Source organism: Cherax quadricarinatus, unplaced genomic scaffold (genome assembly GCF_038502225.1).
Source record: "Cherax quadricarinatus isolate ZL_2023a unplaced genomic scaffold, ASM3850222v1 Contig1174, whole genome shotgun sequence".
Lineage (NCBI taxonomy): Eukaryota > Metazoa > Arthropoda > Malacostraca > Decapoda > Parastacidae > Cherax > Cherax quadricarinatus.
This window is the reverse complement of record NW_027196200.1, coordinates 13,657-85,745: the sequence shown is the minus strand read 5'-3', so window position 1 is coordinate 85,745 and position 72,089 is coordinate 13,657. Positions and strand designations below refer to the sequence as shown.

The 72,089-nt window shown below is 41.4% G+C and overlaps 1 protein-coding gene across 4 annotated transcripts; it reads left to right on the top strand.

The window, feature by feature from the left end:
• The first annotated feature begins 13,197 nt into the window (after nt 1–13,197).
• On the top strand, nt 13,198–55,879 carry LOC128703654 (zinc finger protein 271-like). 4 transcript variants are annotated; one of them, XR_008409346.2, is made up of 4 exons: nt 13,198–15,104; nt 21,561–21,698; nt 52,833–52,903; nt 55,396–55,879. XR_008409346.2 is itself a non-coding variant. In XM_070080882.1 (4 exons), the coding sequence occupies exon 4, from the start codon at nt 53,422–53,424 to the stop codon at nt 54,853–54,855; it is 1,434 nt and encodes a 477-aa protein (XP_069936983.1). In that variant the 5' UTR covers nt 13,200–15,104; nt 20,670–20,780; nt 21,561–21,698; nt 52,833–53,421; the 3' UTR covers nt 54,856–55,875. The 4 variants fall into 4 exon arrangements, 3 of the variants coding, with proteins under 3 accessions (XP_069936983.1, XP_053654381.1, XP_053654380.1); XM_070080882.1 differs by adding an exon at nt 20,670–20,780 and having other exon boundaries at nt 13,200–15,104; nt 52,833–55,875; XM_053798406.2 differs by adding an exon at nt 20,165–20,299 and having other exon boundaries at nt 13,200–15,104; nt 52,833–55,875.
• Nucleotides 55,880–72,089: the final 16,210 nt, after the last annotated feature.

The following is a 72,089-nucleotide window of genomic DNA, read 5'->3' as shown; positions in this document are numbered from 1 at the left end:
GATCATTTCTTGTGAGTTCTCCACCTTCTGTCCTTAATCTGATCACCTGGTCTTTGACTGTTGTCTTCCTCCTGATGTGGCTATACAACAGTTTCGGGTCAGTCTTGATTCTCGATGCTATGTCATTTTCATACTGTCGCTGGGCCTCCCTCCTTACCTGTGCGTACTCATTCCTGGCTCTGTGACTAATCTCCCTATTTTCGTGTGTTCTCTGCCTTCTGTACTTTTTCCATTCTCTATTGCACTTTGTTTTTGCCTCCTTACACCATCGGGTAAATCAGGGGCTCGTTCTGGTCTTACCGTTGTTACTGTTGCCCTTGGGAATAAACCTTTCCACTGCCTCCTTGCATTTTGTTGTTACATATTCCATCATTTCATTTACTGGCTTTCCTGCCAGTTCTCTGTCCCACTGGACCTCCCGCAGGAAGTTCTTCAACCCTATGTAGTCCCCTCTTTTATAGTCAGGCTTTTCCCATTCAAGTCCTGTTATTCTCTCCACTTGCAGCTCTACTATGTATTCAAAGCACAGAACCACGTGGTCGCTAGCTCCTAGGGGACGCTCATACTTGATGTCCTCAATATCTGAGCTGCCCAGGGTGAACACAAGGTCCAATCTTGCTGGTTCATCCTCCCCTCTCACTCTGGTAGTGTCCTTAACATGTTGGTGCATGAGGTTTTCCAGCACCACGTCCAACATCCTGGCTCTCCATGTTTCGGGACCCCCATGTGGCTCCAGGTTTTCCCAGTCAATCTCCCTGTGGTTGAAATCCCCCATAACCAGCAACTTTGCTCTGCTGGAGTGAGCTCTACTTGCCACCTCAGCAAGTGTGTCCACCATTGCTCTGTTGCTCTTTTCATATTCCTCTCTTGGCCTCCTGCAGTTCTGTGGTGGATTATACATCACTGCAATGACCACTTTGTGTTCCCCAGACTGAAGTGTACCTGCTATGTAGTCTCTTTCTCCCGTCTCATCTATTCCTTCCATTTTCTCGAATTTCCATCTGTTTTTTTACGAGCAGAGCAACCCCACCTCCCCCCCTGCCCCTTCTATCTTTCCTCATGATCTGGTATCCTGGTGGGAAGATTGCATCTGTTATTGTCTCCGTGAGTTTTGTTTCTGTAACTGCTATGATGTCTGGGGACTTCTCATTGATTCTTTCTTGCCATTCCTCATGTTTATTCGTTAATCCATCTGCATTTGTGTACCAAACCTTCAACTTCTGTTCTAATACTGTAACTGTGGTGCGGGGGGTGGAAACAGAAGGATCGGTGTGTGATGGATGGTTTGGATTGTTCAGTTGCCTTGGGGGTGTCGTGGCTGGAGTCCTTCTGCAGGTGTTTCTGGGGGGTGTGCTTGTCCTTCCATTTGATCCTGGGTTATTCTGCTCTCCTTTTTCATTTCCTCCCATTTCTCCTTTCGTTTTTGAACTCTCTCTTTCATTGTCTTCCTTCCGTCCTGTGTTCTGTCTCGATCGAGGTACACACTCCGGAACTCCTGCTTGCCTCTCAGCCGTGCATTCTCCTGCAGGATCATGGTTCGGGTTGATTCTGCCTTGAAAATTACTTTGAGAGGCCGATTCCTTTTCTTTGTGAACCACCCAATTTTCCGAAAATTTGCCACCTGGGTCACGTCCCCCTCGCCTATCACCTTCATGATATCTTCAATCGCTTTTTTCTCCTCCTGCTTTCTTTCATCATAAGTTTCCCCTTTAGCTTCGTCTAGCCCATAGACAAACACGGATCTCTCCCTTTCCACCTCCCACTGTGACTCCCATTGCATCCTCTGATGTGTTTTAGTTCCTTCCCATGGAGTGTTCCTTCCTTCAGTCCCTTCCCTAGTTATGGCCCCTATGCTTCTTGGTTTATCCTTCCTGCTCACCTGCTCCTGGCCCCCACAGGTATCTGGTAAGGTCCTTGCACATGTCCTAGTTCCTTCAATGTCTTCCAACCTCTCATTCTGTCCTAGTGTGCTCCCTGTCTTTGTTTTGGCCCCATGTGGGTTTGACAGGACCTCTGCATACAGTTTAGTTTCCATGCTTCCTTCAGACCTGTTGTCTGTGTTTGATGTAGCCATTGCCGATGCTACTTCTGTAATATCTTTGTCTCTGTGCTGTTTCAGATGTCTCAGCTCCTCTTCTAATCTCTCTATCTTGATTTCTGCTGCTGTGGCCTGTTGCTTCCACCTTCTGCATTCTGCTGCTAACCTCTCTTCCATCTTCCTTTCCAGCTCATCTAGTCTCCTTCCCCAGTCTTCCTCCCTTTTTTTGAGCTCTACCTCCCATTCCTCCCTCCCAGATTCGTCCTTGGAGACCCTTGTCCTCATCCTGGTTAGGGGGAGGGGAATAGATGGTTAGGAGAGGGAATGGATGGTTGTGGGGGAGGGGGAGGATGGTTATTGGAGGGGTAGAGATAGTTGGGGGAGGGGGTTAGATGGTTTGGGGGAGAGAGGGGATGGATGGTTATTGGGGAGGGGATGGATGGTTATTGGAGGCAGGGAGGTAGTTGGGGGGGTTAGACGGTTTGGGGAGGAGTTAGATGGTTTGGGGGAGGGGTAGGTGGCTAAGGTGAGGTGGTTAGGGATGGGGGAGAGGTGGTTAGGGGAGGGGGGGTACGTGTTTGTGTCAAGTGTTTGTGTCAAGTGGTGGAGGGTGTGTGGGGGTGTGTGTGGGGGTGTGTGTAGGGGTGTATGTGCGTGTGTGTGTGCGTGTGTGTGTGCGTGTGTGTGGTGTGTGTGTGTGGTGTGTGTGTGTGGTGTGTGTGTGTGTGGTGTGTGTGTGTGTGTGTGTGGTGTGTGTGTGTGTGAGGTATGTGTGGTGTGTGTGTGTGGTGTGTGTGTGTGTGTGTGTTGTGTGTGTGTGTGTGGTGTGTGTGTGTGTGGTGTGTGTGTGTGTGGTATGTGTGTGTGCGTGGGGTGTGTATGTGTCGTGTGTGTGTGTGTGGTGTGTGTGTGTGTGTGGTGTGTGTGTGTGTGGTGTGTGTGTGTGTGGTGTGTGTGTGTGTGTGTGTGTGTGTGTGTGTGTGGTGTGTGTGTGTGGTGTGTGTGTGTGTTTATATGTGTGTGTGTGTGTGTGTATGTGCGTGTGTGTGTGCGTGTGTGTGTGCGTGTGTGTGTGTGGTGTGTGTGTGTGTGGTGTGTGTGTGTGGTCTGTGTGTGTGGTGTGTGTGTGTGTGTGTGTGGGGTATGTGTGGTGTGTGTGTGGTGTGTGTGTGGTGTGTGTGTGTGTGTGGTGTGTGTGTGTGTGGTGTGTGTGTGTGTGGGGTGTGTATGTGTGGTGTGTGTGTATGTGTGGTGTGTGGGTGTGTGGTGTGTGTGTGTGTGGTGTGTATGTGTGTGGTGTGTGTGTGTGTGGTGTGTGTGTGTGTGGTGTGTGTGTGTGGTGTGTACTCACCTAGTTGTACTCACCTAGTTGAGGTTGCGGGGGTCGAGTCCGAGCTCCTGGCCCCGACTCTTCACTGATCGCTACTAGGTCACTCTCCCTGAGCCGTGAGCTTTATCATACCTCTGCTTAAAGCTATGTATGGATCCTCCCTCCACTACATCGCTTCCCAAACTATTCCACTTACTGACTACTCTGTGGCTGAAGAAATACTTCCTAACATCCCTGTGATTCATCTGTGTCTTCAGCTTCCAACTGTGTCCCCTTGTTACTGTGTCCAATCTCTGGAACATCCTGTCTTTGTCCACCTTGTCAATTCCTCTCAGTATTTTGTATGTCGTTATCATGTCCCCCCTATCTCTCCTGTCCTCCAGTGTCGTCAGGTTGATTTCCCTTAACCTCTCCTCGTAGGACATACCTCTTAGCTCTGGGACTAGTCTTGTTGCAAACCTTTGCACTTTCTCTAGTTTCTTCACATGCTTGGCTAGGTGTGGGTTCCAAACTGGTGCCGCATACTCCAATATGGGCCTAACGTACACGGTGTACAGGGTCCTGAATGATTCCTTATTAAGATGTCGGAATGCTGTTCTGAGGTTTGCTAGGCGCCCATATGCTGCAGCAGTTATTTGGTTGATGTGTGCTTCAGGAGATGTGCCTGGTGTTATACTCACCCCAAGATCTTTTTCCTTGAGTGAGGTTTGTAGTCTCTGACCCCCTAGACTGTACTCCGTCTGCGGCCTTCTTTGCCCTTCCCCAATCTTCATGACTTTGCACTTGGTGGGATTGAACTCCAGGAGCCAATTGCTGGACCAGGTCTGCAGCCTGTCCAGATCCCTTTGTAGTTCTGCCTGGTCTTCGATCGAGTGAATTCTTCTCATCAACTTCACGTCATCTGCAAACAGGGACACCTCAGAGTCTATTCCTTCCGTCATGTCGTTCACAAATACCAGAAACAGCACTGGTCCTAGGACTGACCCCTGCGGGACCCCGCTGGTCACAGGTGCCCACTCTGACACCTCGCCACGTACCATGACTCGCTGCTGTCTTCCTGACAAGTATTCCCTGATCCATTGTAGTGCCTTCCCTGTTATCCCTGCTTGGTCCTCCAGTTTTTGCACCAATCTCTTGTGTGGAACTGTGTCAAACGCCTTCTTGCAGTCCAAGTAAATGCAATCCACCCACCCCTCTCTCTCTTGTCTTACTGCTGTCACCATGTCATAGAACTCCAGTAGGTTTGTGACACAGGATTTCCCGTCCCTGAAACCATGTTGGCTGCTGTTGATGAGATCATTCCTTTCTAGGTGTTCCACCACTCTTCTCCTGATAATCTTCTCCATGATTTTGCATACTATACATGTCAGTGACACTGGTCTGTAGTTTAATGCTTCATGTCTGTCTCCTTTTTTAAAGATTGGGACTACATTTGCTGTCTTCCATGCCTCAGGCAATCTCCCTGTTTCGATAGATGTATTGAATATTGTTGTTAGGGGTACACATAGCGCCTCTGCTCCCTCTCTCAATACCCATGGGGAGATGTTATCTGGCCCCATTGCCTTTGAGGTATCTAGCTCACTCAGAAGCCTCTTCACTTCTTCCTCGGTTGTGTGCACTGTGTCCAGCACTTGGTGGTGTGCCCCACCTCTCCGTCTTTCTGGAGCCCCTTCTGTCTCCTCTGTGAACACTTCTTTGAATCTCTTGTTGAGTTCTTCACATACTTCACGGTCATTTCTTGTTGTCTCTCCTCCTTCCTTCCTTAGCCTGATTACCTGGTCCTTGACTGTTGTTTTCCTCCTGATGAGGCTGTACAACAGTTTCGGGTCAGATTTGGCTTTCGCTGCTATGTCATTTTCATATTGTCTTTGGGCCTCCCTTCTTATCTGTGCATATTCGTTTCTGGCTCTACGACTGTTCTCCTTATTCTCCTGGGTCCTTTGCCTTCTATATTTCTTCCATTCCCTAGCACACTTGGTTTTTGCCTCCCTGCACCTTTGGGTAAACCATGGGCTCATCCTGGCTTTTTCATTAATCCTGTTACCCTTGGGTACAAACCTCTCCTCAGCCTCCTTGCATTTTGTTGCTACATATTCCATCATTTCATTTACTGGCTTTCCTGCCAGTTCTCTGTCCCACTGGACATCACGCAGGAAGTTCTTCAACCTTATGTAGTCCCCTCTTTTATAGTCAGGCTTTTCCCATTCAACTCCTGTTATTCTCTCCACTTGCAGCTCTACTATGTATTCAAAGCACAGAACCACGTGGTCGCTAGCTCGTAGGGGACTCTCATACTTGATGTCCTCAATGTCTGAGCTGCCCAGGGTGAACACGAGGTGCAATCTTGCTGGTTCATCCTCCCCTCTCACTCTGGTAGTGTCCTTAACATGTTGGTGCATGAGGTTTTCCAGCACCACGTCCATCATCTTGGCTTTCCATGTTTCAGGACCCCCCATGTGGCTCCAGGTTTTCCCAGACGATCTCCCTGTGGTTGAAATCCCCCATAACCAGCAACTTTGCTCTGCTGGAGTGAGCTCTTCTTGCCACCTCAGCAAGTGTGTCCACCATTGCTCTGTTGCTCTCTTCATATTCCTCTCTAGTGGCCCGGTGGCCTGGTGGCTAAAGCTCCCACTTCACACACGGAGGGCCCAGTTTCGATTCCCGGCGGGTGGAAACATTTCGACACGTTTCCTTACACCTATTGTCCTGTTCACCTAGCAGCAAATAAGTACCTGGGTGTTAGTCGACTGGTGTGGGTCGCATCCTGGGGGACAAGATTAAGGACCCCAATGGAAATAAGTTAGACAGTCCTCGATGACGCACTGACTTTCTTGGGTTATCCTGGGTGGCTAACCCTCCGGGGTTAAAAATCCGAACAAAATCTTATCTTATCTTATCTCTTGGCCTCCTGCAGTTCTGTGGTGGATTATACATCACTGCAATGTCCACTTTGTGTTCCCCAGACTGAAGTGTACCTACTATGTCGTCTCTTTCTCCCGTCTCATCTATGCCTTCCATTTTCTCGAATTTCCATCTGTTAGTGACGTTAGTGGACTGGTGTGGGTGGCATCCTGGGTGTTAGTGGACTGGTGTGGGTGGCATCCTGGGGGACAAGATTGAGGACCACAATAGAAATAAGTCAGAACGTCCTCGATGACGCACTGACTTTCTTGGGTTGTCCTGGGTGACTAGTAATTCAGTGGTGATTGCTAAAGCAGATACTAAGTGTACTAGGGACTGGAAAAGAGAAATAAATATTATTGTATATGAGTAAAAGAGCGAAGAGTGAAAATGGCAGGCATTAGGGGGGTACAGGCTGCCATAATTATATTTATATTTCTTCTTCAATTCCATGAAGAAAGAAATCAGTCATGGGGGTTGGAAAAGGTGAATGGAGTAACAGCGCCCTGGACAGTAAAAGCCCAACAGTTGCCATCCTACCAGAAAAGTAAATGTCACTATCGCCGCAAGGTATGGCAACACCTCATACCTAAACAAAAACAGTGGCACACAGCTCTTATTGTAGCGCTCTTAAGTGGTGATATCCAAATTAATCCAGGACCTCAAACTATTGTGCAGAGGCAAAACAGACAGATAAATGACGGCAATAATGACGGTCTAGCAGCTAGGAATGATAACCTTAACTCCATATGTAATGCATACATAGGTCAATGTGAGACAATACAGCCATTATTATCTCAAACACTACCAAACAGGTGCATACACTGTACTAAAGTACGCATGAAAAACAGAAAAGGCACCTTATGTAAAATGTGTAAGGGGTGGGTGCATGATGGATGTATGTACAATTATAGCAACGGTGCCAGAATTCATTTTGTGTGTAACAAATGCACTTTGGCACAGTTACCCTTTAGCAGTGATGACATTGATTTACCAAATTTTAATACAAATGACCCATTGCCATATATTGATGATTATGATTGTTTTATGAAAACAGGCCTTCACTTTATTCATGTCAATGCAAGATCACTTCTTCCTAAATTGGCAGAGATTAGGATTCTAGCTAACAAAATTAGGGCGGCAGTTATAACCATCTCTGAATCTTGGTTGGATGATACGGTGACTGACGACGAGGTCAAAATAGAAGGTTACAATATAAAACGCTTAGATAGGAACAGAAAGGGTGGTGGAGTATGTGCCTACATTAGAAATGACTTAGCTTACAACCCAAGACCTGATTTAAATAACAATAAACTGGAGATTCTATGGTTTGAAGTGCTGCTTCCTAAGACCAAACCCATCTTAGTAGGAACTAGTTACCGCCCTCCTACCCAGGACCAGTTCTTAGAAGACTTTTCCAGAGTCCTGTCCGGAGTTGAAAACAATTGCGAGACAATAATACTGGGCGACTTCAATATCTGTTTTCAGCAGCAAAATAACGGGCTATGCAAAAGGTATAAGCAAATTCTAGGATTAAATAGTTACACTCAACTTATTAATACTCCAACCCGGATCACACAGTTCTCAGCCACCCTAATTGACCACATACTTTGTAACCGCGCTGAGAACATTAGTCAGTCAGGCGTCATTACCACAGGTCTTAGTGATCATTTCATCATTTACTGCACCAGGAAAATAACTAGGGATAGGATAGGCCTACACAGGACAATAAAAATGAGGTCAACTAGAAACTACAGTAAAGAAACACTGGTAAATAGGCTACACAATTGTGACTGGACTGAGATAACAAGTTGCACGGACGTAAACGATGCCTGGGAAAAATTCAAAACAATGTTCACTACCATCCTTGATAATATTGCACCAGTTAAAGAGGTTAGGATTAAACGAAGAACTGAACCCTGGATGAATACTGAGATATTAGATAATATGAAATTCAGAGACCAGCTGCTAAAAAGATTTAAAGCAAACAGACAGGATATTGCAGCACTAAATGAATTCCAAAGGGTGAGGAACAGAGTACAGAGACTTATAAAAGGAGCAAAGGCAAAGCACTACTGCTCAAAAATTGAAGAGTATAAGCATAACCCCAGAAAGCTCTGGCAACAACTAAAACAGTTGGGGTATAGCCATAAGCCAGTAGATAGGTCTAACATAGTACTCACTATCGATAATGAGGTATGCCACGAAACATCTAAGGTGGCAAATTGCTTTAATTCATACTACACATTTGTTGCATCAACACTAGTAAGTAAACTACCAGCTGCATCAAATACCTATAACACAGACTCTGATAAGTTTCAAACATACTATACCAATAAAGGGGTAACCCCAAACAGTTGTCAACTAGTAAGTGTATCTCATGACTTTATCCAAAAAGAACTAAGCAGGTTAAACCCAACTAAGAGCACAGGCCCTGATAACATTCCATCTAAGTTCCTAAAAGATGGTGCTTTTGAACTGTCAATCCCTATTGCTCACATAATAAATCTATCAATCACCACTAATACCGTACCGGAGGGGTTCAAGGAGGCCAGAGTTAATCCTATCTTCAAGAAAAATAGTAGGTCTGATGTAAGCAACTATAGGCCTGTTAGTATACTCAGTATAATATCTAAAATTCTAGAGAGGGCGGTGTATTCTCAAGTAGTTTACCTGGAGTTTACCTGGAGAGAGTTCCGGGGGTCAACGCCCCCGCGGCCCGGTCTGTGACCAGGCCTCCTGGTGGATCAGAGCCTGATCAACCAGGCTGTTGCTGCTGGCTGCACGCAAACCAACATACGAGCCACAGCCCGGCTGATCCGGAACTGACTTTAGGTGCTTGTCCAGTGCCAGCTTGAAGACTGCCAGGGGTCTGTTGGTAATCCCCCTTATGTGTGCTGGGAGGCAGTTGAACAGTCTCGGGCCCCTGACACTTATTGTATGGTCTCTTAACGTGCTAGTGACACCCCTGCTTTTCATTGGGGGGATGGTGCATCGTCTGCCAAGTCTTTTGCTTTCGTAGTGGGTGATTTTCGTGTGCAAGTTCGGTACTAGTCCCTCTAGGATTTTCCAGGTGTATATAATCATGTATCTCTCCCTCCTGCGTTCCAGGGAATACAGGTTTAGGAACCTCAAGCGCTCCCAATAATTGAGGTGTTTTATCTCCGTTATGCGCGCCGTGAAAGTTCTCTGTACATTTTCTAGGTCGGCAATTTCACCTGCCTTGAAAGGTGCTGTTAGTGTGCAGCAATATTCCAGCCTAGATAGAACAAGTGACCTGAAGAGTGTCATCATGGGCTTGGCCTCCCTAGTTTTGAAGGTTCTCATTATCCATCCTGTCATTTTTCTAGCAGATGCGATTGATACAATGTTATGGTCCTTGAAGGTGAGATCCTCCGACATGATCACTCCCAGGTCTTTGACGTTGGTGTTTCGCTCTATTTTGTGGCCAGAATTTGTTTTGTACTCTGATGAAGATTTAATTTCCTCATGTTTACCATATCTGAGTAATTGAAATTTCTCATCGTTGAACTTCATATTGTTTTCTGCAGCCCACTGAAAGATTTGGTTGATGTCTGCCTGGAGCTTTGCAGTGTCTGCAATGGAAGACACTGTCATGCAGATTCGGGTGTCATCTGCAAAGGAAGACACGGTGCTGTGGCTGACATCCTTGTCTATGTCGGATATAAGGATGAGGAACAAGATGGGAGCGAGTACTGTGCCTTGTGGAACAGAGCTTTTCACCGTAGCTGCCTCGGACTTTACTCTGTTGACGACTACTCTCTGTGTTCTGTTAGTGAGGAAATTATAGATCCATCGACCGACTTTTCCTGTTATTCCTTTAGCACGCATTTTGTGCGCTATTACGCCATGGTCACACTTGTCGAAGGCTTTTGCAAAGTCTGTATATATTACATCTGCATTCTTTTTGTCTTCTAGTGCATTTAGGACCTTGTCGTAGTGGTCCAATAGTTGAGACAGACAGGAGCGACCTGTTCTAAACCCATGTTGCCCTGGGTTGTGTAACTGATGGGTTTCTAGATGCGTGGTGATCTTGCTTCTTAGGACCCTTTCAAAGATTTTTATGATATGGGATGTTAGTGCTATTGATCTGTAGTTCTTTGCTGTTGCTTTACTGCCCCCTTTGTGGAGTGGGGCTATGTCTGTTGTTTTTAGTAACTGTGGGACGACCCCCGTGTCCATGCTCCCTCTCCATAGGATGGAAAAGGCTCGTGATAGGGGCTTCTTGCAGTTCTTGATGAACACAGAGTTCCATGAGTCTGGCCCTGGGGCAGAGTGCATGGGCATGTCATTTATCGCCTGTTCGAAGTCATTTGGCGTCAGGATAACATCGGATAGGCTTGTGTTAATCAAATTTTGTGGCTCTCTCATAAAAAATTCATTTTGATCTTCGACTCTCAGTCTGGTTAGCGGCTTGCTAAAAACTGAGTCATATTGGGACTTGAGTAGCTCACTCATTTCCTTGTTGTCATCTGTGTAGGACCCATCTTGTTTAAGTAGGGGCCCAATACTGGACGTTGTTCTCGATTTTGATTTGGCATAGGAGAAGAAATACTTTGGGTTTCTTTCGATTTCATTTATGGCTTTTAGTTCTTCCCGCGATTCCTGACTCCTAAAGGATTCTTTTAGCTTAAGTTCGATGCTTGCTATTTCTCTGACCAGTGTCTCCCTACGCATTTCAGATATATTGACCTCTTTTAGCCGCTCTGTTATTCTTTTCCGTCGCCTGTAAAGGGAGCGCCTGTCTCTTTCTGTTTTACATCTACTCCTCCTTTTTCTTAGAGGAATAAGCCTTGTGCATACATCGAGTGCTACCGAGTTAATCTGTTCTAGGCATAAGTTGGGGTCTGTGTTGCTTAGTATATCTTCCCAGCTTATATCGGTTAGGACTTGGTTTACTTGGTCCCACTTTATGTTTTTGTTATTGAAGTTGAATTTGGTGAATGCTCCCTCGTGACTAATCTCATTATGTCGGTCTGGGGCTCCGCGCATACATGACTGAACCTCAATTATGTTGTGATCTGAGTATATTGTTTTTGATATGGTGATATTTCTTATCAGATCATCATTGTTAGTGAAGATGAGGTCTAGTGTATTCTCCAGTCTTCTAGTGTATTCTCCAGTCTCCAGTTAAGTACCTTAATGACAACAACATTCTCCATAGCTATCAATCGGGCTTTAGAAGATCCTACTCAACCGACACCTCCCTTATTAATCTGATGGATTACCTGAGAACTGAAATGTCAAAGGGGAACCTCATAGGCATGGTAACCTTAGACCTGCAAAAGGCCTTCGATACTGTCAACCACAATATATTATGTAATAAACTTCAAACTATCGGTATAGGTTCTGTAGACTGGTTTAAGTCCTACCTTAGCAACAGGAGACAAATAGTCAAAATCAACAAAACAGAATCAGAACCCCTGCCGATAACATGTGGAGTTCCCCAAGGTAGTATTCTGGGTCCCTTATTATTCTTATGTTATGTCAATGATATGCCTATCAGTGTCAAGTGCAAACTCCTACTGTATGCAGATGACAGTGCTCTGTTAGTGTCAGGTAAAGACCCACAAGATATTGCTAATGTTTTAACACTGGAACTGGAGTCCTGCAGCAAATGGTTAGTAGACAACAAACTATCATTACACCTAGGGAAAACTGAAGCCATTCTCTTTGGCACGAAACATAAACTGAGAAGGGTAAATAATTTTAATGTTCAATGTAATGGGGAGCCCATCACTTTGGTTTCATCAGTAAAATATTTGGGAATCCCCTTTGACCCATGCATGTCAGGAGAATTGATAGGGAACAGTGTAGTAAAGAAAGCGAATGCCAGACTGAAGTTCCTGTATAGACAAGCACAGTGTCTACCTACTGAGGCTCGCAGGACTCTATGTCTAGCCCTTATACAATGCCATATGGATTACGCTTGCTCTTCTTGGTACTCTGCCTTGACAAAAAAATTGAAAGATAGACTGCAAATCACCCAGAACAAAATCGTAAGATTCATCCTGGGGCTGGGACCAAGAGAACATGTAGGCCAGGATGAATTACAGCAGTTGGATATGCTGAATGTTGAAGACAGAGTAAAACAACTGAAGCTAAATCATGTTTATAAAATTGCTCACAAGCAATGTCCAGAATATCTTGCTGTCAATTTTGTCAAGGTTGGGAACCAAAGCAATCATAGAACTAGGGGGAGAGAGCACAACTTTGTAGTACCCACAGTCAGTGGCCAGGCTTCAAACACCTTTTATTGTACAGCAATAAAGGAATGGAACAGACTACCCGCACATGTCAAAGCCAGTCATAGCATGAACCAGTTCAAGAAGAGTGCCAAAAGGTGTCTGATGAATGTAGCTACAGAAAGGGAGGGGAATGATTTTCTATTTTTTAGCTAACATACGTGTAAATTTTTTACCTTATTCCTTGTAATGACCCTCGTATTGTAGATAGTCTTAATGACCTTGGTGTCGCAGATAGTCTTTTTAGTGTGATAATAAGATGTTATCTTCATTGTAGAATAATAGGAAAATATTATAACCTTTATATTATAATAATAAGGTAAAAGGACCCCAATGGAAATAAGTCACTCTGTCTGACTTTTTTGGGTTATCCCAGGTTCTCTACACATATGCTGCTATGTATGATAATTCTATGTAACTGTATTTGTGTATACCTGAATAAACTTACTTACTTACTTACTTACTTACTAACCCTCCTGGATTTAAAATCTGAAGAAAATCTTATCTTAATATTTATAATTCACTATTAACGTTACCATAACATCTCCTCTCAAGACCAATAAAAAATTAATTATTTGTGTGTTATTTACTCAAATATAAATAAAAACTTTTAAATTTATTGGCCAAATAAAAATAAACATTGACCCGGCGGTGTCCCTGACGCTGATGACGTCATCAGTTGTTGTTGTGATGGTGCAGCTGACACTTATATTGGCGCTGATACCTTAATATTGGCGCTGACACTTTAATATTGACGCTGACACTTATATTGGCGCTGACACCTTAATATTGGCGCTGACACTTTAATATTGACGCTGACACTTATATTGGCGCTGACACCTTAATATTGGCGCTGACACTTTAATATTGACGCTGACACCTTAATATTGGCGCTGACACCTTAATATTGGCGCTGACACCTTAATATTGACGCTGACACTTATATTGGCGCTGACACCTTAATATTGGCGCTGACACCTTAATATTGACGCTGACACTTATATTGGCGCTGACACCTTAATATTGGCGCTAACACATTAATATTGGCGCTGACACCTTAATATTGACGCTGACACTTATATTGGCGCTGACACCTTAATATTGGCGCTGACACTAATATTGACGCTGACACCTTAATATTGGCGCTGACACCTTAATATTGACGCTGACACCTTAATATTGGCGCTGACACCTTAATATTGACGCTGACACCTTAATATTGGCGCTGACACCTTAATATTGGCGCTGACACCTTAATATTGGCGCTGACACCTTAATATTGGCGCTGACACTTTAATATTGGCGCTGACACCTTAATATTGGCGCTGACACCTTAATATTGGCGCTGAAACTTTAATATTGGCGCTGACACCTTAATATTGGCGCTGACACCTTAATATTGGCGCTGACACCTTAATATTGGCGCTGACACCTTAATATTGGCGCTGACACCTTAATATTGACGCTGACACTTTAATATTGGCGCTAACGCTAATATTGGCACTGACACTTTAACATTGGCGCTGACACCTTAATATTGGCGCTAATACTTTAATATTGGCGCTAATACTTTAATATTGGCGCTGACATCTTAATATTGGTGCTGACGCCTTAATAGTGGCGCTGACACTTTATATTGGCGCTGACACCTTAATATGGACGCTGACACCTTAATATTGGCGCTGACACAAATATTGGCAATGACACAAATATTGACACTGACACTTTAATATTGACGCTGACACTTCGACACTTTAATATTGGCGCTGACACTTTGATATTGGCGCTGGCACCTCAGTATTGGTGCTGACACATTAATATTAATGCTGACACTAATATTGACGCTGACGCTAATGTTGATGCTAACACTTTAATATTGACGCTGACACTAATATTGGCGCTGACATTTTAACATTGACGTTGACACTTTTATATTGATGCTGGCACCTATTGGCGCTGACACGTTAATATTAGCGCTGACACTTTAATATTGGGCTGACACTTTAATATTGGCGCTGACACCTTGATATTGGCACGGACACCTTAATATTGGCGCTGACAACTTAATATTGGCGCTGTCATCTTAATATTGACACTCATCTTAATATTGGCACTGTCATCTTGATATTAGCACTGACATCTTAATATTGGCACTGACAACTTAATATTGGCGCTGTCATCTTAATATTGGCACTGACATCTTAATATTGGCACTGACATCTTAATATTGGCACTGACATCTTAATATTGGCACTGACATCTTAATATTGGCACTGACATCTTAATATTGGCACTGACATCTTGATATTGGCACTGACATCTTAATATTGGCACTGACATCTTAATATTGGCACTGACATCTTAATATTGGCACTGACATCTTAATATGGGCACTCTCATCTTAATATGGGCACGGACATCTTAATATGGGCACTGACATCTTAATATGGGCACTGACATCTTAATATGGGCACAGAGATCTTAATATGGGCACTGACATCTTAATATGGGCACTGTCATCTTGGCATTGGCACTGACATCTTAATATTGGCACTGACATCTTAACAAGGTTGGTAATATAACTAGTATTAAAGGAGAACCTTCACGGCGCGCATAACGGAGATAAAACACCTCAATTACTGGGAGCGCTTGAGGTTCCTGAACTTGTACTCCCTGGAACGCAGGCGGGAGAGATACATGATTATATACACCTGGAAAATCCCAGAGGGACTAGTACCGAACTTGCACTTGAGAATCACTCCCTATGGAAGCAAAAGACTCGGTAGATGATGCAACATCCCCCCAATGAAAAGCAGGGGTGTCACTAGTACACTGAGAGACAACACAATAAGTGTCAGGGGCCCAAGACTGTTCAACTGCCTCCCAGCATACATAAGGGGGATTAACGATAGACCCCTGACTGTCTTCAAGCAGGCACTGGACAGGCACCTAAAATTAGTACCTGACCAGCCGTGCTGTGGTTCGTACGTTGGATTGTGTGCTGCCAACAGTAACAGCCTGGTTGATCAGGCCCTGATCCACCACGAGGCCTGGTGCCACGGGGATGTTGAGCCCCAGAAATCTCTCCAAGGAAAATTCCAGGACCAGGTGACACAGGTCCAGGACCAGGTGACAGGTTCAAGTGACAGATCCAGGACCAGGTGACACAGGTCCAGAACCACATGACACAGGACCAGGTGACAGGTCCAGGACCATGTAACACAGGTCCAGGACCATGTAACACAGGTCCAGGACCATGTAACACAGGTCCAGGACCACAGGACCAGGACCATGTAACACAGGTCCAGGACCACATGACACAGGACCAGGTGACACAGGTCCAGGACCATGTAACACAGGTCCAGGACCATGTAACAGGTCCAGGACCAGGTGACACAGGTCCAGGACCAGGTGACACAGGTCCAGGACCAGGTGACACAGGTCCAGAACCAGGTGTCACAGGTTCAGGACCAGGTGACAGGTCCAGAGCCATGTGACAGGTCCAAGACCAGTTGACGGGTCCAGTACCAGGTGACATAGGTTCTGAAGACCAGATGATGAGACACACTACAGTTGTACCGTGGCTGGGTTGGTAGCACATTCAGCTGACACAATGAGTGTCCATGGTTCAATACCCAGCATGGGTGGAAACATCGGGCATGTTTCCTTACACCTGCTGTCATTGTTCACTTTGCAGTAAGTAGGTACCTTTGTGCTAGTACCTGTCCTGGTGGCCTGGTGGCTAAAGCTCCCGCTTCACACACGGAGGGCCCGGGTTTGATTCCCGGCGGGTGGAAACATTTCGACACGTTTCCTTACACTATTGTCCTGTTCACCTAGCAGCAAATAGGTACCTGGGTGTTAGTCGACTGGAGTGGGTCGTATCCTGGGGGACAAGATTGAGGACCCCAATGGAAATAAGTTAGACAATCCTCAATGACGCACTGACTTTCTTGGGTTATCCTGGGTGGCTAACCCTCCGGGGTTAAAAATCCGAATAAAATCTTATCTTATCACACACTGGGGCATGAGATTATAGAACCACAACAAACAAACATTTTATTTATTTTTGCAGTATAAAAATGTAGTTTATTGTATTACAATATTGTTAAGTGCAGGAAAGCCACTTACATAAGTGCACGTCTGGCAGACTGATAGTACAGCCTCTCCTCACTTAACGACAGAGTTCCGTTCCTAAGACCACGTCATTAAACAAATTCGTCACTAAGTGAGGAGCATACTATAATGGTGGTTGGTGTCAACCATCTTTGATATTGTTTTAGTGTTACCTTTCCACCATTTATAAAATTTTAGGTATGTTTTTAAATGTTTATACAGTAGTGTACTGTATAATGAAATAAACAGAATAGAGGCAATCAGCTCTAATATATATTATTTAGGTATAAATACTGATCAGAGAGCCCGTCGTAAGTCCAAGGCATTGGTAAACAAGTAAGTCGCTGAGGAGAGGCTGTAATGCTTACATACTATACAGAGGTTGTGAGTGGTACAGTCTGCATTTTTACAAGAAGAGAGGCAACAAAAATACTACAAATTTAAGTATGTGTTAATACTTTAAACTTATTCAGGCTATAGAACGGTTTTAGAAGATGGTGGAGAGAAATGGTGGCTGAAGCTCTCGCTTCACACAGCGAGGGTCCACGTTCGATTCCCAACGAGGGTAGAAAGAAACATTGGGTGTGTTTCCTTACACCGGTTGTCTATGTTCACCCATCAGTAAAATGGGTACCTGGGTGTTAGTGGACTGGTGTGGGTCGCATCCTGGGACAAAACTGGTCTAATTTGCCCGAAATACTCAGCATAACAAGGGGCTTTCTATATATAGTAGTATGTCATTGATGTCAGCTATGGTCTGTATTCCTTGTACATGTTCTTGTAGTAAATAAAGATATTTATTTATATTTATTATTTAGTTAGATGAGTTGGTTTTGTTTGGTGTAGCATATTGTTGGTGTAGTTAAGCTAGGGAGATGAGGTGATTGTTAATTATAGCTGAAAATTGATTGGTAACAAGGAGACCTTTTGCTGGTTTGTGAAATGAATTCCAGATGTTGTGGCCCATTAGATGTGTTGCATTTTTGAATAAGGTGAGACACACAGTCTTTGATAACATACTGACTTTATTTGGTTATCCTGGGTAGCTAACCTTCACGGTTAAAAATCCAAACACAATCTTATCTTACCCTGTTCACTGCTAGGTGAACAGGGACAACAGGTGTAAGGAAACATGTCCAATATTTCACCCATGCCAGGGATCGATCCTGGGCCTTTGGTGCATGAGCTGAGGATGCTGCCAAGCAACCCACAAGCATCCTCTAATTAATGGACGAACAAGGAAGGGGGGGGTGTTCATTATTGCTGATTCTCGATTGTTTCCGAATTATGAAATATACTTTTCGTGAAGGTTGGTTCTGGAGGCACTACTGGACACAAATAGCACTATAAAATGTAAACCAGTAGAGTGAGGCTGTGAGAAAAAGAAAGTGAATATGAGTAAGAGGGTGAGTACAGTGGACCCCCGCATAACGATGGCATCACATAGCGATTTTTCCGCATAACGATTACTTTTATCGCAAAATTTTTGCCGCGCATACCGATTAAAAACCCGCTTACCGATTTTCGTCCGAGACGCGTCCAATGTGCCCTCACATGTGCCGGCCGTCCCATTGTTTACCAGCCAGCCTCCGCGGTAACATCCAAGCATACACTCGGAATATTTCGTATTATTACAGTGTTTTCGGTGCTGTTTCTGGAAAATAAGTGACCATGGGCCCCAAGAAAGCTTCTAGTGCCAACCCTGTGGTAAAAAGGGTGAGAATTAGTATGGAAATTAAGAAAGATTTTGAAGGGTTTGGGGCTAACCCTGAGAAGCCTATGCCAGTTGTGGAATCCATTGTGCCTACTTCAAAGATTAAGGAAATGTGTGCACAGTGGGTTGAACTGCAAACCTTTATAGATGAAAATCACCCTGACACAGCTGTTGCAAGCCGTGCTGGTGACTATTTCAATGACAATGTTGTGGCCCATTTTAGACAAATCGTAAAGGAACGGGAGGTACAGAGCTCTATGGACAGATTTGTTGTGCGACAGAGGTCCAGTGACTCTCAAGCTGGTCCTAGTGGCATTAAAAGAAGAAGGGAAGTAACCCCGGAAAAGGACTTGCTACCTCAAGTCGTAATGGAAGGGGATTCCCCTTCTAAACAGTAAGAAGATAATGCTCTCCCCTCCTCCCATCCCATCAATCATCACCAGATCTTCAATAAAAGTAAGTGTCATTTAATTGTGCATGCCTTTTTCAGTTTGTGTGTATTAAAATTAACATTTCATGTGGTAAAAAAAAATTTTTTTCATACTTTTGGGCGTCTTGCACGGATTAATTTTATTTCCATTATTTCTTATGGGGAAAATTCATTCGCATAACGATTATTTCGCATAACGATGAGCCCTCTTGCACGGATTAAAATCGTTAACCGGGGGTCCACTGTATTTGTGAGGCTGGGTGGGTGTAAAAGAGGGATGGTAATGAAAAAAGGAAAGTGTGAGGGAGGGTGGTTAAGAGAGATGATGGGTATGAGCTAAGATGTGATTATGGGTGGGTGAGAGAGTGAGTATGGGAGAGAGCATGAGTTAGTATAAGAGATGATGGTTCTTCATCACCATCTACCAAGAGTTCAATGATATCATCTGGTTGCATATCTTCAAGCCCCTCATCAGGCACTCTCCTTGCCAGATTAACAGTCCTGAACTTGACTTTCCACTGGTGAAAAACCAGTGGCCATATTTTTCTCCATCCGCATTTATTGTTGATCTTCGTACAATGGAAAGCCTGGTTTTCATGATTAATCCATTTGAAAAAGTCTGACGAAAACCGAATTGTACAAAAATTGAAGCAATATTTCCCATAAGATTGCAAGCCACCAGAATTTTGGCATATTACGGGACCGACACTGGCTTGCAAGCCATAATATTATGGAACAGACAGTGAAAGGGTTAAGTTTGTGCCTGCCTGCCTGTCTGTCTTGAGACTCTCCTCCTAAACAACATCTGTCAGTATTTCATTTTGGCTCAGAATGTTGGATGTGTGATACCTGGAGTGTACCTGGAGAGGGTTTTCGGGGGTCAATGCCCCTACGGCCAGTCTGTGACCAGGCCTCATGGTGGATCAGGGCCTGATCAACCAGGCTGTTACTGTTGGCCGCACACAACCCGATGTACGAACCACAGCTCGGCTGGTCAGGTACTGACTGTAGGTGCCTGTCCAGCACCCATTTATAGATTTGAAGACAGCCAGAGGTCTTTTGGTAATCCCCCTTATGTATGCTGGAAGGCAGCTGAACAGTTTAGGGCCCCCTCACACTTATTGTGTTGTCTCATATCGTGCTTGTGGCACCCCTGCTTTTCATTGAGTGGGATGTTGCATCGTCTACCGAGTCTTTTGCTTTAATAGAGAGTGATTTTCGTGTGCAAGTTTGATACTAATTCCTCTAGGATTTTCTAAAGTGTATATAATCATGTATTTCACCCACCTGCATTCTAGGGAGTACAGGTTGAGGAACTTCAAACGTTCCCAGTAATTGAGGTGTTTTATTACAGTTATGTGCCGTGAAGGTTGTCTGTACATTTTCTAGGTCAGCAGTTTCACCTGCCTTGAAAGGTGCTGTTAGTACGCAGCAATATTCCAGCCTAGATAGAACAAGAGATCTGAAGAGTGTCATCATGGACTTGGCATCCCTAGTTTTGAAGGTTCTCATTATTCATCCTGTCATTTTTCTAGCAGATGTGATTGATACAATGTTGTGGTCTTTGAGGGTGAGATCCTCAGACATTATCACTCCCAGATTTTTTACATTAATTTTTCGTTCTATTGTGTGGTTCGAATTTGTTTTATACTCTGATATGGTTTTAATTTCCTCATGTTTTCCATATCAGAATAATTGAAATTTCTCATCATTGATCTTCATATTTTTTCTGCGGCCCATTTATAGATTTGGTTGATGTCCGCCTGGATTCTTGCAGTCTTGGAATCTTCCATAAAGCACAGTACTCACTCCCATCCTGTTCCTCATCCTCATAGACATGGATGTAAGCTACAGCACCGTGTCTTCCTTTGCAGATGACACCCGAATTTGCATGACAGTGTCTTCCATGCAGACACTTCAAGACTCCAGGCGGACATCAACTATTTTTTTTTTTCAACGAACCAGCTGTATCTCACCAAGGCAAGGTGACCTAAGAAGAAAAATGAAAGTTTTTCTTTTTAATTCAGTAATTTATACAGGAGAAAGGGTTACTAGCCCCTTGCTCCCGGCATTTTAGTCTAATGACATGCATGGCTTATGGAGGAAGAATTCTTTTCCACTTCCCCATGAAGAATGTTGACAGTAGTGCAAACATAATTATTTGACACTGTTGAGTAGGCCTTCATTTTTTCTACTTCATAAGTTATTGCTTTTATGTTTTATTGCATTCATTGGCATTATGGTATGATACAATTGGTTAATTTTTGCTAATATATGACAATATAACCTAACCTAACAAGACTTTACCTGCCCTAACCTAACCTAACCAGAATTTGCCTGTCCTAACCTAACCAGAATTTGCCTGATCTAACCTAACCAAACTCTACCTGACCTAACCTAACCAGAATTTGCCTGACCTAATCTAACCAGACTTTACCTGACCTAACCTAACCAGAATTTGCCTGACCTAACCTAACCAGAATTTGCCTGACCTAATCTAACCAGACTTTACCTGACCTAATCTAACCAGACTTTACCTGACCTAATCTAACCAGACTTTACCTGACCTAACCTAAACAATATATTCTGCATCAAGAAATTTACTTAATTCTTTATGTAAGAAATTGAGGTTGGCTTGAGAAGGATGGGTTGTTGTCTTATATGTATTGTACAGGAAACTTCCTGCTTCACTTCGAAATATGCAAGTGCTTGTAGCAAAAGTTTTGTATGAACTTAAATTAATCTCTCATTCTTTCCATTTACAGTTCATCCTTGGAACAGAAGAATTACACTTGTAGTGCCACTGCCCAGTGTACTGTTCATTATGTGGCAGAACTTTTGTGGATATATAATGCGAGGAGTGAGCTTAAGGAAGAGTGCCTCACTGTAATAAATACTTGAAGGTAATTGTCAGTACTTCATATCTTAAAGTTGACATCATCTTAGTATCTATCTATATGTACCCTTAACTTCTTTCATCTTACATTCACATTACTGTGCATTATTATTATTCATTACAATAATAGCACATTCATTTTAATTACTTCATAAGCATCAGCAACAGTTAGTACACAAACATTCACTCTTAACTCAGACGATTTGTGTATACGTGTATTGAATACATATTGGATAAATTCTAATAAGACTTTAGTAGTGAACTTCTAATGTAGTATCTAAGTATTTTAGGTGTTAAATATTTAACTAAAGCCTACGTCGTAATATATTGCTGAAAAGAAATATAATTGAATACAGTGGACCCCCGGTTAATGATATTTTTTCACTCCATAAGTATGTTCAGGTGCCAGTACTGACTGAATTTATTCCCATAAGGAATATTGTGAAGTAGATTAGTCCATTTCAGACCCCCAAACATACACGTACAAACGCACTTACATAAATACACTTACATAATTGGTCGCATTCGGAGGTAATCGTTATGCGGGGGTCCACTGTATGTCTAAATCAAGTACAGTAGGGCCCTGCTTTATGGTGTTTTGCCGTACAGCATTCCGCTATTATGGACATTTCAAATTATGACCAAAACTCACTATACGGCTCCTCCCACCTGACTTTCTAATACAGTCACCACGCATCACCAGGTTTGTTTACGTTTTCCGTGAGCTCTGTGAGCACTGTGTCTCTCCGTTATGTCTGGAAACTTTCCAAATTTTAAGTGTTTTAAAGTTATTTCATGTTTTATATATACAGTGGAACCCTGGATTTCGCACGCACCGGAGATCAGACTTATCCGATTTCAGACACTTTTTTGTGCAAAATTTTGCTTCGAATTTTGGACCGTGTCCCGGGAATCACATGTATCATACGTGTCCGCCTGCCTGGGGAACACCGTCAGTCTGGCTCTGTCACTGCTTGAGTGAGCATTCATCCGAAACATTTCGCAATTTTTGTGCTTGTTTGTTGATTGTGACTGCAAAATAAACCATCATGGGCCCAAAGAAAGTTCCTAGTGCTAGCCCTTTGGTAAGGAAATTGAGAGACACAACGGAATTAAAGAAAAGAGTGTAGAAAAATACGATGAATAGGATGAATGGGAAGTCGAAATCAACGATCATTTCCATCCTGGCAAAGAAAGTAGAAATCAAGGAAGCTAAAGTTGCGAAAGGGGTGAATATGCTAACGAAATTTATATCACAAGTAGTCGAAGGTGTGGAGAAGTTGTTGGTGTGGATCAACGGAAAACAATTAGTGGGAGGTAGAGTTGTGGAGTCTGTCATTTGCGAAAAGGCAAGGCAATTACATGTGGATCTCATAAAGAAAATGCCTGGAATGAGTGCTGCTGTTAGTGAATTTAAGGCCAGCAGAGGCTGGTTCGACAGATTCAAGAAGCATAGTGGCATACACAGTGTTGAAAGCATGGTGAGGCTACAATTTCAGACAAACGTGCAGCTGAAGAATTCGTGCATGAATTCAATGATTACGTAGAGGCTGAAGGATTCCTCCCCCAACAAGTGTTCAATTGTGACTAAACAGGCCTCTTTTGGAAGATGTCAGAGGACCTACATCATGAAGGAGGAAAAGGCACTGCCAGGACACAAGCCTATGAAAGACAGGCTAACTCTCATGTTTTATAGTAATGCTAGGGGAATTCAAGAGGGCATTTTTCTACATGTGATAGAATAAAAAAAAAAATTTAGGGTCAGTACTTACCGAGATACAGTGTAACCCCAGATTTCGCACACAACAGATATCGTACTTTTCAGATTTCACACTTTTTTTTGTGCAAAATTTTGCTTTGAATTTTGGACCTTATCCTGGGAATTGCACGTATCATATGCAACCACTCACCTGGGGAACACCGTCAGTCTGGTTTTGTCACTGCTTGAGCGAGCATTCATCCAAAACATTTCGCAATTTTTGTGCTTGTTTATTGATTGTGACTATGAAATAAGACACCATGGCACCAAAGAAAGTTCCTAGTGCCAGCCCTTTGGTAAAGAAATTGAGAAACACGATAGAATTGCATAAGCCTTATAGGTAGGGCTTGACAGGAAGTGACTTCCAGGACTTTGAACTCTGCTTGGAGAAAATTGTGGCCAGAATGTGTCCTCAACAAAGATTTTGAAGGGTTTGAGGCTGACCCTGTCGACCTTATGCCTCTTATGGAATGTATTGTGTCTTTGGGGAAGTCCATTTTTATGTTCTGATAATTACAATTTGTAGTAGTTCTTGTGATTTCATATCCAATCTTTGTTCTGATACTAATATTAGGTACAGGTCCTCCATCACAAATCCGGCATCATTGGGACCTGTAGTGTGCCGGATTACTGAGTTTGCCGGATTACAGAGTGGTTAGGTTAGAATACACTTAATAAAATTAACCAACTTGACTTACACAAAGTTCATTGAACATTGGCAAAAATCGAACATTTCCGCTACTTTAAGCTCAATTTCAAGGTGCTTTTCGTCATGAAAGCAATCAAAATCATGTCTATTTCTGTAATATATCTTCCACTCTATCAAATGAGTCCAAAAAAATGAGAATACAACCATAAAAACCATACGAAAATATACTGCAAAGAGGCGGCTAATGGCTGAAAAGTGAACTCCCTTATTTATCGTCCGTCTTTTTTTATTTTTGTTGTACGTTAAGAAGCATCTTTCCATCATACATTGCCCAAGTTACAATGAGATAGCCCAATAAACAACCAAGAAAAAAAAAATTACCAAAAATCATATATGGCAAGCCCAAGCCAGGTACTGGAAATAAATCACTTTGTCTGACTTTTCTGGGTTATCCTAGGTTCTCTATACATACACTGCTATGTATGATAATCTATGTAACTGTATTTGTGTATACCTTAATACACTTATTTACTTCTAGTCTGTCAACTGAGTACAATACAAGAAACCGCCCATTCACTTATTTCAACTACCCAATAAAGTGGTCAGAAATTGGCAATTTGGCCAATTTCACACAAATTTCAACAGATGCCAATTTCAAAATAGGATCCAGAATAAACAGTGCAGACATTCCTGGCACTAAAATAACATTTTCTCTTCATTAGTCACGGCTACAGGCCCCTCTTATATTACTCTTGCTTACCATTTGGAATTTTTATTCACAAAAAAAAATAGAAGATTTACTGTTATGCAGACTACTGCATTATTGTATTAATTGTAAAAATAATGACAACCCAGACTTCGTATTGGAATTTGGACTGGCAGGCGGACAGGTATTGGACGGTGATGTCATTTGTTTACTCTTGAGATTCACTAAAGAATAGAACATTTTCGCTACTGTGAGCGTAATTTTGAGGTACTTTTCGTCATGAAAGCAATCAAAATCATATCTATTTCTGTAGTATATCTTTCATTCTATCAAATGAGACCGAAAAAATGAGAATACGTACAGTGGTACCCCGCTTTTCGTAGTTCCCGGCAATCGTAAATTTCGCCAATCATAGGGGTATTTTCGTATAAACATGGACTCACTTTTCATAGGTTGACTCGCAAGTCGTAGTTCATCCGGGACGCGTACCCATGGCGTGAGCCGGGGCGGCAGCCAGTCTGGCATTGTTTACCAGTGAGCGAAGATCCCCTCATTTTAGTGCTTGCAAGTGCTAAATAAGCTACCATGGCTCCAAAGAAAGCTCCTAGTGCCAAGCCTGTGGTAAAGAAGGTGAGAAATATGATTGAATTTAAGAAAACCATCATTGAACAATATGAAAGTGGTACAAGTGTGGCCGAACTATCCAGGATGTATAAGAAACCCTACACAACCTTATGTTCCATAGTGGCCAAGGAAAAGGAAATAAAGGACGCTGTTGTTGCAAAGGGAGTAACTGTGCTGACAAAAATGAGATCACCAGTACTGGAAGAGGTTGAGAAGTTATTATTGGTGTGGATAAATGAGAAACAATTAGCAGGAGATACTCTTATGACTTTGATTATTTGTGAAAAGACTAGGCAGTTGCATGAAGATTTGGTAAAGAAATTGCCTGCAAATAGTGGTGATGTGAGTGAATTTAAGGCCAGCAAAGGCTGGTTTGAGAGATTTAAGAACCATACTGGCATACACAGTGTGGTAAGGCATGATGAGGCTGCCAGTTCGGACCACAAGGCGGCTGAAAAATATGTGCATGAATTCCAGGAGTACATAGAGGCTGAAGGACTGAAACCTGAACAAGTGTTCAATTGTGACAAAACAGGCCTCTTTTGGAAGAAAATGCCAAAGAGGACCTTCATTACACAAGAGGAAAAGGCAATGCCAGGACACAAGCCTATGAAAGACAGGCTGATGCTAATGTTCTGTGCTAATGCTAGTGGGGATTTCAAAGTGAAGCCATTACTAGTGTACCATTCTGAAAATCCTGGAGTGTTCAGGAAAAACAATGTTATGAAGAGTAAATTGTGTGTGTTTTGGAAATCTAATAGTAAGGCATGGGTCACGAGGGAAATTTTTGTAGAGTGGTTCAATGAAGTGTTTGGCCCTAGTGTGAAGGAGTATCTCCTGGAAAAGAAATTGGATCTCAAGTGCCTGCTAGTAATGGACAATGCACCTGCTCATCCTCCAAACTTGGATGACCTAATTTTCGAGGAGTTTGGGTTCATCACAGTAAAGTTCTTGCCCCCGAATACCACTCCTCTCCTCCAACCCATGGACCAGCAGGTTATTGCAAACTTTAAAAAACTCTACACAAAAGCAATGTTTCACAGGTGCTTGACTGTGACCACAGACACTCACTTGACCCTAAGGGAATTTTGGAGAGAACACTTCAGCATCCTCCATTGCATAACCCTTATAGGTATGGCTTGGGAGGGAGTGACTACCAGGACTTTGAACTCTGCCTGGAGAAAATTGTGGCCAGATTGTGTCGACAAGAGGGATTTTGAAGGATTTGGGACTGACCCTAATGAGCCTATGTCTGTTGTAAAATCAATTGTGGCACTGGGGAGTTCCATGGGGTTGGATGTGAGTTTGGAGGATGTGGAAGAATTGGTGGAAGACCACAATGAAGAGCTCACCACTGAGGAGCTGCAAGAGCTTCAGCAGGAAGAGCAACACATCGCAGCTCAGAATCTTGCTGCAGAGGAGGAGGAAGAGAGATGGAAGAAGGTGCCTTCTTCAGAAATTAAAGAGATTTTTACTGTGTGGGGTAAGATTGAAAGCTTTATGGAGAAACATCACCCTAACAAGGTTGTTGCAAGCCAAGTTGGCAACATGTACAGTGACAAAGTCTTGGGCCATTTTAGGGAAGTGTTAAAGAGATGCCAGAAACAGAGCTCTGTCCACAGTTATTTTGCGAGACAGGACTCCAGTGACTCTCAAGGTGGTCCTAGTGGCATTAAGAAACAGAGAAGAGAAGCAACCCCAGAAAAGCAAATGGTACCTGAGGTGTTGATGGAAGGGGATTCCCCTTCCAAACTATAAACAATCCACTCTCTCTTTTCCTCCAGTCTCCCATACACTAAGAAGAATCTCCAATAAAGGTAAGTGTTATGCTGTCAATGTTTCATTCATCATTTCCCATTGTATTGTTTATGTACTACATCTATATTTCATGTAAAAAAATTTTTTGTTTTAATACTTCTGGGTGTCAGGAATGGATTAATTGTATTTACATTATTTCTTATGGGGAAATTTGATTCGTAAATCGTAAATTTCGTTTATAGTAACGGCTCCAGGAACGGATTAATTATGAAAAATGAGGGACCACTGTATAACCATAAAAACATACAAAAAATATACCGCTAAGTGGCTGCTAATGGCTGAGAAGTGAACTCCGCTATTTATGGTCTGATTTCTTTCATTTTTGGTCTACGTGAAGAAGTATCTTTCCATCATACATTGCCCAAGTTTGAATAAGATAACCCAACAAACAACTGAGAAAATAATATAATAATAATAATAATACGTAATATCTTTATTTACTACACATACATGTACAAGGTATACAGGCCTAGCTGACATCAGTTACATACTACTGTATAGAAAGCCACTTGTTATAAGAACATAAGAACATAAGAAAGAAGGAACACTGCACCAGGCCTACTGACCCATGTGGAGCAGGTCCATGTCCCCTCACCCGGATTAGACCAATGACCCACCCCTCAGATTATCCCAATGACTCACTCAGTCTGGTCACCTCCACTCAAGGATGGAGCACTGCACCAGACCCAGCAGCACAAACTAGTCAGGTCCAACTCACACCCACTCATGTATTTATCTAACCTATTTTTAAAACTACACAAGGTTTTAGCCTCAATAACTGTACTTGGGAGTTTGTTCCACACATCCACAACTCTATTACCAAACCAGTGCTTTCCTATATCCTTCCTGAATCTGAATTTTCCCAACTTGAAACCATTGCTGCGAGTCCCGTCTTGGCTGGAAATTTTCAGCACGTTATTTACATCCCCTTTATTTATTCCTGTTTTCCATTTATACACCTCGATCATATCCCTCCTAATTCTACGCCTTTCGAGAGAGTGCAGATTCAGGGCCCTCAGTCTATCCTCATAGGGAAGATTTCTGATACATGGGATCATCTTTGTCATCCTCCTCTGTACGTTTTCCAGAGCATTTATATCCATTCTGTAATACAGTGACCAGAACTGAGCAGCATAGTCTAAATGAGGCCTAACCAAGGATATATAGAGTTGAAGAACAACCTGAGGACTTCTATTATTTATACTTTTAGATATGAAGCCAAGAATTCTGTTAGCTTTATTGTGAGCACTAATGCACTGTTGTCTTGGTTTTAGGTTACTGCTAACCAGAACTCCTAAATCCTTTTCACAATCAGTAGTATTAAGATCTACATTATTATTTTATATGTGGCATGGTTATTTAACTGTCCAACATTTAGAACTTTGCATTTGTCAATATTAACCCTTTGACTGTCGCGGCCGTATATATACGTCTTACGAGGTACCGTGTTTGACATATATATACTCATAAATTCTAGCGGCTTCAAATCAAGCAGGAGAAAGCTGGTAGGCCCACATGTGAGAGAATGGGTCTGTGTGGTCAGTGTGCACCATATAAAAAAAATCCTGGAGCACGCAGTGCATAATGAGAAAAAAAAACTCCGACCGTTTTTTTTTTTAATTAAAATGCCAGCTTTGTGGTCTATTTTCGTATAGTATTTATGGTTGTATTCTCGTTTTCTTGGTCTCATTTGATAGAATGGGAAACATATTATAGAAATAGAGGTGATTTTGGTTGATTTTACTATAAAAAGAACCTAGAAATGGAGCTCAAAGTAGGGGAAATGTTTGATTTTTGCCAATGTTCAAAAGTAAACAAATGATGCCATTGTCCAATAAATGTCCAACTAGCCATTCTAATATGCAGTCATGAATGGGTTGATGTTATTTATACAATTATTACAGTATTGCAGTAGTCTGCATAATAGTAAGTCTTCTATTTTTTGTTTGAATAAAAATTCAAAATAGAAAGCAAGAGTAATATCAGAGAGGCCTGGAGACATGACTGATGAGCAAAGAAAATGGTATTTTAGAGCCAGGAATGTCTGCATTGTTCATTCTGGACCTTATTTTGAAATTGTCATATTTTTTAGTTTTCGTGAAATTGGCCAAATTGCAAATTTCTGACCACATTATTAGGTAGTTGAAATCGGTAAATGGGCAGTTTCTTGTACTCAATCGATAGAAAAAATAGACTTCTAAAGAAATAGCTACGAGTTTGGTCGATTGGAACAATGGAATTAGCCGAAAATAGTGCTCAAAGTGGGTGAAATCGCCGATTTGTAAATAGCGCCGAGGTCGCTAACTTTGCGAGAGCATAATTCCGTCAGTTTTCCATCAAATTACGTTTTTTTTTATGTCATTACAATCGGGAAAAGATTCTCGATCATTTCATAAGAAAAAATAATTTTTTTTTTTTTAACTTTTGCGACACCAGGAGACACCTCAGGATTGGGGGTTGCGACAGTCAAAGGGTTAAACTGCATCTGCCACTTCTCCGACCATTGCATCAGTCTATTCAAATCATCCTGGAGTGCTCTAGTGTCCTCATTAGAATGAATTGGGTGGCCTATTTTGGTGTCATCAGCAAATTTGCTTATGTCGCTATTTATTCCCTCATCTATGTATGCTGAGTATTTCAAGAAAATTAGGTCAGTGTCCCAGGATAACACCCACACTCTTCAGGTCACTTGTTCTATCTAGGCTGGAATATTGCTGCACACTAACAGCACCTTTCAAGGCAGGTGAAATTGCCGACCTAGAAAATGTACAGAGAACTTTCACGGCGCGCATAACGGAGATAAAACACCTCAATTATTGGGAGCGCTTGAGGTTCCTAAACCTGTATTCCCTGGAATGCAGGAGGGAGAGATACATGATTATATACACCTGGAAAATCCTAGAGGGACTAGTACCGAACTTGCACACGAAAATCACTCACTACGAAAGCAAAAGACTTGGCAGACGATGCACCATCCCCCCAATGAAAAGCAGGGGTGTCACTAGCACGTTAAGAGACCATACAATAAGTGTCAGGGGCCCGAGACTGTTCAACTGCCTCCCAGCACACATAAGGGGGATTGTTAGGTAAGACACATATGCAACAGTTAGGTATCTTTATTTTGAAACGTTTCGCCTACACAGTAGGCTTCTTCAGTCGAGTACAGAAAAGTTGATAGAAGCAGAAGATACTTGAAGACGATGTAATCAGTCCATCACCCTTAAAGTTTTGAGGTGGTCAGTCCCTCAGTCTGGAGAAGAGCATTGTTCCGTTGTCTGAAACAATATGAAGTTGAAGTGACAGAATGGGGCCTTATATGGTGCCAGGAGGTGAGACGTAGGTTGCTTTGGGAGGGCAGGTCCCTCTCAAACCCAGCCGTTCACACTAGTAGAAGTTGTCGAAGTTGATGGTCTGTACCAAGATACCCTTGTGTTGCAGTGTCTGACAGAATGAACATTGAAATGGTATAAAATACCGACAGATTGTTAGGTAAGACACATATGCAACAGTTAGGTATCTTTATTTCGAAACGTTTCGCCTACACAGTAGGCTTCTTCAGTCGAGTACAGAAAAGTTGATAGAAGCAGAAGATACTTGAAGACGATATAATCAGTCCATCACCCTTAAAGTTTTGAGGTGGTCAGTCCCTCAGTCTGGAGAAGAGCATTGTTCCGTTGTCTGAAACAATATGAAGTTGAAGTGACAGAATGGGGCCTTATATGGTGCCAGGAGGTGAGACGTAGGTTGCTTTGGGAGGGCAGGTCCCTCTCAAACCCAGCCGTTCACACTAGTAGAAGTTGTTGAAGTTGATGGTCTGTACCAAGATACCCTTGTGTTGCAGTGTCTGACAGAATGAACATTGAAATGGTATAAAATACCGACAGATTGTTAGGTAAGACACATATGCAACAGTTAGGTATCTTTATTTCGAAACGTTTCGCCTACACAGTAGGCTTCTTCAGTCGAGTACAGAAAAGTTGATAGAAGCAGAAGATACTTGAAGACGATGTAATCAGTCCATCACCCTTAAAGTTTTGAGGTGGTCAGTCCCTCAGTCTGGAGAAGAGCATTGTTCCGTTGTCTGAAACAATATGAAGTTGAAGTGACAGAATGGGGCCTTATATGGTGCCAGGAGGTGAGACGTAGGTTGCTTTGGGAGGGCAGGTCCCTCTCAAACCCAGCCGTTCACACTAGTAGAAGTTGTCGAAGTTGATGGTCTGTACCAAGATACCCTTGTGTTGCAGTGTCTGACAGAATGAACATTGAAATCTGTCGGTATTTTATACCATTTCAATGTTCATTCTGTCAGACACTGCAACACAAGGGTATCTTGGTACAGACCATCAACTTCGACAACTTCTACTAGTGTGAACGGCTGGGTTTGAGAGGGACCTGCCCTCCCAAAGCAACCTACGTCTCACCTCCTGGCACCATATAAGGCCCCATTCTGTCACTTCAACTTCATATTGTTTCAGACAACGGAACAGTGCTCTTCTCCAGACTGAGGGACTGACCACCTCAAAACTTTAAGGGTGATGGACTGATTACATCGTCTTCAAGTATCTTCTGCTTCTATCAACTTTTCTGTACTCGACTGAAGAAGCCTACTGTGTAGGCGAAACGTTTCGAAATAAAGATACCTAACTGTTGCATATGTGTCTTACCTAACAATCTGTCGGTATTTTATACCATTTCAATGTTCATAAGGGGGATTACCAACAGACCCCTGGCAGTCTTCAAGCTGGCACTGGACAAGCACCTAAAGTCAGTTCCGGATCAGCCGGGCTGTGGCTCGTACGTTGGTTTGCGTGCAGCCAGCAGCAACAGCCTGGTTGATCAGGCTCTGATCCACCAGGAGGCCTGGTCACAGACCGGGCCGCGGGGGTGTTGACCCCCGGAACTCTCTCCAGGTAAACTCCAGGTAAACACTAGTCGGCTAACACCCAGGTACCCATTTACTGATGGGTAAACATAGACAACAGGTGTAAAGAAACGCCTAATGTTTCTACCCTGGCTGGGAATCGAATATTAACCAAAAATCATGTATGGCTAACCCAAGCCAGGTACTAAAAATAAGCCACGTTGACTTTTTTGGGTTATCCTAGGTTCTCTACACACATGCGGCTATATGTAATAATCTATATAGAGAAAATAACTTTTCTTTCATGTTTATGGTGCAGTACAAGTGTATATCACAGTTAGCCCTGTGCTATACTCCGTTTTCTCTAATATAAGCCACCAAGACGGATAGGAAAATGGTATTTGTATACCTTATCCTCTTCATACCTCCGTTGAACTGCTCGGTATTATGCCAGATATTATTTATTCTGGGGTATTTAACATGTTTTATGTTATTTATATTGTTTATGTCATATTAGATCAGTTGTGATAGGCAAATAAGCTGTAGTGTTGATATTAGCGTAATAATAAAGCATATTCTCCTGCTTCATGAGACTGAGCTCATGGCAACCGACAGTGGCTTCAAAGCCACCTTATCTTTAATGGATAATGTACTGTGTAGGTGCTTTACATAATGAGAAGCATTTCTTTTATTCATTGGAACCATGGCTAGGGCTAAAGGTAAGCAGGTTAAAACAATAAATTCAATTCAATTCAATTCAAGTTTATTCTCTATAAGGGTTACAATGTGGGGTTTACAGGTTTTGGGTATTGTGTGGTTTACATGTTATAAAATACTAATTACAGAGGGGGCCACTAGGACACCTAGCATGGCTAGGCATTTTGGGCAGACTTAGATTAATTTCTTTCTTTCAACACACTGGCCATATCTCACCAAGGCAGGGTGGCCCAAAAAGAAAAACGAAAGTTTCTCTTTTAAATTTAGTAATTTATATGGGAGAAGGGGTTACTAGCCCCTTGCTCCCGGCATTTTAGTCGCCTCTTACAACACGCATGGCTTACGGAGGAAGAATTCTGTTCCACTTCCCCATGGAGATAAGAGGAAATAAACAAGAACAAGAACTAGAAAGAAAATAGAAGAATACCCAGAGGGGTGTGTACATATATGCTTGTACATGTATGTGTAGTGTGACCTAAGTGCAAGTAGAAGTAGCAAGACATACCTGAAATCTTGCATGTTTATGAGACAGACAAAAGACACCAGCAATCCTACCATCATGTAAAACAATTACAGGTTTTCGTTGTACACTCACTTGGCAGGACAGTAGTACCTCCCTGGGCGGTTGCTGTTTACCAACCTACTACCTAGGACTTAGACTAATTTTTTTTTTTTTTATTATCACACTGGCCGATTCCCACCAAGGCTAATTCTTAACATTAAATCCTTACAGATTATGGTATTAAGGCCAAGTGACTACATCATAATTTGTGAGTTTAGCTATGTGAATGCTTTTGTTTTGGCACAATACAAAGTGTCTATATTGGAGTATCATAGGCAAACTTATGACTAGTTAGGATTTATTATTTTAAAATTAAGATTAGTATTTCTGGGTTTATAGTCAGTGGGTGAGTGAGTGTAATTGTGAACCACCATGTGGTTATCATGTAGTTAGTTGTCGGGGTGGATCAGGGAGATAAGATGTTTTCTAACTGTAGTTTTGAAAGTGATGAATGTGTCTGCAGTTCTAGAGTTTTCAGGTAGGGTGTTCCAGATTTTAGGTCCTTTGAAATACATTGAATTTTTGTAAAGGTTTAGTCGAACACAGAGAATGTCATAGAGATGTTTGTGTCTGGTGTTATGCCTATGGATCCTGTCACAACTACCAAGAAAGCATTTTAGGTCAAGGTTAATATTGGAATTTAAGGTCCTGTAGATATAGATCGCACAATAGTAAGTGTGGATGTTCTGAACAGGGAGTAAGTTTAGATCTATGAAGAGTGGGGGGGTGTGTTGCCAGGGATGGGATTTAGTGATTATTCTTACTGCGGGTTTTTGTTGGGTTATTATTGGCTTTAGGTGTGTTGGTGTAGTTGAACCCCAAGCACAGATGGCATAGGTGAGGTATGGGTATATAAGTGAATGGTATAGTGTGAGAAGGGCAGTTTGCGGCACGTAGTATCATATCTTGGAGAGGATCCCCACCGTTTTGGATACTTTTTTTGTTATGTGTTGGATATGGGTGCTGAAATTTGGGTTGTTGCCGAGGTATAGGCCTAGGAATTTGCCCTCATTATGTCTGCCAGTTAAGAGTGTTGTCGATCTTAATGTTAAGTTGCGCAACACCTGCTCTGCTACCAAACATAATATAGTAGGTTTTGCCAGTGTTAAGTGTAAGTTTATTGGCTGTCATCCAAGTTGATATTTTGAGCAGCTCCTCATTAACAAGGGTGTTAAGGGTGGCAAGATTAGGGTGGGAGATGACATAAGTCATGTCGTCAGCAAAGAGAATGGGTTTCAGGTGTTGGGATATGTTTGGAAGATCATTGATGTAAATGAGGAAGAGCAGGGGTCCAAGGACACTTCCCTGCGGAACTCCAGTATCAAGTGGCCGTATTGATGAGGCTGTGTCTTTAATGGTGACATACTGATACCTATTAGAAAGGTAGGATTTAAAATATGCAAGCGTAGGATGCCATGGTCTACTGTGTCAAACGCTTTTCTTAGGTCAATAAAAATTCCTAGCAGATATTCCTTATTTTCCACTGCTGTGTAAAGCAGGTCTAGCATTTTTATAATTGCATCATTAGTGCTTTTATTTTTCCTGAATCCAAATTGGCAGGGGTTGAGTATGTTTTGTGATGTTATGAATGAATATAGTCTCCTGTGCACAAGTTTCTCGAAGATTTTGGATAGCAATGGCAAGTTTGATATTGGCCTATAGTTGTTTATGTCTGTAGGGTCACCACCTTTATGTACTGGTGTAACCCTTGCTGTCTTGAGTAGTGTCGGGAAAGTTACAGTCTGATCATCGGGAAAGTGCTAGTTTCTAGTGACTTGTTAAAAAGTAATGTAATAGCATGCGAAAGGACATGTGCCGCTCACTTGTACAATAATGGTGGGACGTGAAACAGATTCCCCGAGTTATTTTTAAGTGACTTTATGATTGCGGTGACTTCCGTGGGCTCAGTTGGTACAAGATAGAAGGAATTTGGGAAATTCCCATCTAGATGGTCCCCGGCACGGGCATTGGTACATGGGACTTTACTGGCAATATTAGATCCTATGTTTGAGAAGAAGTCGTTTATCTTGTTAGCTGTATCAGTGGGATGCAGTGGTGTTTCATGAGGTTTAGTTAGAACAATATTCTTGTTTTTTTTCAGTTTGTGGGTCCCCAGAATCTGGGAAAGCATTTTCCAGGTCTTTTTTTATATCTCCTCTTGTGTCGGTGAATCTGCTGGAGTAGTACAGTTGTTTGGCTTTCTTTATTAATTTGGGGAAAACTGTTGAATATTGTTTAAGAATATCTTTGTGTATTAAGCCCTGTCTATATTGCTTTTCATATTGGTGTTTCTTATCAATGGATTTCAGAATGCTGCTGGTTAGCCATGGGCAACCAAGCCATTCATTCGTGATCTGTTTAGTTTTTATAGGACAATGTTTGTTGTATAGTCTAAGTATTTTGTTAAGAAAAATGTCTGTCCAATCGTCAGTACCATTGGCATTGGAGAATTCTGCAGGCCAGTCAACAGTCTCTAGGTCTGCTGTGAAATTCCTTATTGAGGCCTCGTCATGGAGTCTAAATGAAACTTTGTTGTATTCGAGTGGTGGCTTACTAATATTTGTTAAGAGGAAGGTTGGGTAGTGGTCAGTAGTGCTGTCTGTGATTATCCCTGATTTAAGGGCGGCTAGTATATTGGTCCATATGTGGTCTATTATGGTTGCACTTGTCTCAGTCAGCCTGGTTGGTTTAGCTATTGTTGGTATGAGAAGTGTGTTGTTCATATTGTTGATGAAATCAGTTACAGTCTGATCATCTGGTAGGCCAAGGTTGATATTGAAGTCTCCAGCTAAGAGAAGGTGGTGTTTGTTCATTTGTCTGTTTGTTATTAGTGACTTTAGATTCTCACTGAAGTTTGGGAGGTTTGTGTGGGGTATCCGGTATATGGCACCAATTGTTATAGGCGTCTTGAGTTTTTTTACAGTAAAATTAGCAAAAATGTATTCCCCATATCCATCACTAAAGCAATCAGTGCTAATACAAGATAGTTGGTTAGAGTAATAGATTGCAGTACCACCCCCAACTTGGTATGGTCTGCAGTTGTGGATTGCTGTGTATCCTGGTAGTGGGTAGATATCAATTGTGTCCTGCTTAAGCCAGGTCTCAGTAAGAATAATGCAGGAGAAGGGTGTCTTTAGTGACTCAAGGAGTGCCAGGAGGTCATCATAGTGTTTGCTTAAGGACCTGATGTTGTAGTTAAGAACTGATAGACTTTGAGCATTGTTCAGGATAGTGCTGGCTTGTGATGCTGTGTAATAAAGGCAGTTACTTTCCAATAAGTTTTGATTGTGTATTAGATTATGGAGGTTTAGATCAGGGTCAATGTGATCATTCATCTTTTAGGTTTAAATAGTGGTTGTTTATATCCTGTATTATGTGGTTAGTTCTAATACTGATTTCTGTAGTGGTGGGAGGTTTGGATAAGTATGCTACTAAAGCATTTTGGTCATACAGAGTATAGTCACTAATAAACATAATGAAATTGGTATTGTCTATGTGTTGTGCTAGAATGAGCTAAAGTACAACTAGGTAAAAACTAATACTATAAAAAAAAATTACAAATGGCACCAGACTCACTCTTGTAATTGCACTAAGGTCTAATACAGTGGACCCTCGCTTTACGATCAGCTCCCAATGCGACCAATTATGTAAGTGTATTTATGTAAGTGCATTTGTACGTGTATGTTTGGGGGTCTGAAATGGACTAATAAACTTCACAATATTCCTTATGGGAACAAATTCGTTCAGTACTGGCACCTGAACATACTTCTGGAATGAAATAATATCGTAAACCGGGGGTCATTTATTTATTTATTTATTTATTTATTTATAATTTGAGCACACTTACAGAGGTACAAAAAAGTAGGCCAGATTTATTTATTTATTTATTTATTTATACAGATAAGAGCAGCATGCCAAAGCCACTTATACTATGCATAGCATTACGGGCTGGCTTAAAATTAACTTAAGATTAACTAAGCAATGATGAAATCAGTGAAAAACATTAATGTAAACTGATTACTATAAAGCACAAGTGAGTATTACAAAGACAGGTCATATGGTTGCATGCATTGTTGTAAATTCAGTAGAATGGAGTATTCTGTTAGGTAGTGAATTTAAAAAATAATAAAGTTAGATTGGGTTTTAGGTTTAACATTTATGTGATATAATTGTGAGAAACATTTAAGATATACAATTTATAAGGTTCAGTTATTCAGTATTTATTTGGTTTTGGGTGAGTAAGTGATCTTTGAGAAGAGACTTGAATTTATAAACAGGTAGTGTTTCTTTTATATTTACAGGTAATGAATTCCAGATTTTAGGGCCTTTTATGTGCATTGAGTTTTTGCATAGCGTGAGATGGACACGAGGAATATCAAAGAGTGATCTGTGCCTTGTGTTATGGTCATGTGTTCTGTTGAGGTTGGCAAGGAGATGTTTGAGGGGAGGGTTAATATCAGAGTTGAGTGTTCTATGTATGTAATAGGTGCAGTAATAAGTATGGATGTTTTGTATGGTGAGTAGGTTGAGTGTATTGAATATTGGTGGAGTGTGCTGCCTGTAGTGAGAATTTGTTATCATTCTAACTGCAGCCTTTTGTTGGGTAATTAGTGGTCTGAGATGGTTACTTGTTGTTGAGCCCCATGCACAAATTCCATAGGTGAGATAGGGGTAAATAAGAGAGTGATATAGGGCCAGGAGGGCTGACTGTGGAGCATAGTACCGTATCTTCGATAGTATGCCTACAGTCTTGGAAATTTTCTTAGAAATTTGTTGTATATGTGTATGAAATTTGAGTCTATTATCAAGGTGGATTCCTAAGAATTTTCCCTCTGTTAGCTTTGTGATAGGTGATCCGTTTATCATTATGTTAAGAGGGACATCTGTAGCTCTGTTACCAAACTGAATGAAGTAGGTTTTGTCAATGTTTAGTGTAAGTTTGTTAGTACTCATCCAGGTAGATATTTTCTGTAATTCGGTATTTACAGTATTGGCTAGCGTGACTGGGCTCGGGTGGGAGAAGACGTATGTTGTGTCATCAGCAAATAGTGTGGGTTTGAGTAATTGAGAAGCATTTGGTAGGTCATTTATGTATAGGAGAAAGAGAAGAGGGCCAAGGACACTTCCCTGTGGGACACCAACTGTAATTGGTTGTGCAGAAGAGTTTGCCCCATTTGCGTACACATATTGGCTTCTGTTGCTGAGGTATGACTTGAGGTAGTTGAGGGAGTGCCCTCTTATACCATAGTGTGATAATTTTACGTGGAGCAAGTCATGGTCAACTGTATCAAAAGCTTTACGTAAGTCAATGAAGATCCCCAGTGGGACTTCTTTTTTCTCTATTGCAGTGTATATATGTTCTAGCATGTGTATAATAGCATCATTAGTATTTTTATTAGGCCTGAATCCAAATTGGCAGGGGTTGAGTATGTTTTGGGAGATAAGGTAGGAGTAGATTCGTTTATGAATTAATTTTTCGAAGATTTTTGAGAGAGGGTGTAAGTTGGATATTGGCCTATAGTTATTCAACTCTGTTTGGTCTCCTCCTTTGTGGATCGGGGTGACCCTTGCTATTTTGAGTACTGTAGGGAAGGTGGAGGATTCAATGGATTTGTTAAAGAGTGTTGCAATGATTGGTGATAGCACTTGTGACACTTTTTTGTATATAAAGGGTGGTAAGGTATTTAAATCTCCTGCCTTGTTTTTTAGTGCGTTGATAATAAGGGAGACTTCGTATGGGTTAGTCGGAGCTAGGAACAGTGTGTTCGGGTAGTTGCCGGTGAGGTAGTCATTTGGTGGGGTATCTGAGCTTGGGATTTTATTGGCAAGGTTTTGTCCTATAGTGGAGAAGAAATCATTGAGTCTGTTTGCTGTTTCTGTTGGTGGGAGTTGGGGTTCATCTGATTTTGCTAATTTTATTTCGCTATTTCGTGATATCTTTTTTGTTCCCAGAATTTCTGATAGGGTTTTCCAGGTCTTTTTTATATCACCTCGTAAGTTGGATAATCTGTTCTCATAATACAATTTTTTTGCCCTTCTTATCAGGCTGGTTAGGATTGACGAGTAACGTTTTGTTTGGTCTCTGGTTATGTGACCCATTCTGTACTGTTTTTCATATTGGTGTTTTGTATTTATGGATTTGAGAATGCTGGGTGTTAGCCAGGGACTGTTCAGTCTCTTAGCTGTCATCTGCTTAGTTTTTTTAGGGCAGTGCTTGTTATAGAGGTATTGAGTCTTTTTTAGAAAATTATTAATACATTCGTCAATATCTGTATTGATTTCTAGCTCAGTGTGCCAGTCAATGTTTGCTACTGCTGTTGTGAAGTTATTAATGGCTGCCTCATTGTGAAGTCTGAAGGTGACTTTAGTAGTGTCTTGGGGTAATTTACCAAGAGTTGTTATGAGGAAAGTAGGGTAGTGGTCTGTGGTATTATCTGTAATTATGCCTGATTTTAAAGGGGATATGGTGTTGGTCCAGATGTGGTCAAGTAGGGAAACACTAGTCTCTGTAACTCTTGTAGGTTTTGTTACTGTTGGTAGCAACATACAGTTACTCATTGTGTTTGTGAATTCAGTAACGTGTGGGTCCTGGTCTTGCAGGAGATTTATATTGAAGTCACCTGAGAGTAGTAAGTGATCTTTGTTCATGCGTGCATCAGTTATCATACTTCCTAGGTTTTGACTAAATTGGCTAATGTTTGACTGTGGAACTCTGTAGATGTTTATCAATGTGAGAGGTTTTTGTAGGTATTTGGATTTGAATTTGGCTATTATATATTCCCCATGTTCATCTCTTGTGCAAGTATTAGTGATACATTCTAGTTGGTCTGAGTAGTATATGGCTGTGCCACCCCCTTGTTGGTCTGGCCTACAGTTGTGTATGGCTGTGTAACCAGGAATGGCATAGACATCTGTACTATCAGGCTTTAGCCAGGTTTCAGTTAGTGTAATGATGGACATATTGGCATGTAAGGAATTTAGTAATGCTATGAGGTCATCGTAATGCTTGCTTAAAGATCTGATATTGTAGTTAAAGATAGTTATGTTGTTGTTGGCACTGAGAAGTGCCTTTGATTGTTCTGCAGTGTAGTAATTACAGTAACTGTTTGATTCATTTAAGTCATTAAATAAGAGGTTGGTATCTGGATCAATGCTTGTAATCATAAGATTTGTAGTGAATCTATAGTTAGAATTAAGTATAAAACAAAGTAAATAGTCTTAAGCTAAAAAATAGCACCTGAATTATTTAACAAATGTAAAATAATGAGCTAAGGTAGTTTTTTTTTTTTTTTTTTTTTTTTTTTTTTAAGCTAAAATAAAGGAGACAATATAAAAGGGACTAGTACAAATAAAGTGATGATCAAATAATGGAGCTTGGGAATATGATAGTAGGTAGTACTATAAAATAAATGAGCTTTGGAATATAATGGCAAAATTGTGAACTTGTTCTACTTTAGCACCTGAGAATAGCACCTTGATTATTTTAACAATTGTGAATGTATAAGCTAGGGTAGTTATATAAAGCTAAAATAAAGGAGAAAATATATAAGGGACTAAAATTAAGTAATGGTAAACAAAGTTAAATGGACAGATGGTCACTATGAAATAATATTGGTTTAGGAGTAAGATCTGATTTGTAATATTAGATAAATTGAGCAGTTTATTGCACAATAAAAGTAAAAAAAATGAGGTAGTTGGTACTAGCTAGCAAAAGATAGTTTTGGTACTTGCAAAAAAGTAATTGGAATATACACTAATTGAATATACAATGTAAAGTGACTAAAAAAACAAGTAGTGATAAACAAAATTAAATGGACAGGTAAGAAAAAATGAATATTATTAATTTGGAGTAAGATTTGACTTTTAATTTAAAATTATGAGCAATTAATAGCAGTAAGAAAGTTATAGAGTATTGGAGGTAGTTGGCATTAGCTAGTGATGAAAAATAATAAAAATAATAATGTACAATATGATAGTAACGTACACTATATGCACCACACGTATATATGTATTAAGGGCACTTATTTAATCTGTTACAGAAATGTCAGCTTTTCTAAGGAAGGTAGAGAAATCATGTTCGTTTGAGATGGTATATTGTTGTCCTGTTGATGTTTTCCTTACTAGTATTTTCCCATCTCGCGTGAAACACTGATGTATTTTGTTTTCCTGTTTAAGTTTTCTCAGCCTGAACAGAAGGTTTTGACGTTTTTTTGTTAGACACTCATTTATGTACACTCCATTTTTCATTGTAATTGCTGATTTAATTAGGTCCTTTCTTTTATCGTATGAATGAAGTCGGATCATTATACTGTGTTTACTTCCTGGTTTTCCTAACAAACGTGTTTCTTTGATTTCATTGTTTTGCACGATGACTTGTACGTGGTTCTGTATTATCCTGATAGCAGTTTCTTTGCACTGTGCTTGTGTTATGTCACTAGGAATGTGTGGACTGTTTATTATAACTGCATCAGACAACTTATCTTGTTCAGTTTTGTCGTCTTGGAAATCAAGGTATTCATTTAGTCGAGTGTGCATGTTCAGATTCCAGTCCTTGATTGCTTCTTCAACCTTCATATTTATTGTTGTTATTTGTTCAGTGTGACTGGCTATAGCTGCTTTTAGAGTATTTTCTGTATCAACACTTCCCGATGTAATCTTCTCTTCAAGGTTTTGGATCTTATTCTCGAGGTTGGTTATCTTGGAATCTCGTCGCTCGAGTGCTGCTTTGATATCTTTGATTTCATTTTCTAGAGCAACGATGTAGTCCTTGATATTGTCAGGAATAATCGTACCTGAGTTATCATGGATGAATCCTTTGAAGGGAGTGGAGTTGGAGGGGGAGTCAGCCATGTTTGTTGTTGTTGTTGTTGTTGGGGGTGGCACAGCTATATACTACTCAGACCAACTAGAATGTATCACTAATACTTGCACAAGGGATGAACATGGGGAATATATAATAGCTAAATTCAAATCCAAATATCTACAAAAACCTCTCACAGTGATAAACATCTACAGAGTACCACAGTCAAACATTAGCTGTTTTAGTGAAAACCTAGGAAGTATGATAACTGATGCACGCATGAACAAAGATCACTTACTACTCTCAGGTGACTTCAATATAAATCTCCTACAAGACCAGGACCCTCACGTTACTGAATTCACAAACACTATGAGTAACTGCATGTTGCTACCAACAGTAACAAAACCTACAAGAATTACAGAGACTAGTGTTTCCCTACTAGACCACATCTGGACCAACACCATATCTCCCTTAAGATCAGGCATAATCACAGATAATACCACAGACCATTACCCTACCTTCCTCATAACAAACCTTGGCAAATTACCCCTAGACACTACTAAAGTCAGTTTCAGACTTCACAATGAGGCAGCTATCAATAACTTCACAGCAGCAGTGACAAACATTGACTGGCACACTGAGCTAGAAATCTATACAGATATTGACAAATGTATTAATAATTTTCTAAAAAAGAACCAATACCTCTATAACAAGCACTGCCCTAAAAAAACTAAACAGATGACAGCTAAGAGACTGAACAGTCCCTGGCTAACACCCAGTATCCTCAAATCCATAAATACAAAGCACCTATACGAAAAACAGTACAGAATGGGCCACATAACCAGAGACCAAACAAAACGTTACTTGTCAATCCTAACCAGCCTAATAAGAAGGGCTAAAAAATTGTATTATGAGAACAGATTATCCAACTTACGAGGTGACATAAAAAAGACCTGGAAAACCCTATCAGAAATACTAGGAACAAAAAAGATAACACGAAATAGCAAAATTGAATTAACAAAACCAGATGAACCCCAATTCCCACCTACTGAAACAGCAAACAGACTCAATGATTTCTTCTCCATTATAGGAAAAAACCTTGCCAATAAAATCCCAAGCACAGATACCCCACCCAATGACTACCTCACTGGCAACTACCCGAACACACTGTTCCTAGCTCCGACTAACCCAACTAAAGTCTCCCTTATTATCAACAAACTAAAAAACAAGACAGGAGATTTAAATACCTTACCACCCATTATATACAAAAAAGTGTCACAGGTGCTATCACCAATCGTTGCAACACTCTTTAACAAATCCATTGAATCCTCTACCTTTCCTACAGTTCTCAAAATAGCAAGGGTCACCCGATCCATAAAGGAGGAGACCACACAGACTTGAATAACTATAGGCCAATATCCAACTTACACCCTCTCTCTAAAATCTTTGAAAAATTAATCCATAAGCATATCTATTCCTACCTCATCTCCCACAACATACTCAACCCCTGTCAATTTGGGTTCAGGCCTAATAAAAATACTAATGATGCTATTATCCACATGCTGGAACATATTTATACAGCAATAGAGAAAAAAGAAGTCCCACTGGGGATCTTCATTGACTTACGTAAAGCTTTCGATACAGTTGACCACGACTTGCTCCACATAAAATTGTCGCACTATGGTATAAGAGGGCACTCCCTCAACTACCTAAAGTCATACCTCAGCAACAGAAGCCAATATGTGTACACAAATAGGGCAAACTCTTCTGCACAGCCAGTTACAGTTGGTGTCCCACAGGGAAGTGTCCTAGGCCCTCTTCTCTTTCTCATATACATAAATGACCTACCAAATGCATCGCAACTACTCAAACCCACACTATTTGCAGATGACACTACATACGTCTACTCCCACCCGAGCCCAGTCATGCTAGCCAATACTGTAAATGCCAAATTACAGAAAATATCAACTTGGATGAGGACCAACAAACTTTAAACATTGACAAAACCTACTTCATTCAGTTTGGTAACAGAGCTGCAGATGTGTCTCTTAACATAATGATAAATGGATCACCTATCACAAAACTCACAGAGGGAAAATTCCTAGGAATCCTCCTTGATAATAGACTCAAATTTCAAACACATGTACAACAAATTTCCAAAAAAATTTCCAAGACTGTAGGCATACTATCGAAGATACGGTACTATGTTCCACAGTCAGCCCTCCTGGCCCTATATCACTCACTTATTTACCCCTATCTCACCTATGGAATTTGTGCATGGGGGCTCAACAACAATAAACCATCTCAGACCACTAATCACCCAACAAAAGGCTGCAGTCAGAATGATAACAAATTCCCACTACAGACAGCACACTCCACCAATATTCAAAACTCTAAACCTACTCACAATACAAAACATCCATGCTTATTATTGTACCTACTACATACATAGAACACTTAACTCTGATATAAACCCTCCCCTCAAACATCTCCTTACCAACCTCAACAGAACACATGACCACAACACAAGGCACAGATCACTCTTTGATGTTCCTCGTGTCCATCTCACGCTATGCAAAAACTCAATGCACATAAAAGGCCCTAAAATCTGGAATTCATTACCTGTGAATATAAAAGAAACACTGTCTGTTTATAAATTCAAGTCTCTTCTCAAAAATCACTTACTCACCCACAACTAAATAAATACTGAATAATTGTATCTCATAAATTGTATCTCATATATGTATCTCATTATTGTATCTCATAAATGTCAACTTGTGACCCAATCAAACTTTGTTACTATTTAACTTCATTACCTAACATAATACTCCATTCTACAGATTACACAGCAACACAGTAAATGACCATATGACCTGTCTTTGTAATACTCATTTGTACTAAATTGTTATCTGTTTTACAATAATTTTTGTACCACTGAATATATCATTGCTTAGTTAATCTTAAGTTAATTTTAAGCCTGCCCATAATGCTCTGCATACAAGGGGCTTTGGTATGCTGCACTTTAAAAAATTTTATTCCTTGTGCTTCTCTGTATCATGTTCAAATTAATAAATAAATAAATAAATAAAGATGGTACACAGGTACAAAGGATAATATAAAGGTTGGAGTTGAATATACAAACTTGAAAATTTGGCAACAAAATGTTATGAAAAGTATAAAATAATGATTAATTTACAAAAGTAAAATTGACTGGTAGTAAATATGGTGTTTAATAAAATTTTAGTAAGCAATAATAATTACAAAAAAAGATTAATTAGCAAAAAAAAAAAGTGAATAAGTAATGTTTATTTCAAGTATTAAATTTTAAGAACAGTTTTTTGGATTCAATATTACACTGGTAGTTATACTAGAGGTTATTTGGCAGTACAAGGTATTTAAGAGTACTCTAAGATAGTAAATGTGGTATTAAAACAGGTTATGGTAATTAGACAAGTAATGGTAATTAAATGATGTCAAAAATATTAAGAGTAAATTGTACTGATAGTAAAAATGGTAATTAATTATTAATTTTAGTAAGTAATATCAATTAATAGTATTTAAAAAAATATGAGGTAGTAATATGGACAGAGAAAGTATCAATTCAGCTAATATTTAAGCAAACAATAGTAAATAAGAAAATTACATAAGGTGACTTATGCTTACTAGTTTTTTTTTTTTTTTTTTTTAAACAAGTCGGCCGTCTCCCACCGAGGCAGGGTGACCCAAAAAAGAAAGAAAATCCCCAAAAAGAAAATACTTTCATCATCATTCAACACTTTCACCACACTCACACATTATCACTGCTTTTGCAGAGGTGCTCAGGATACAACAGTTCAGAAGCATATACGTATAAAGATACACAACATATCCCTCCAAACTGCCAATATCCCAAACCCCTCCTTTAAAGTGCAGGCATTGTACTTCCCATTTCCAGGACTCAAGTCCGACTATATGAAAATAACCGGTTTCCCTGAATCCCTTCACTAAATATTACCCTGCTCACACTCCAACAGATCGTCAGGTCCCAAGTATCATTCGCCTCCATTCACTCCTATCTAATACGCTCATGCACACTTGCTGGAAGTCCAAGCCCCTAGCCCACAAAACCTCCTTTACCCCCTCTTTCCAACCCTTTCGAGGACGGCCCCTACCCCTCCTTCCTTCCCCTATAGATTTATATGCTTTCCATGTCATTCTACTTTGATCCATTCTCTCTAAATGACCATACCACCTCAACAACCCCTCTTCTGCCCTCTGACTAATGCTTTTATTAACTCCACACCTCCTAATTTCCACACTCCGAATTTTCTGCATAATATTTACACCACACATTGCCCTTAGACAGGACATCTCCACTGCCTCCAACCGTCTCCTCGCTGCTGCATTTACCACCCAAGCTTCACATCCATATAAGAGTGTTGGTACTACTATACTTCTTTGCCTCCATAGATAACGTTTTTTGACTCCACATATACCTCTACGCACCACTCACCTTTTTTCCCTCATCAATTCTATGATTAACCTCATCCTTCATAAATCCATCCGCCGACACGTCAACTCCCAAGTATCTGAAAACATTCACTTCTTCCATACTCCTCCTCCCCAATTTGATATCCATTTTTTCTTTATCTAAATCATTTGATACCCTCATCACCTTACTCTTTTCTATGTTCACTTTCAACTTTCTACCTTTACACACATTCTCAAACTCATCCACTAACCTTTGCAATTTTTCTTTAGAATCTCCCATAAGCACAGTATCATCAGCAAAAAGTAACTGTGTCAATTCCCATTTTGAATTTTATTCCCCATAATTTAATCCCACCCCTCTCCCGAACACCCTAGCATTTACTTCTTTTACAACCCCATCCATAAATATATTAAACAACCATGGTGACATTACACATCCCTGTCTAAGACCTACTTTTACCGGGAAGTATTCTCCCTCTCTTCTACACACCCTAACCTGAGCCTCACTATCCTCATAAAAACTCTTTACAGCATTTAGTAACTTACCACCTATTCCATATACTTGCAACATCTGCCACATTGCTCCTCTATCCACTTTATCATATGCCTTTTCTAAATCCATAAATGCAATAAAAACTTCCCTACCTTTATCTAAATACTGTTCACATATATGCTTCAATGTAAACACTTGATCTACACATCCCCTACCCACTCTGAAGCCTCCCTGCTCATCCGCAATCCTACATTCTGTCTTACCTCTAATTCTTTCAATTATAACCCTACCGTATACTTTTCCTGGTATACTCAGTAAACTTATTCCTCTATAATTTTTACAATCTCTTCTGTCCCCTTTCCCTTTATATAAAGGGACTATACATGCTCTCTGCCAATCCCTAGGTACCTTCCCCTCTTTCATACATTTATTTAACAAAAGTACCAACCACTCCAACACTATATCCCCCCTGCTTTTAACATTTCTGTCATGATCCCATCAGTTCCAGCTGCTTTACCCCCTTTCATTCTACGTAATGCCTCACGTACCTCCACCACACTTACATTCTGCTCTTCTTCACTCCTAAAAGATGGTATACCTCCCTGGCCAGTGCATGAAATTACCACCTCCCTTTCTTCCTTAACATTTAAAAGTTCCTCAAAATATTCTCGCCATCTACCTAATACCTCCCTCTCCCCATCTACTAACTCCCCTACTCTGTTTCTAACTGACAAATCCATACTTTCCCTAGGCTTTCTTAACTTGTTTAACTCACTCCAAAATTTTTTCTTATTTTCATTAAAATTTCTTGACAGTGCCTCTCCCACTCTTTCATCTGCTCTCCTTTTGCACTCTCTCACCACTCTCTTTACCTTTCTTTTACTCTCCATATACTCTGCTCTTCTTATAACACTTCTGCTTTGTAAAAACCTCTCGTAAGCTACCTTTTTCTCTTTTATCACACCCTTTACTTCATCATTCCACCAATCACTCCTCTTTCCTCCTGCCCCCACCCTCCTATAACCATAAACTTCTGCCCCACATTCTAATACTGCATTTTTAAAACTATTCCAACCCTCTTCAACCCCCCCACTACTCATCTTTGCACTAGCCCACCTTTCTGCCAATAGTCTCTTATATCTCGCCCGAGCTTCCTCCTCCCTTAGTTTATACACTTTCACCTCCCTCTTACTTGTTGTTGCCACCTTCCTCTTTTCCCATCTACCTCTTACTTTAACTGTAGCTACAACTAAATAATGATCCGATATATCAGTTGCCCCTCTATAAACATGTACATCCTGGAGCCTACCCATCAACCTTTTATCCACCAATACATAATCTAACAAACTACTTTCATTACGTGCTACATCATACCTTGTATATTTATTTATCCTCTTTTTCATAAAATATGTATTACTTATTACCAAATTTCTTTCTACACATAGCTCAATTAAAGGCTCCCCATTTACATTTACCCCTGGCACCCCAAATTTACCTACTACTCCCTCTATAACATTTTTACCCACTTTAGCATTGAAATCCCCAACCACCATTACTCTCACACTTGTAACATCACATAATGAGTTAGTTGATTATTTAATTACTAAGAGATTGTACTATGAAATTTGAACAATAATGGAGCAAAACATACACTACATTACGTAGGCTTTTAGGTTGGACATTGTTTAGTTATTCTCTGTAAGATTAGTATCCCTGAGAAATCGTGATAGATCATTCTCGTTCGTTATTGTGTTCAGTTGACCTACATTCGTTTTCCTAACTAGAATTTTCCCATCCCGTGTGAAGCATTGGTGTATTGTGTCATTATTCTCCCGCTTAAGTTTTCTGATTCTATACAGGAGGTTCTGACGCTTTTTGGTAAGACACTCGTTTATGTATACCTCTTTCTTTACTTTAATAGATGCAATAATTAAGTCTTTTTTCCTGTCATGTGAGTGGAATCTAAGCATAACACTTTTTCTACCATGGGATCCTAGTAACCTGGCTTCTTTTATTTCAGACTCTGGTACAATAACACTTGTTTGGTCCTTTATGATCTGCAGAGTAATTTCTTTACTGTTTGTTTGGTTCATATCACTGGGAAAAAGTGGACTGTTAACTATTACTGCGTCCGATAGTTTATCTTGTTCAGTTTTATCTTCTTGGAGAGCAAAGTAGTCACTGAACTGGTTATCTAGGTTGTTCTTCCATTCTTTTACTGCTTCTTCAACCTTTGTATTAAGAGATATTATTTGTTGGGTATGGCTATCTATGACTGTTTGGATGGTCTTGTCACAGTTAGTCATTCCTGGTGTTGATAACTTTTGTTCAAGACTGAGGATTTTGTTCTCGAGTTGTGTCATCCTGGTGTCTTGTTTTGTTAGTGTGTCTCGAAGATTCATATTTTCAATAACTAAGGTGGAGATGCATGTTTTTAGGGTATCTGGATCGTTGGTCATACCTGAGAGACTACTTGGTAGGTTTAATCCGGGAAAGAGATGGGTAGTTGGGCTGGGGCAGCCATGTTTGTTGTTATTGTTGTGGTGTCGCCTTGAGCGGTGGTGAGAGGGGTGGTAGCTGGGCCGGCGTCCTCCTGGCTACACTTGTTGAATAGTTGATTTTTCGGTGTTTTCTTGCTGGCCTTGGTGCTGTTTCCTCTGAGATTGCGCCTCATAATACTACAGGAATTGTTGTAGTTAAGAAGAAGTTGTAGTTATACAAAGCTTAGGGTTACGTTGTTCGGCTGGCAGCGGGGTGTTGCTTTGGGTATGAGGGCAGTCTTCCTTTTATTTCTATTTTTTCTGATTTGTAGGTTTCACTGTTGGTAATCTTTGGTCATTCTGGGTGCTACGTTGGGTAGTGCAGTTTTGCTTATAACTAGGTCATCATAGGAGCATTGGTGGCTCTGATAGTTGGAGAAAAGTACGGAGCTTGGAGGTCGCTGCTGTTGCTGCCGCTGCAGTGTTTGTTAGAGAAAAAGAAATTGGAATGACTTCTGCAGCAAGTAGCGCCACCAAACAGTACCAGCAGGTTGGTGTGGCGACCCTGGAAATTTGAAATTATGCTAGCCAAAATTAGTGCCGAATAACTGAAGGAACCGAATAACTGATTGCCGGATTTGTGATGGCGGACCTGTACTGAAATGGTACTCAAATAGTCACAAACACACTGACACATGAACATTTTCACCTGCCTTGTCACATACTATTGTCTAGAAATATATACAAAGCATTTGTAGGTCCCACCAATGTTTTAGACACGCTGGAGTACTTATGAAACTCCTTGAAGCACGGTGTAAGATGAGTGTCACTCCATTGCTGATAGTGCAGCAGTGGAGTGACACTTGATGATTGTGCACTGCCTTGGCTTTATTTGTTTTCAGTCACACATAAACATGTCTGTTTATCTTTTTATCTGTCTGTCTATCTGTTTGTCTCTGTCTCTGCTTATCTGTCTTTCTGTCTGTCTTCCTGTCTCTCCGTCTGCTTGTCTGTCTTTCTGTCTCAGAGAGAGAGCCACTCATGAACCAACAGGTATTACACATGATGCAGAGTCATCACGTCCGATTCCTGAACAAGTGAAAATGCGTAAAGTACTCGCCAGCATGCTCATTATGCCTCGTATCTACAAGCACAGCATAGCACTTTGTTTAGATTTTTTGGGGTTATCCTAGGTATTTACACTATGTATAATAACTGAATTTATGTGTACCTGTGAGATAGAAATAAGAGACAGAGGTAGATACAGACAGACAGACAGAGATAGCGACAGCCAAAGTCAATCAGCCACCCACCCACTCACCCACCTAAACCCAGCCGTCCTGCTGAACACGTATTATACATGCTCCAGAATTGCTTCTCTTAGGGCATAGGTTATAGGACATTTTGGCAGGATGACACTACCAGTGGTATCAAAATTAAAAGGATGTGACACTAATGTTGCACATGGGTTATTATCAAGGTTTTTGATATTTCCTGAACCACTTGTGGCCACATCCACCTCGAAGTCACTAAACTCAGGATCAGCATCACTTTCCTCTTAAAAGGGGAGTGTTAATATGACATGACAACAATGAATCCCTGGTGTTTGCCACACTGTTTGCTCTTCCTGGTGTTCAATTGAACTGGTGCTTCCACAGGGTACTAAGTGGTCCCAGGTACTGCACACACTGAGTGTTAAGACCCATTCTATACTGACCAGGCATCTCAGGTCAATTGTGCCAAAATTGGAGGCAGGAAAAAATAAAACGTTGATCCACGTTTAGAGCATTAGTGGTAACAATGTAGATCTATGTTTGGACAATTAACCCTTTCAGGGTCCGTCCCGTAGATCTACGGCTTTACGGTGAGTGTCCAAACCGTAGATCTACGCCATGAGCTCAGCTCACTCTGATAAACTGTGAGTGGTACATTTGGGCCTAGATATGAGAGAATACATCTATGTGGTATGTGTGCACCACATAAAACAGATCCTGCAGCACACTGTGTATAATGAGAGAAAAAAACTGAAATCATGATTTTTCGATTAAAACAGCAACTTTGCAGTGTTTTTTTGTATGTTTTTTATAGTTGTATTTGCGATTTCTTGGTCTCATTTGATAGAATGGAAGACATATTACAGAAATAGAGATGATTTTGATTGGTTTTAGCACTGGAAATGGCTTGAAACTGAGCTCAAAGTAGCGGAAATGTTAAATTTTTGCCGATATTCAAGAGTAAACAAACGACCTCACACGTCTAATACACGTCAGCTGGTGGGTCTAATATACATTCACAAATATGGTGATGATATTTATACAATTATTACAGTATTGCATAACAGTAAATCTTCTATTTTTTGGTGTGAATAAAAATTCATTATGTGAATAAAAAATCAAAATGGAATTTATTTGTAAAGCCTCAAAACATAACTAATGAACAGAGGAAATGTTAGTTTAGTGCCAGGAATACCTACATTGTTTATTCTGGACCCTATTTTGAAATTGGAATATTTTGAACTTTGTGTTAAATTGGCCAAATTAACAATTTCCGATCACTTTATTTTGTAGTTGAAACAGTTGACTTGGCGATTTCTTGTGCTCAATCGATAGAATAGAAGTAATACTAGTGAAATAGCTAAGAATTTGGTTGATTGGAATAATGTAATTGGCCTGAAATGGGAGTCAAAGTCGGCAAAATTGCCGATTCGTAAATATCGCTGACACATCAAAATTCGCGAGAGCATAATTTCGTCAATTTTCCACCAAATTTCGTACTTTTTGTTTTATTACCTTCACAAAAAGATTCTCTACGATTTCATAAGAAAAAATAACAAATTTTTATTTTTTAAATTCTTGGACACTGGTGCGTGACTCCAGATTTGGGCCTTGGACCCTGAAAGGGTTAAAGGTTAAGGTTTAGCAATAGTTATATTCTTTTGCAGGTTATTTACACTAGTTGTATGGTTTTCCTCATTTTAATGCATTTTCAAGGCATTTCGTCCAGCTTACATCTAAAGCCGGGTTACGTCACAACTCTTGGAACCAATTAATGACATAGGGGGGTATGACTGTATGTATTTAGTTTTCATTGCTGAGTATACTGTAGGCTTTCATCTTATTGTACTCTAGTATATGTGTATTAATTGAATTAAAATTATTAGTAGTAGTATTATATTATTATTAATATTGTTATTATTGATCAGGCCCTGATCCATCGTGAGGCCTGGTTGAGGAGTGGGCCACGGGAGGTGTCGGCCCCTAGAACAATCTCCAGGTAGACGAGGACCAACCTCAGAGTTCATATGTCTTTAGACTTATGAAAGATCTATTCTTTAATGCACTAAAGAATTTAAGTGGTTTCTGTCAGCATAAGATTTTACCAGACTTAAACTTGGTTGAAATTTCTTAAAAATTTATAGGTATTTCTTCATCAGATGTACATTTATCATAAGTGATAAAATATATGTCTACAAAATATGGTTTAAAGTTGATTCAGAAAAAGGTGACATTATTGACATACTCTACAGAAAACCCTGGGTTATGCTGAGCATTTTTGGTAACCTTAAAATTAACTTATAACTACAACTGGAATTTTTTGCAAGAACAGTATGTTAGAAGTTTTAGTAAAATTTGTTATAATTTTTAGGGAGGTTATTATGAATGTTGGTCAGATACAAATGCGCGAGTTTTCAGTACATCTAAAAGATTCCGTAAAAAAATCTTAATGTGTTGTATGGCTGTTCCTGCAAAAAAAAATCTTAAAACACAAAGCAAAAATATTTAGTAGAAAACATGAGAGTTTATACAGAGGAACTACAATATAACTGTTCAGTCTGTTTAATGAACTTTTCACGAAAACCTGCCCTGATACAACACGTGAGAGGTCACACTGGCGAGAAATCATACGAGTGTTCAAAGTGTTTAAAAGCTTTTTCAGAAAAATTACATCTAATAAAGCACATGGAAGCTCATTTAGGAGGGAAACCATATCAGTGTTGTGTGTGTTTAAAAGAATTTACGAAAAGAGCAAATATGGTAGAACATTTGAGAATTCATACAGGTGACAAACCATTTCAATGTTTGGTTTGTCTAAAAGAATTTGGACAAAGATCAAAACTAATGGGACATGCAAGAACTCATACGGGAGAAAGACCATATCAATGTTCACAGTGTCTTAAGGAATTTTCTCAAAAATCAAATTTAATAAGACATAAGATGATTCATACAGGAGAGAAACCATATCAGTGTTCAAAGTGTCCTAAAAAGTTTTCACAAAAGACATATCTCATACAGCACATGCAGAGTCATACAGAAAATAGTCTATATCAGTGCTCAGAATGTTTGAAAGACTTTTCTCAAAAATTATCACTAACACAACACATGAAGCTTCATAATGGAATGAGACCATATCAGTGTTCAGAATGCTTGAAAACATTTAGACTAAAAACTACTCTAATAGAACACACTAGAGTTCATACAGGAGAAAAACCATTTCAGTGTTCAGTATGCTTGAAAAAATTTAAGCAGCAGTCAGGCCTAATGAGACACACAAGAATTCATACAGGAGAGAAACCATTTCAGTGTTCAGAGTGTTTTAAAGCTTTTTCAGAAAAATCAACACTGCTGAAACACATGCGCTATCATAAAGGTGATAAACCATATCAGTGTTCAGAGTGCCTAGAAGCATTTTCAGAAAAATCTTATCTAATATTTCACACTAGACATCATACTGGAGAGAAACCATATCAGTGTTCAGAGTGTTCTAAAAACTTCTCACGAAAATCATCTCTAATAACACACATGCACATTCATATACAAGAAAAACCATATCAGTGTACAGAGTGTGTTAAAGAATTCGCACAAAAATCACATCTAATAACTCATATGAAAATTCATACAGGAGAGAAACCATATCAGTGTTCTGTTTGTACAAAAGCCTTTGCACATAATTCATCTTTAATATATCACATGAGAATTCATACAGGAGAGAAACCCTATCAGTGTTCTGTGTGTTCAAAGAGAGTGTCACAAAAATCATCTCTGAGAATACACATGAGAATTCATACAGGCGAGAAACCGCATCAGTGCTCCTTATGTGAAAAAAAATTTACGACAAGCTCGCATCTAGTGAATCACATGAAAATTCATACAAAAAAACATAATAGTGTCACAAATGTCAGCAATAATGAAAACAAATCAGAGACTGTTGAGAATAACCCTCATTGAAGGGAGTTTAGTTTGCCTTACTCCACTATCCACTTTACATTCCTTTTCTGTGTTGTGAGTGATTTATGAAGGGCTTGTTTATATGTTGTGGTAAATAAGACCTCATTATTGATGTATTATAATAAGTGGGTTTTATGTAAGACATGCTACAGTATCTTTTATGTGGTATCATGCAAGTTCTTAATATAAGTTATATGGTGAATTTAGTCAATTTCACAAAACATGAATTGGTGTATGTTATGTAAAAGCATGTGTAATACAGGCTGAGAGTTTGTCCCTTGAGGACAATCAAGAGCCCCAGTGAGGGGCTCTTGATTTAAGGAAGTGGACCTATCCTCCCCTTCCTTGGATCAAATCAGATTGTCTTCCATTCCCATGTTCTGTATGACCCTATGGGTTTAGCACTTCCCCATGATTATACGCATAATAACTTGAGTGTGAATATTTTAGTATGATGTTATGATAGGTGTTTTTTAATGTCTGTGAAGCATAAATATTTAGAGAACAGAACTTTGTGACTAATCTCCTTTTTGTGTACAGTGTGAGATTGAAGCTTCAGCAGTGACCAAGGGCAGTGACCACAGGCAGTGACCACAGGCAGTGACCAAGCTCTGCGTTCATCAGGGGTTTCCATGGTAGTGGAACCAAAGATGCAGACACTGAATATAAGCTACCCAACTTTTTACCGACATAAATGAAGTAACTGGTCTTTATTAAGCAGAGTTGAGTCAAGGTTCTGTAGAGTCCTCCTGTGCATAGTGTGGGAGTAAAAAGCTTTTGCTGATATCTTCCCTACATGAATGAGGCCTTGATGTTGAAGGCCTCTTTAAGGAATCTCAGCAATCCTCCCTTGCATAAAACCTTACTACTTCCTATTCCTTAGGTGCTGTGACCCCTGTGGGTTTAGTGCTTCCCCATTATTTTATTTTATTTTATTATCACACCGGCCGATTCCCACCAAGGCAGGGTGGCCCGAAAAAGAAAAACTTTCACCATCATTCACTCCATCACTGTCTTGCCAGAAGGGTGCTTTACACTACAGTTTTTAAACTGCAACATTAACACCCCTCCTTCAGAGTGCAGGCACTGTACTTCCCATCTCCAGGACTCAAGTCCGGCCTGCCGGTTTCCCTGAATCCCTTCATAAATGTTACTTTGCTCACACTCCAACAGCACGTCAAGTATTAAAAACCATTTGTCTCCATTCACTCCTATCAAACACGCTCACGCATGCCTGCTGGAAGTCCAAGCCCCTCGCACACAAAACCTCCTTTACCCCCTCCCTCCAACCCTTCCTAGGCCGACCCCTACCCCGCCTTCCTTCCACTACAGACTGATACACTCTTGAAGTCATTCTGTTTCGCTCCATTCTCTCTACATGTCCGAACCACCTCAACAACCCTTCCTCAGCCCTCTGGACAACAGTTTTGGTAATCCCACACCTCCTCCTAACTTCCAAACTACGAATTCTCTGCATTATATTCACACCACACATTGCCCTCAGACATGACATCTCCACTGCCTCCAGCCTTCTCCTCGCTGCAACATTCATCACCCACGCTTCACACCCATATAAGAGCGTTGGTAAAACTATACTCTCATACATTCCCCTCTTTGCCTCCAAGGACAAAGTTCTTTGTCTCCACAGACTCCTAAGTGCACCACTCACTCTTTTTCCCTCATCAATTCTATGATTCACCTCATCTTTCATAGACCCATCCGCTGACACGTCCACTCCCAAATATCTGAATACGTTCACCTCCTCCATACTCTCTCCCTCCAATCTGATATTCAATCTTTCATCACCTAATCTTTTTGTTATCCTCATAACCTTACTCTTTCCTGTATTCACCTTTAATTTTCTTCTTTTGCACACCCTACCAAATTCATCCACCAATCTCTGCAACTTCTCTTCAGAATCTCCCAAGAGCACAGTGTCATCAGCAAAGAGCAGCTGTGACAACTCCCACTTTGTGTGTGATTCTTTATCTTTTAACTCCACGCCTCTTGCCAAGACCCTCGCATTTACTTCTCTTACAACCCCATCTATAAATATATTAAACAACCACGGTGACATCACACATCCTTGTCTAAGGCCTACTTTTACTGGGAAAAAATTTCCCTCTTTCCTACATACTCTAACTTGAGCCTCACTATCCTCGTAAAAACTCTTCACTGCTTTCAGTAACCTACCTCCTACACCATACACTTGCAACATCTGCCACATTGCCCCCCTATCCACCCTGTCATACGCCTTTTCCAAATCCATAAATGCCACAAAGACCTCTTTAGCCTTATCTAAATACTGTTCACTTATATGTTTCACTGTAAACACCTGGTCCACACACCCCCTACCTTTCCTAAAGCCTCCTTGTTCATCTGCTATCCTATTCTCCGTCTTACTCTTAATTCTTTCAATTATAACTCTACCATATTTATTAATCTGCTAATGCCCTGAGCTGTATAGGCATGAAACCTCATTTGTCAGTAGAGCTTCAGTTACAGAGGCTGGCCAAGAACTACCCATATAATCTTTCCATAGATGGTGGCCCTTAAAATTATCAGATGGAAGTATTTGTAATAAAAGTAGAGAATTAAAGAATGATAATTATCCTCATATATGAACTGCCTTCAGCAGTGACTGAAGAATTTATTAAACTGATGAAAATGAGCAATGCTGTTTTACAAATTTTGAAAATATTGTCCTTAGAGATTCCAACTTCCCAAATGGAAGATAATACTTCACAGGCATAACTTGAGAGAAATAATATTTATTCATGTTTACCTACAGTCTCCCTAATGGCAAGTTTTCTGTATTTGGTAGAGGGTAATAACAGCTTGGCTGTACTGGGTGGGCTTCAGCTCCCTTAAGATGGCCATAGAATATAGGGTAAGTTTATTCAGGTATACACAAATATAGTTACATAGATTATCAAACATAGCAGCATATCTGTAGAGTAGCTTATTTCCATTGGGGGCCAAAGAGAACTCTGCCCTAATTTTCTCTTGCTACCCATAAAAGCCTTGTTTTCTCTTTCCTGAGTTGGGCAGACTTGTAGTTTGCAGTCTGTGGTGGCAACATGCTTGTGTTAAGAGGAGAGAGGTCAGACAGGAGATTCAGTAGTGGCCCCACTGAATCAGTTGGGTGATCTAGCAATACTGTCCTGTCTGATAGGGCAGTACATTCTACTACAACCAAGCAAGTATCAGTGGATGGGCACCACTTGGGTCCTGTGGCTGCCATTTAACTTATTGTTGGTACTCACATATGCCTCTCTTAAACCTGGGCATGTTTGTTTTAGTCAATCTTAAGCCTTCCTTTGCTGGGTGGGGAAAAAGGGAACTAAAGGTAAAGTAATTACTGTAAGTTACATGAATAATCTTTCTATACACACTGCTGATGATCCCTGCACATGTCTGGACTCTCCTTGGAACCTGGTATTGCTGTCAGGTATTCCTTTATTGCCTGACCCAGGTAACGGTGCCTGCCATAACTGCTACCATGATGCAGCTGTAATTTTTTGGGTCATTTTCTTGTTACAGGATAAAATGGCTAGGAGCTATCATCTAAATAACCTCGACACATACTACATGATCCTGAGTCTAGAACTGTCCCTCATCTCTCATATAGGAAACAGCCTGCTTGGAAACTTTTTTCTCTCAGATTTCTTCAATGACAGTCTTGGCTGAAATTCTTTTCCCTCCAATCAACAACTACTGATTACCTAACTGACCACTGCATTAGCAAACCTCTCATGAGGTATATTGGCCAAAACAGATCCTTCCATGCCCTCAGGAGTGGGATTCACAATGTCTCTGTAAAGGAAACCTGGAGAGGGTTTTGGGGGTCAATGCCCCTGCAGCCTGGTCTGTGACCAGGACTCATGATGGATCAGGTCCTGATCAGTTAGGCTGTTACTGTTGGTTGCATACAACCCAGCTGGTCAAGTACTGACTTTAGGTGCCTGTCCAGTGCCTACTTGAAGACAGCCAGGGGTCTATTGGTAATCCCCCTTATGTATGCTGGGAGGCAGGTGAACAGTCTAGGGCGCCTCACGCTTATTGTATTGTCTCTTATAGTGCTAGTGGTGACCCTGCTTTTCATTAGGGGATGTTACATTGTCTGCCGAGTCTTTAGCTTTCATAGAGAGTGATTTTTGTGTGCAAATTTGGCACTAAACACTAGGTTTTTCCAAGTGTATATAATTATGTATCTCTCCCGCCTGCATTCTAGGGAGTACAGGTTGAGGAACTTCAAGCGTTCCCAGTAATTGAGGTGTTTTATCTCAGTTATGTGTGCAGTGAAGGTTCTCTGTACATTTTCTAGGTCAGCAATTTCACCTGCCTTGAAAGATGCTGTTAGTATGCAGCATTAATTCAGCCTAGATTGAACAAGCATCCTGAAAAGTGTCATTATGCACTTGGCATCCCTAGTTTTGAAGGTTCTCAATAACCATCCTGTCATTTTTCTAGCAGATGTGGTAGATACAGTGTTGTGGTCTTTGAAAGTGAGATCCTCTGACTTTATCACTCCCAGGTCCTTTACATTAATTTCTCACTCTATTGTGTAGATGGAATTTGTTTTATACTTTTTAGAGTTTTAATTTCCTCAGAATTTCCATATCAGAGCAATTGTAATTCCTCTTCACTGAACTTCATATTGTTTTCTGCAGCCCATTTAAAGATTTACAAATAATATTTTAGCAGAGATCACCCCAGGAGGCATCTCCCTGATCTCAAAAATCTCTGATGTTATCCTAACACCACAAGACTTTGAAAAGGCAATAAATGACATGCCCGGCCCAGACTCATGGAACTCCGTGTTCACCAAGAACTGCAAGAATTCCCTGTCACGGTCCTTCAGCATTTTATGGAGAGGGAGCATGGACACAGGGGTCTTCCCACACTCACTAAAAACAAGACTTAGCCCAACTCCACAAAGGTGGCAGTAAAACAATTGCAAAAAACTACAGACGATAGCACTAACATCCCATATAAAAATCTTTGAAAGGGTTCTAAGAAGCAAGATTGCCAACCACCTAGATACCCATCAGTCACACAACCCAGGGCAACATGGGTTTAGAGCAAGTCGCTCCTGCCTGTCCCAGCTATTGGACTACTATGACAAGGTCTGGATGCTGTAGAGGATAAACAAAATGTAGATGTAGTATACACAGACTTTCCAAAAGCTTTTGACAAATGTGACCACTGTGTAATAGCGCACAAAATGCGTGATAAAGGAATAACAGGAAAAGTTGGTAGATGGATCTATAACTTCCTGACAAATAGAACACAAAGAGTAATAGTAAACAGTAAAGTCCGAGGCAGCTACAGTGAAAAGCTCTGTTCCACAAGACACAGTACTTGCTCCCATCCTATTCTTCATCCTCATTTCTAACATAGACAGAGATGTAAGCCATACCTCCCTGTCTTCCTTTGCAGCCGACACCCGAATTGCCATGACAGTGACCACAATCAAAGACACCGCAAGACTCCAAGCGGACATCAACCAAATCTTAAGGAAATTAATACAGTGGACCCTCGACCAACGATATTAATCCGTTCCTGAGAGCTCATCGTTAGTCGAGTTAATTTTCCCCATAAGAAATAATGGAAATCAAATTAATCCGTTCCTGACACCCCAAAGTATTGAAAAAAAAAAATTTTACTACATGAAATAATAATTTTAATACACACAAACTGAAGAAGACATGTACAATTACATGATACTTACCTTTATTGAAGATCTGGTGATGATTGATGGGATGGGAGGAGGGGAGTGTGTGGATGGTGTTAGTGTTTAGAAGGGAAATCCCCTTCCAAGTCCTTGAGGACATTGTTTTTCCTGAACACTCTGGGAGTTTCAGAGTGATACACCAATAAAGGCTTCACTTTGCAATCACCACTAGCATTAGCACACATCAACAGAGTAAGCCTGTCTTTCATAGGCTTATGTCCTGGGAGTGCCTTTTCCTCCTGAGTAATGTAGGTCCTGCTTGGCATTTTCTTCCAAAACAGGCCTGTTTTGTTACAATTAAACACTTGTTCAGGTTTCATTTCTTCACTGTCTATGTACTCCTTGAATTCCTGCACATATTTTTCAGCTGCTTTTTGGTCCAAACTGGCAGCCTCACCATGCCTTACCACACTATGTATGCCACTACGATTCTTAAATCTCTCAAACCAACCTTTGCTGGCTTTAAATTTGCTCACATCTCTACTAGTTGCAGGCATTTTTCCAATTAAATCGTCATGCAACTTCCTAGCCTTTTCACGTATGATCACTTGAGAGATGCTATCTCCTGCTATCTGTTTTTCGTTTATCCACACTAATAACAGTCTCAACATCTATCACTTGCGATCTCAGTTTCGAAAACATAGTTGCACCTTTGGCAAGAACAGCTTCCTTGATTGCCGTTTTCTTGGCCACAATTGTAGCGATGGTTGATTGGGGTTTTGTGTACAACCTGGCCAGCTCGGAGACACGCACTCCACTTTCATACTTAGCAATGATCTCTTTCTTCATATCCATAGTAATTCTCACCCTTTTTGCTGTAGGGTTGGCACTAGAAGCTTTCTTGGGGCCCATGGTGACTTATTTTGCAGGTGCAATCACTAAAAACGCTGTGATAATATGAAATGTTCCGATTGTATGTTTGGATGGGACCACGCTGGCTGGCTGGGTTGTAAACACTGGCCACAAGTGGATGCGTCTCGAACGGAACGAATTGCGTTGGTCGAGTTTTTTAGCACTAGTGGAGGCAAAATTTTTGCGTTAAAATGTATCGCTAGTCGGATTTAACGTTATACGATGCCATCGTTGGTCGATTGTCCACTGTACTGTATCAGGGTATACAACAAATTCTAGCCATACTATAGAGCGAGAAATTAATGTGAAGGACCTGGGAGTGATAATGTCAGAGGATCTTGCCTTCAAAGACCACAACAATGTATCCACCGCATCTGCTAGGAAAATGATGGGATGGATAATGAGAACCTTCAAAACTAGGGATGCCAAGCCCATGATGATTCTCTCCAAATCGCTTGTTCTCTCTAGGCTGGAATACTGATGTACACTAACTGCCACCTTCAAGGCTGGCGAAATTGCTGACCTCTATAGTGTACAGAGAACTTCACGGCACACATAAGTATGATAAGGCACCTAAATTACTGGGAACGGTTGAAGGTCCTTGATTTGTATTCCCTGGAATGCAGATGAGAAAGTTTAGTTTAGTTTAATATCTTTATTATGTACCCTTACTTATCCTGTGGATGGTAGTCAAAAGATTACAGAGGTACATAATGGGTCCTGACAGGTCTACAAAGAGACCAGGACAGGCTGGACACGTGGTTGAGGAATTGGAGCAGCGCTGTACAGCCCTTGTGATTTAGCGCTTCTTTTTGATTATAATAATAATGATGAGGAACTGGCTCCTAGAATTTAATCCTTCCAAATGCAAAGTCATGGCGATCAGGAAAAGGCAAAGAAGACCGCAGACAGGGTATAGGCTAGGCGGCCAGAGATTGCAAACCTCGCTCAAGGAGAAAGATCTTGGCGTGAGTATAACACTGAGCACGTTACCGGAAGCACACAACAACCAGATAATTGCTGCAGCATATGGGCGCCTGGCAAACCTGAGAATAGCGTTCCGACACCTCAGTAAGGAATCTTTCAAGACTCTATACACTGTGTACGTCAGGCCCATATTGGAGTACGCAGCACCAGTTTGGAACCCACACCTGGTCAAGCACGTCAAGAAATTAGAGAATGTGCAAAGGTTTGCAACAAGGCTGGTTCCAGAGCTAAGGGGAATGTCCTACAAAGAAAGGTTAAGGGAAATCGGTCTGATGACATTGGAGGACAAGAGGGTCAGGGGTGACATGATAATGACATACAAAATACTGCGTGGAATAGATAAGGTGGACAGAGACAGGATGTTCCAGAGATGGGACACAGAAACAAGGGGTCACAATTGGAAGTTGAAGACTCAGATGAGCCAGAGGGATGTTAGGAAGTATTTCTTCAGCCACAGAGCTGTTAGAAAATGGAATAGTCTGGCAAGTGATGTAATGGAGGCAGGAACCATACATAGTTTTAAAATGTGGTATGATAAAGCTCATGGAGCAGGGAGAGGGAGGGCCCAGTAGTGGTCAGTGAAGAGGTGGAGCCAGGAGCTGAGTCTCGACCCCTGCAACCACAATTAGGTGAGTCTGTACACACACACACACAGTGGGCACCTGTGACGAGTGGGCTTCCACAGGGGTCAGTCCTAGGACCGGTGCTGTTTCTGGTATTTGTGGAACGACATAACGGAAGGAAGAGACTCCGAAGTGTCCCTGTTAGCAGATGGTGTGAAGTTGTTAAGAATAATTCAAATGGACCAGGACCAGGCAGAACTACAAAGGGATCTGGACAGGCTGCAGGCCTGGTCCAGAAATTGGCTCCTGGAGTTCAACCCCACCAAGTGCAGTCATGAAGATTGGGGAAGGGCAAAGAAGACCGCAAACAGAGTACAGTCTAGTTGGCCAGAGACTACAAACCTCACTCAAGGAAAAATATCTTGGGGTGAGCATAACATCAGGCACATCTCCTGAGGCACACATCAACCTAATAACTGCTGCAGCATATGGGCGCCTAGCAAACCTAAGAACAGCATTCCACTATCTTAATAAGGAATCGTTCAGGACCATGTACACTGTGTACGTTAGGCCCATATTGGAGTATGCAGCACCAGTTTGGAACCCACACCTAGCCAAACGTACAAAAACTAGAGAAAGTGCTAAAGGATATGTCCAACGAGGAGAGGCTAAGGGAAATAGACCTGACGACAGTGGAGGACAGGAGAGATAGGGGGGTCATGATAATGACATACAAAATACGGAGAGGAATTGACAAGGTGGACAAAGACAGGATGTTCCAGAGATGGGACACAGCAGCAAGAGGACACAGTTGGAAGTTGAAGACACAGATGAATCACAGGGATGTTAGGAAGTATTTCTTCCGTCACAGAGTAGTCAGGAAGTGGAATAGTTTGGGAAGCGATGCAGTGGAGGCAGGATCCATACATACCTGGAGTTTACCTGGAGAGAGTTTCGGGGGTCAACGCCCCCGCGGCCCGGTCTGTGACCAGACCTCCTGGTGGATCAGCGCCTGATCAACCAGGCTGTTGCTGCTGGCTGCATGCAAACCAACGTACGAGCCACAGCCCGGCTGATCAGGAACTGACTTTAGGTGCTTGTCCAGTGCCAGCTTGAAGACTGCCAGGGGTCTGTTGGTAATCCCCCTTATGTGTGCTGGGAGGCAGTTGAACAGTCTCGGGCCCCTGACACTTATTGTATGGTCTCTTAACGTGCTAGTGACACCCCTGCTTTTCATTGGGGGGATGGTGCATCGTCTGCCAAGTCTTTTGCTTTCGTAGTGAGTGATTTTCGTGTGCAAGTTCGGTACTAGTCCCTCTAGGATTTTCCAGGTGTATATAATCATGTATCTCTCCCTCCTGCATTCCGGGGAATACAGGTTTAGAAACCTCAAGCGCTCCCAGTAATTGAGGTGTTTTATCTCCGTTATGCGCGCCGTGAAAGTTCTCTGTACATTTTCTAGGTCGGCAATTTCACCTGCCTTGAAAGGTGCTGTTAGAGTGCAGCAATATTCCAGCCTAGATAGAACAAGTGACCTGAAGAGTGTCATCATGGGCTTGGCCTCCCTAGTTTTGAAGGTTCTCATTATCCATCCTGTCATTTTTCTAGCAGATGCGATTGATACAATGTTATGGTCCTTGAAGGTGAGATCCTCCGACATAATCACTCCCAGGTCTTTGACGTTGGTGTTTCGCTCTATTTTGTGGCCAGAATTTGTTTTGTACTCTGATGAAGATTTAATTTCCTCATGTTTACCATATCTGAGTAATTGAAATTTCTCATCGTTGAACTTCATATTGTTTTCTGCAGCCCACTGAAAGATTTGGTTGATGTCCGCCTGGAGCCTTGCAGTGTCTGCAATGGAAGACACTGTCATGCAGATTCGGGTGTCATCTGCAAAGGAAGACACGGTGCTGTGGCTGACATCCTTGTCTATGTCGGATATGAGGATGAGGAACAAGATGGGAGCTAGTACTGTGCCTTGTGGAACAGAGCTTTTCACCGTAGCTGCCTCGGACTTTACTCTGTTGACGACTACTCTCTGTGTTCTGTTAGTGAGGAAATTATAGATCCATCGACCGACTTTTCCTGTTATTCCTTTAGCGCGCATTTTGTGCGCTATTACGCCATGGTCACACTTGTCGAAGGCTTTTGCAAAGTCTGTATATATTACATCTGCATTCTTTTTGTCTTCTAGTGCATTTAGGACCTTGTCGTAGTGGAGTAGCCTAGAAAGTGACGTAGTGGAGGCGGGAACCATACATAGTTTTAAGCAGAGGTATGATAAAGCTCATGGTGCAGTGAGAGTGACCCAGTAGAGGCCAGTGAAGAGGCGTGGCCAGGAGCTATGACTCGACTCGTGCAACCACAACTAGGTGAGTACTAGATAAGTACACGCACACACACATATATACGTCAGGTCCATACTGGAGTATGCAGCACCAGTTTGGAATCCACACCTGGTCAAGCACGTCAAGAAATTAGAGAAAGTGCAAAGGTTTGCAACAAGACTAGTTCCGGAGCTCAGGGGTATGTCCTACGAAGAAAGGTTGAGGGAAATTGGCCTGACGACACTGGAGGACGGGAGGGTCAGGGGAGTCATGATAACGACATATAAAATACTGCGTGGAATAGACAAGGTGGACAAAGACAGGATGTTCCAGAGATGGGACACAGAAACAAGGGGTCACAATTAGAAGCTGAAGACTTAGATTAGTCAAAGGGATGTTAGGAAGTATTTCTTCAGTCATAGAGTTGTCAGGTAGTGGAGTAGCCTAGAAAGTGACGTAGTGGAGACGGGAACCATACATAGTTTTAAGACGAGGTTTGATAAAGCTCATGGAGAAGGGAGAGAGAGGACCTAGTAGCAATAAGTGAAGAGGCGGGGCCAGGAACTATGAATCGACCCCTGCAACCACAAACAGGTGAGTACAAATACGTGAGTACACACGTGGTAAACTGGTAATGCTTTATTTACAGGGAGCAAAGTCAGGGTATTTCTCCAGAATGGTCTGCAATATACCACTGTGGATAAAATATTTTTACATATCTTGAATATTTATGAGTGGGCTGTCTCTGAATTCATTAATTTTATCGCACTCCAGTACATAATGACGCAGGGTGTGACGCACTCCAGTACATAATGACGCAGGATGTGACGCAATCCAGTACATAATGAGGCAGGGTGAGACAATAGTCCGTCTGGCAAAGTTTACATTTCGTTTGGTCTACATCTGGTGGTGGTGATTTAACCTGCCAAAGATACTTGTAACCCAGCCGGAGCCGGGCAGTAGTGACATCCAAGAGTCTGCTTATTTTGTTGGATGCACCATAGATATGTGGCTCCTCCTGCATGATAGAATGATGGTAGATGAACTCACTGGTGTCAGTCTCCCTGAGTCTTAAGTCAATAAAATTCAGTTGAAGTTCTTTTCGTATTATTGTTCTCAAACTGCTACCTGACAACCCAAGATTATGATCTACCCCCTCTTTGAAAGCATACAGCTTAGCCAATTTATCAGTTCTATCATGCATCTGAAGATTAATGTGAGATGGAATCCACAGCATGTGCACTCTGACTCCACTGTCCACAATCTTACCATACCTGTGTCTGGCTTCTGACACAAGCATGCCACAATTTATACTTAATGAGTTGAGAGCATTTATGGATGACAGAGAATCAGTTACAATTAAAGTGTCAACCTTAGATACATGGACGCATTTGAGTGCAAGGAGTATGGCAAACAGTTCTGCTTGAAAGGTAGAGGCCCAGTTATTGATGCGTGCTCCAATTTCTTTATGAGAGCCATCACTCTGTATGACAACAGCAGCACTACCAGCTGCACCAGTGTATGACAACAGCAGCACTACCAGCTGCACCAGTGTATGACAACAGCAGCACTACCAGCTGCATCAGTGTATGACAACAGCAGCACTACCAGCTGCATCAGTGTATGACAGCAGCACTACCAGCTGCATCAGTGTATGACAACAGCAGCACTACCAGCTGCATCAGTGTATGACAGCAGCACTACCAGCTGCATCAGTGTATGACAACAGCAGCACTACCAGCTGCATCAGTGTATGACAACAGCAGCACTACCAGCTGCATCAGTGTATGACAGCAGCACTACCAGCTGCACCAGTGTATGACAACAGCAGCACTACCAGCTGCACCAGTGTATGACAACAGCAGCACTACCAGCTGCACCAGTGTATGACAGCAGCACTACCAGCTGCACCAGTGTATGACAACAGCAGCACTACCAGCTGCACCAGTGTGTGACAACAACAGCACTACCAGCTGCACCAGTGTATGACAACAGCAGCACTACCAGCTGCATCAGTGTATTACCTGGAGTTTACCTGGAGAGAGTTCCGGGGGTCAACGCCCCCGCGGCCCGGTCTGTGACCAGGCCGCGTGGGGCCTGGATCAGAGCCTGATCAACCAGGCTGTTGCTGCTGGCTGCACGCAAACCAACGTACGAGCCACAGCCCGGCTGATCAGGAACTGACTTTAGGTGCTTGTCCAGTGCCAGCTTGAAGACTGCCAGGGGTCTGTTGGTAATCCCCCTTATGTGTGCTGGGAGGCAGTTGAACAGTCTCGGGCCCCTGACACTTATTGTATGGTCTCTTAACGTGCTAGTGACACCCCTGCTTTTCATTGGGGGGATGGTGCATCGTCTGCCAAGTCTTTTGCTTTCGTAGTGAGTGATTTTCGTGTGCAAGTTCGGTACTAGTCCCTCTAGGATTTTCCAGGTGTATATAATCATGTATCTCTCCCTCCTGCGTTCCAGGGAATACAGGTTTAGGAACCTCAAGCGCTCCCAGTAATTGAGGTGTTTTATCTCCGTTATGCGCGCCGTGAAAGTTCTCTGTACATTTTCTAGGTCGGCAATTTCACCTGCCTTGAAAGGTGCTGTTAGTGTGCAGCAATATTCAAGCCTAGATAGAACAAGTGACCTGAAAAGTGTCATCATGGGCTTGGCCTCCCTAGTTTTGAAGGTTCTCATTATCCATCCTGTCATTTTTCTAGCAGATGCGATTGATACAATGTTATGGTCCTTGAAGGTGAGATCCTCCGACATAATCACTCCCAGGTCTTTGACGTTGGTGTTTCGCTCTATTTTGTGGCCAGAATTTGTTTTGTACTCTGATGAAGATTTAATTTCCTCATGTTTACCATATCTGAGTAATTGAAATTTCTCATCGTTGAACTTCATATTGTTTTCTGCAGCCCACTGAAAGATTTGGTTGATGTCCGCCTGGAGCCTTGCAGTGTCTGCGATGGAAGACACTGTCATGCAGATTCGGGTGTCATCTGCAAAGGAAGACACGGTGCTGTGGCTGACATCCTTGTTTATGTCGGATATGAGGATGAGAAACAAGATGGGAGCGAGTACTGTGCCTTGTGGAACAGAGCTTTTCACCGTAGCTGCCTCGGACTTTACTCTGTTGACGACTACTCTCTGTGTTCTGTTAGTGAGGAAATTATAGATCCATCGACCGACTTTTCCTGTTATTCCTTTAGCACGCATTTTGTGCGCTATTACGCCATGGTCACACTTGTCGAAGGCTTTTGCAAAGTCTGTATATATTACATCTGCATTCTTTTTGTCTTCTAGTGCATTTAGGACCTTGTCGTAGTGATCCAATAGTTGAGACAGACAGGAGCGACCTGTTCTAAACCCATGTTGCCCTGGGTTGTGTAACTGATGGGTTTCTAGATGGGTGGTGATCTTGCTTCTTAGGACCCTTTCAAAGATTTTTATGATATGGGATGTTAGTGCTATTGGTCTGTAGTTCTTTGCTGTTGCTTTACTGCCCCCTTTGTGGAGTGGGGCTATGTCTGTTGTTTTTAGTAACTGTGGGACGACCCCCGTGTCCATGCTCCCTCTCCATAGGATGGAAAAGGCTCGTGATAGGGGCTTCTTGCAGTTCTTGATGAACACAGAGTTCCATGAGTCTGGCCCTGGGGCAGAGTGCATGGGCATGTCATTTATCGCCTGTTCGAAGTCATTTGGCATCAGGATAACATCGGATAGGCTTGTGTTAATCAAATTTTGTGGCTCTCTCATAAAAAATTCATTTTGATCTTCGACTCTCAGTCTGGTTAGCGGCTTGCTAAAAACTGAGTCATATTGGGACTTGAGTAGCTCACTCATTTCCTTGCTGTCATCTGTGTAGGACCCATCTTGTTTAAGTAGGGGCCCAATACTGGACGTTGTTCTCGATTTTGATTTGGCATAGGAGAAGAAATACTTTGGGTTTCTTTCGATTTCATTTATGGCTTTTAGTTCTTCCCGCGATTCCTGACTCCTAAAGGATTCTTTTAGCTTAAGTTCGATGCTTGCTATTTCTCTGACCAGTGTCTCCCTACGCATTTCAGATATATTGACCTCTTTTAGCCGCTCTGTTATTCTTTTCCGTCGCCTGTAAAGGGAGCGCCTGTCTCTTTCTATTTTACATCTACTCCTCCTTTTTCTTAGAGGAATAAGCCTTGTGCATACATCGAGTGCCACCGAGTTAATCTGTTCTAGGCATAAGTTGGGGTCTGTGTTGCTTAGTATATCTTCCCAGCTTATATCGGTTAGGACTTGGTTTACTTGGTCCCACTTTATGTTTTTGTTATTGAAGTTGAATTTGGTGAATGCTCCCTCGTGACTAGTCTCATTATGTCGGTCTGGGGCTCCATGCATACATGTCTGAACCTCAATTATGTTGTGATCTGAGTATATTGTTTTTGATATGGTGACATTTCTTATCAGATCATCATTGTTAGTGAAGATGAGGTCTAGTGTATTCTCCAGTCTAGTAGGCTCTATTATTTGCTGGTTTAAATTGAATTTTGTGCAGAGATTTAAAAGCTCGTGTGAGTGTGAGTTTTCATCAGAGCTGCCTCCTGGTGTTATTACTGCAACAATATTATTTGCTATATTCCTCCATTTTAGGTGCCTTAAGTTGAAATCCCCCAGGAGCAAGATGTTGGGTGCAGGAGCTGGAAGATTTTCCAGACAGTGGTCAATTTTTAACAGCTGTTCCTGGAATTGCTGGGATGTTGCATCCGGAGGCTTGTAGACTACCACAATGACTAGGTTTTGGTTCTCGACCTTTACTGCTAAAACTTCCACTACATCATTTGAGGCATTAAGCAGTTCTGTGCAAACAAGTGACTCTGCAATGTACAGGCCAACCCCCCCCCCCGCCCTTTTGCCTGTTCACTCTGTCACATCTGTATAGGTTGTAACCTGGGATCCATATTTCGTTGTCCAAGTGATCCTTTATGTGGGTCTCAGTGAAAGCCGCGAACATTGCCTTTGCCTCTGCAAGCAGTCCACGGATGAAAGGTATTTTGTTGTTTGTTGCTGGCTTTAGACCCTGTATATTTGCAAAGAAGAATGTTATCGGACTAGTGGTATTGTTGGTACTGGGGGGGGGATTTTTTTTCCGGCATTAGTATCTGTATCTGTTGGTTTGGAGTGGAGGCCATCGACTGTGGTTCCACTCCACAGCAGCACTACCAGCTGCATCAGTGTATGACAACAGCAGCACTACCAGCTGCACCACTGTATTGGTGAACAGAACCATCAACGTAAATAATTTGTGAAAGAGTGTTCTGTGTGACAAAGTTATCAGTACAGCTTAAGGCATCATGTTTGGCTTCAAGACGAAGCTTTGGTTATGATTTAAGAAGAGTTTTGGGGGGAAATGGAGGAATGGTAGTTTGGAATGGGGTAATATCCCATGGAGCAGGGAAGTGTGTCTGTTGCCTAACTTGACATAGATCATGTAGCTAGTTCATGCGGAGATCGGTTCCAGTTTTTTCGATCCATCTGGAAGGATGTTCACCAGTGCTGAGGAAAGTTTGGAGGGCTTCTGTGCAGGGGTTTGAATGGGCTAACCTAAGCATATTGACCCCAATAAGGATATTTTTTTTCAGTAACACGATCTCTAATGCTTGGAATATTAAGTTCTTTCCGCATATTTAAAATTTTGGCAGTACGAGGGCATCCTAGGATGATCCTCATTGCTTCGTTCTGCAGTTTTTCCAGCCCTCCAAGCTTCCAGTCAGACACGAGTGCAAGTAGTGGCGCAGCATAATCAACCAATGATCTAATATAGACAAGGTACATCATTTTCACAATTTTACCCCTCAAGGAAGGTTCCTTGACGTTGGTGAGGGGCTCTTGATCTAGGGAATTGGATCTGTGCTCCAGTTCCCTGAATTAAGCCTGAATACTTTCCACATCTCCCCCACCGGCGCTGCATAATCCTACGGGTTTAGCGCTCCCCTTGATTATAATAATAATTTACAATTGTAACAGTAGCACCATACCTGGGGTTAAACCCTGCCACAACTCTAAGTGCTCTCAGCCTTTCTTTGTATTGGAGACAAAGTCTCGTTGCAACAGGTCCAAGTAGTGGGACCTCAAAGCCTAGATACCTGTATCTGGTAAGATAAGATAAGATAAGATTTCGTTCGGATTTTTAACCCCGGAGGGTTAGCCACCCAGGATAACCCAAGAAAGTCATTGCGTCATCGAGGACTGTCTAACTTATTTCCATTGGGGTCCTTAATCTTGTCCCCCAGGATGCGACCCACACCAGTCGACTAACACCCATCACTATAGACCCATCATGCAACTGGATCTGGCGAACTGTGCCTCTCTGTCGAGGAGGACGCCTGTTGAGTATCTTTGTTTTATCAGTAGAGATCATCAACCCCAGGTCCTGACACGAGGCTAGCACATGATTAAGGATGTTATGGGTGTTGGAGAATCCGGTGGTGTGAATCATTATATCAGCAGCAAAACTAATCATATAATGACGGGGCTGGCTAGGCATGGCATAAAGTAAGGCAATAATTAGAATATTGAATAAGGTGGGACTGAGCACACCTCCCTGTGGGGTTCCTAATTCAGTCTTTAGTCACACTTCTATGTCCTTGGAACAACACAGAAGAGTTGCACATGTGTCTAATTTATCAACATGTCGGTTCTCTGAACCATTCATCTACAGAAGACTTTCTGTTGGACAGATAGCCTTTAATCCAGCGGAGAAGCCATCCTCCAACATCCATTCTGGCAAGTTCATTA

Bases quoted from the DNA above. Each gene is read 5' to 3' on its own strand.
- LOC128703654 (XM_053798405.2), top strand. From the start codon at position 53,422: ATGAGAGTTTATACAGAGGAACTACAATATAACTGTTCAGTCTGTTTA.